Genomic DNA, 72,089 nt, shown 5'->3' with positions numbered 1-72,089 from the left:
CACTTAATTTTTCTGATAAATTCAGAGCTCTGTGACAAGTGGGCAGACTTTCCAGTCCCAGCGCGGCACCCCCAAGATTCCCCAGAGCTCATATAAGGTAAAGTTGCTGTTCTTACAGGTTCATGGTATCAGCCATCCCCCAAGTTTGATACCGGAAATCTAGGGGTGGGACAAAGGGTCATTTCCAAGCTGTGGATATAAGAAGCCTGAAACTGATAACCAACACATTTGGCAGCCAGGAATGGGGTGGGAACATTTCAGGCCCCATGCCAGGGGCTCATGTGGACTTAAGTGTCCCTGATGGGCCAACACAAAGAAAGGCTTTCTAACTTTAAACAAGTTAAGTTTAATAGTGTTGAGGTGGTTCCATCACTGCCAACCTTCATACAACAGAGCCTGTGTATGGGAGACTGGCTGCCATCCCAAACCAAGGGACGCCTGGTTCATTTACCCACTTGCTCCAGTGGAGAGAAACCCGACCTTGATCTGAAAGGCCAATCACTGAGGCATTAGAGGTCCTTCTGACCTCCATGGAATCAAGAGCTCTGGGCTACCTGACTTACATTAGGGAAGCTGCTGCACCAGGAGCTGTGGAATAAAGGAGGAAGAAAAACAAGGAACGAAAAGGACAGAAATAATCAATATGGGAGCATCTGTGGAAAAACAGGCTCACAAATATAATATTGGTGAAGATAGGAAATCATCCAGCCATTGGGGAAAACAATTTGGAACTAGGAGAGAAAAGTCATTATCTCTGATCCAGCAATAGCACTACTGTAAACAAAGTGGATGCCCACCAATTGGGGAATTTTAAAATCACAGACCCCCCACATGTAAGCGAGAGCAAGTGACTGAGCAGAGGGACAAAGAGTTTCCTGGCTCAGTAAAAATATCAGCAGCTAAATAAATGTGTTGAATGAACTAAGAATTGTAAAGAATGTTATCAACCAAAATGGTTTCGTTTTTCCTGTTGTTTTTGTTTGTTTGTTTTAGCTCTTTTGGAGGAAAGAAAGATCAGAGAAGGAATAAAGAATGCTATTTAGAAAGAATGTGATGTGGAGAACAGATAATAGGGGAGAAGTATTATTGGGAAGAATCCTGGTCTTTCAGTCAGGGTTCAGACCTCACCTCTGACACTTAATTAGTCATCAGTTAAATAAGAGGTTTGGACTTTCTCACCCCTTCTGGCTATAAAGCTATGATCTCATCAATTCCTATTTTGTTTCTTTTCTTACTACCAAAGAAAATTATCTTCCTATTAGAAAGCAGAGACTAAAAATGATGAACAGAAAATTGAAGTCTAAACCTTTAACTTGCTACCCTCTCTGAGTCCCCAAAATGAGATCCAGTTTAACTAACTCCAAAGGTACTGGAAAAAATCTTCAAGCTTTGTTTGCCAAACCACCTTAGTTAATCATTGATAAATCATAGAAGGTTGGAGCTATTTCAGAGTGCTAGAGACAGGTAAATTTTGTCCTGATTTCCATAAAAGATAAAAAAGACTCTCCAAACTATATGTCAATGAAGTTGACTTTAATTCTTGCAAAAATTCTGTAATGAATCTCAGGATTGTCTGTAAGCAATTTAGCAAGGAACTAGGGCAACAATGATCTTTAAATAATGCTTCATCAGAAACAAATCACACCAGACTAACCCTGTTGCTTTTATTGGACAGAACAGAGGAGACATAATATCATAGATTTAAGGTTTTCATCAAAGCATGAAATGATTTTGGAAATCTTCCTGAGATATGTGTGACTGGGTGATAATAAACTTATGGAGTTCAGAGCAGGATCAATGACCAGATCCCCAAAATGACGAATGATTGATCCATTGTCATTCTGGAAGGAGGATTCTAGTGATCTGTCGTAAGGCTTTCATTGGCTATGTTCATTTCAAAAACTTTTATCAATCACTGGCATAAAAACATAACTGGCACGCTTATCAGATTTGCAGATGGCAAGAAGAGGGGAACATGCTGGCATGTTGGATGACAAAACTAGCATCCAAAAGTATCCCAACAGGCTAAAATGATGCTTCCGACTAAATAAGATAAAATTTAATTAGAATCACTGAAAAGTGTACAGATGGGTTTCACAAATCAACCGTATTTAGTTCAAGGTGGGAGATACGTGATGGGGCAATTATTCCTTAAGACATATCTCATAGATTACCCTTACCTTCTTTCTCTTTATATCCACCAGCTTTCACCAAAAAGTAAAACAAACTAGATAAAGAAGTATTTTCTTCTTAGATATTATTATCACAAAGTTGCCCTTCGCTGTCATTTATTCTGATTTTTCTCGTAAGCCCTTTTAGCACAAAAACATCTTTCATTAAATTTTCATCAAATCCTCATTAAAATTTCATGGAAAATAAGAATGATCTCTAAATATACACTCAGCTCTCAGTGCAGTGAGGTATATGTGACAGGTTCTCTTACTTGGACTGATCCATGAGCTCACTTTATGGTTATTTTTCACACTAACCTCATTTCAACAAGGTTGCTAGGAGGAATTGAGGGAATAACAGAGACCTAAGGATAACTGGAAATCAACTAGATCTCTTGATGATATCAAATATTTCAAGAAGCTTGGATGGTTTTATGGACAAGATATAAAGGTGAGAGCTGAAAGATACTGAAGTTGGGTAGGTTCAGACATGGAAAAATGAGTGGAAACAGAGGGTTTTGATTAATAAATTGATATCAGAGCTTGTGCTTTATTACCTTCAAAATTTCAAGGATATCTCCATGCCATGATGAAGCATTAGGATAAAACTTCAAAAAATGAAACCCTTCAACCCAACAGCTTAAAAAAAAGTAATATCATGGCCAGGCACCAGAGGGTCACAACCCTGTGGGGATCTCCAAAAGAAACAGAAAGGAAATCCCATAAGGAAACCTCTTTAGCGAGAAATCCCACCCACTCTCATGGCTGATTGGCTTGAAAAGGGAGAGAAAATGTGAATCTTATATCATTTCACTAACCAGCTGTGTAATCTTGGACAGCCTTCTTTGGGTTTTAGCTTTCTCCTCTAGAAAAAGAAGACATCAGACCTCCAACCTCAAATGATCTCCAAGGGCCTCTCCAGCTCTACCATTTCATAATACCCCCTGACATCTCTAGAGCATATAAAGGTTTTCAAAGCCCTTTACACACATTATCTCATTTGACTCTTTAGAATGTTGAAAGGAGGGAGCTTTTGTTGATTCATTCTTTGTTTCTCCAGCAGGCTGGCAAACCATCTGACACATTGTAGGTATTTATTAATTTTTTGTTTGATTCAGTGACTGTCATAAACTAAAGTTCTGGCCAGTTCTAAATTCTGTGATCCTATGAATCACTCTGTAAGGTAAATAGGCAGGAATTATCAATGCCATTTAAGAGACAAGGAAATTAATTTAGAGTATCATACAACTATAAGGTCAGACAACTTTTAACTCCCCCCCCCCAGGCAATTGGGGTTAAGTGACTTGCCCAGGGTCACACAGCAAGAAAGTGTTAAGTGTCTGAGATCAAATTTGAATTCAGATCCTCCTGATTTCAAGGCAGGTGCTCTATCCACTGCGCCACCTAGTTGCCCCTAATTTTTAACATTTTAAAAATTCTGTTATTTATTTACTTTTTAAATCATTCTTTTTTTTTTTTACTTTGAACTTTTAACTTAATTAAATTTAATTTAATTCAAAGTTTGAATTTTAAAGTTTTAAAATTTTCTCTGTGCCTCCATTCCCTCACCCATCCATTGAGAAAGCAAAAAAGATAAGATATTCATTATATGTGTGAAATTATGCAAAACACATTTCCATTGTAGCCATATCACAAAAAAAATAAAGAAAAAATATACTTCAATTTGCACTCAGAATTCACCAGTTCTCTCAATAGAGCTGGATAGCATTTTTCGTCATGATTCCTTTGAAATTGTATTGCAACAGTATTGATTAGAGTTAACTGTTAACATTTGTATAGCAATCTAAAGTTTATAAAGTACTTTACATGGATTATCTTATTTGACACGACAATCTAACTGGAAGGTGGATATTATCGCTATCCCTATTTTACAGAGATGATAACTGAGGCTCAGAGAGGTCAGATACTTTTTCCATGTCACCCCTGAGTAGGATTGTAACTCAGATCTTGTACATCCAACACTCTTTCTATTAAACCATGCTGCAATTGATATTTAAAACCTCAGACTCTTACTAGAAGGCATATGGGAAATGCCTTAAGCATTAAATAGCATTAAACTGGGCTCAAGCCCCATCTTCTCTTTGTGATTAGACTCTGCTCAGAAAGCCCCCTAGCCTGACTACCCTGGGTTCCTTTGATCCACATGACCCAAATGCTCACAATACTCAAAGAATTTCATTCTTCTCTGTAACATATTTCAAGTCACCCCCTGGTGGCGTAACTAATCACTGAACTGGTAAACATGTTAAAGAAAATCACTTTCCCCACAAACCAATCTCTAGCATAGTAGTTCTTTCATTTTCTGTTTCAACTTTGACACACTGCATTAAATTCCAATTCCCAAGCAACTTCTATAATGTAGGGAAAGATCTTGTGAAAACCAGTTTCAACAATAAAAATATAGACACTGAGCCTGGAAATCTGAGAAATCAGCTGGTTCTGTTTGCCAAATCTTTAATCTCACTTCATTAATTCCACCTGATCAAGGCAATGTTTCTCCTAATCAAAGGGACAAGAATCTTGCCCACCAATGCGAGAGCATTGCTCATATCCCAGGTGGTTTATTTTTATTTCTGTCTGTTTTGACTCAAATAATCCATTTCTGGACCACAACCCCTTCTCAAGTCAAAATCTTTTGAGAACTTTGCATTTTCTTCTACATGTCAAGTTCTCATGACAGACTAGTTCTAGCTAGTTACAACATGGTCCCTCATGAAAGCTCGCAACAAAGGAGTTAAAATAAGAGAAGGATCCCAGCCAAGAAAATAAGAGGTCAATTCAAACCTTTTGAAGGCTCAGTTTCACAAGTACTGCCAACAAAGAGCTGCCATTTACCACGTGGTCAGGAGGCCAGAACCACTTGCACAGTGCCTACATATGCTACAAAATCCTCCTGTTGTAACTCACTCTCAGGACAGCTCCATCTCTTTTTTGGTCACTTCAGATTTCCCAAAATCTGCCCTCTTCTCTTCCCTCTGCAAGTTCCTCTTTCCTTTTCTCCTTTATGTTTTAATTCCTCTATTAGAATGTAAACTCCTTGAGAGTAGGAGCCATTTTGTTTTCCTGTTTTTATTTCCTGGCACAGAGTAAGTGCTTATAAGATAAACGCTCTGTCTCTGTCTGTCTCTTTCTCTCTCCACCCACCCACTCTCCCCTACCTCATTTTCTACTGCCTACAGATAGACCCATGTCTCCCCCTATATGCAAATATTGCATCTTCAGGGCTTCAATACAATCCCATAATTTCCAGCTTTCCTTTCAGAAAGTAATGAATCTCCTCACTTTCCCTCTCTCGCACTTTTGGTTTATCATCTACAAGAGAGCTGGATTTAGCTTCCTAAGGCACAGCTCTGATCACCTCAACCACTATTCCAAACCTTCCATCAATTTTCAATACCTATGAAATAAACCCCATACTGCTTCAGCTCAGCAATTCAGGATCTGGACTCAACTTACCTTTTACTACTATTCCTTTATAAGTAACATATGTATACCAGCTAAGTTTCATCAATTACCATTCTCCAAATGTACCTTTACATCTTTCAGCCTTCACACCTTTACCTGTGTCTTTCCATATCCTGGAACACCTTTCCTCCATCACTTTTTGTCATCATCCAAATTCAAGTCCCACTTCAAATTCCACGTTCTCCCCGAAGTCATCCTTGGTGATCCCAACTGCCATCGCATTCTTCCTCCATTGAGAGCACTTGCTACCTATAGTATTTTCTTTTCTGGCTTCTTTTGAATTTATAACACAGAGAACCTTTGGGGTTGTAGTTATTTGAAAATATATCTTATTTTTTGTCCCGGATTAAAGATCCTTTGAAACTTTGCCCGCGTTTCATTCATCTGGATGCTTTCTCTGTGGAGAAAGTAACTATCACACAGGAACTCAAATACTTGTTGAATGAGTGAGTGTAAAATGAAATGATATAAAGTAGTCCTAGTCGTTCTAGAAACTTCCACAAGATGGCAGCATGAGGTTAAATATTGCTTTCTATCATCCTGGTCCCAAGACTGAAAGAGGAAGATGGAAAACTATAGTTCATGGAAATCAAGCAGCAGAGGTTATGAATGGGTGGATGGTGGGATGAGAAGAAATCCAAGACCATAGATCCTTCAGAGTTTATCAGGACCAAATGAGAGAGGATGGGATGTGGAGGAGAAGAAGGAAGAGGACAAAGAAAGTAGCAGCAGCTGGCAGCACCAGCAGTAATAGCAGTCTTGGTAGTAGTAGTAGCTAGATAGTGCCTACCATCAGCTAATCACTGGGCTAAGTGCTTCAAAAATATTACTTGATCCTCACAACCACAATGAGAAGTAGGTTTTTTATTATTCTTTCCATTTTCCAGTTGAAAAAACTGAGGCAAATAAGTGATTTGCTCAAGGTTACATAGCTAGTAAACCTCTAAGACTAGATTTTCACTCAGGTCTTCCTGACTGCAGGCTCAGTGCTCTATCCTTTCTCCTGTGTAGCAACAATGGTAGAGTTGGGAAAGGTTGTTTCAGTTTGAAACCTTGAAATAGTGAATTCATTGAATCCATTCAGTGGAAAGGAGCTTAAATAGATAGACCCTCAGCCTCCAAAAATGTTATGCAAAGGTTCTTACTTGCAATTCCATTAAGTTTTTTAGGTTCCCACATTGGGAACCCTGCCTGTAGCCTACCAAAATGCTCAGATCACTTTTCAGAGCAATTGCTAGTCTTGCTAAGTCTCTGCCATCTTATAAAGTTGATTATTATTTTTTTTCTTAAGTTCAAGAGTTGGATATTTCCTTATTGTGTTTTATTGTATTAGATTAATTCCAATGCTTGAGTCTGTCAAGATCCTTTTAGATCCTGGCTCTTCAATCCACTTTTTAATATCTCTCCCAGCATTATGTCACCCACAAAATATGATTCACATGCTATCTATGCTATTATGCAAGTCATTCAGAAAATTGTTGAAGAGAACTGGGTCAGGCGCAGATCTCCAGAGTGTTCCACTGAAGAGCTCACATGTTAACATCGAATTACTAAGTACTACTGTTTGAGTGTAACTATCCAATCAGTCCTAAATCCAATTGATAGAATCATCGCCTCGTCTATATCTTCACCTCCTTCCTAAGAACAGTTTGGAATAAACTTTGCTAAGATCTATCGAATCAGTGGTCCCTGTATTCCCCTCATGTACAAATTAGTACATTAGAACCTTGTGTAAAATGATAATGGGGTTACTCTAGCACTACTTGTTCTTCTTGTATTCTCTTCATAATCAGTGCTTTCTTTTCTAGATATTTGCCAGCTATCTCCTTAATGGCCCAATCTTGAATTTTTCTATTAATGGAGGTCACGTTTCCTAGCTACTAAAAATCTTTGTATCCCAGTTTTCACAAATAAGGGTAAACTGAAGGATTTCTAAGGTTCCTTCCACTTTAAATCTTATTTGTACTTCTAGCATCAACCCTAAAATTCTAGGTCTTATGAGCCTATAGGACAGGGAATGGGAGTGGGGATAAAACTGATGCTTTTCTGTACATAACCACAAGGTGGAAGTACCGGGTCATTGGATATGACCAAGAGCTACCCTTGTGCTGCTCTGATAGAAGGCTAGGTGGGGTACAAAGTAGGAGCAGATTCTTGGAATGGATATTCAAGGAGACTGTTGGGGACTTTGGAAATCAAAACAGATCAAAAATAGACTGAACCCCAAACCCTAACAGCTAAGCAATAGCACTCTGTGAATAATTATAATGATCCCCGTGAAAGAGATACACTTGTTGAGAAATGTAGTTTAAGTCTCTGGGTAGTGGACAGTAGCAATAGATCTGCCATTCTCCTGGAACCAAATCGTGTTCTCTCTTTCCGTCTCTGTCTGTCTCTTTGTCTCTTTCTGTTTCTGTATCTGTTTCTATGTCTTTCTCTCTTTCTCTCTATCTCTGTCTGTCTGTCTCTCCTTCTCTCTGCTTCCCTCTCTGTCGCTGTCTGTTTCTCTGTGTGTGTCTCTCTTTCTCTTTTTGTCTGTCTGTCTCTGTCTTTCTCTTCTCTCTCTTTTTGTCTATCTCTCTCTGCGTCTCTCTCTCTCTTTTCGTCTGTCTCTCTGTCTCTCTTCCTTCCTTCTCTTTGTCTGTCTCTATCTCTCTGTCTCTCTTTCCCTCTCTATTTCTCTCTATCTTTATTTCTCTTTCTCTGCCTCCCTTCATCCCTCATAATTTCTTCATTACTCATTTTTGCTTTGTCTCTCCTGACCTGATCTGACCCTACCCATTGATAACCCTTAAATGACTGGTCCCATTCTCACGGATACTGCATGCTTCATTTCCCCTCTTTCCTCCTTGAGGAAGAAAAGGGCAGAGGAAAGGAGGGAGTGTTCAGTCTCTTGGGACTTACCAAGGGTGAGGTCATCATTTAAGAAGCTCATGTGGGAAGCAAATCTTTAGCTGGATTAGCAGAATCCAATAGAGATAGGCGAAGGCCCTCTGGACAAAAGAAATTGCACAAGATCCCAAGTGAAACAGCAGCAGAGAAAGTTCTTGTGATCTCCACTTTGCCCTCATAGACCACATTTGGTGCCCTGGGTTCATCTCTGAAGATCATCGATAAACTGGAGAGTCTCCAGAGAAGAGACTAGACACTATACCCCCAGGAGATCCTGCTGAAAGAACTAAGGATGGTAGTTGGAGAAGAGAAGACTTAGGAAAGACATGACAGTTATCTTCAAGGATTTGGGAAGAGGAATTCACTAGTATCAGCCAAGGCACAATGAATAGAGTGCTATACCTGGAATCAGGTTTCAAATCCTGTGTCAGACCCTTATTAGCTGTGTGACCCTGGGCAAATCACATAACCTCTGTCTGCCTTAGTTTCCTTAACTGTAAAATGGTGATAATAATAGTATCTACTTTCCAAGGTTGTTGTGAGCTTTTATATATATATATATATATATATATATATATATATATATATATATATATATATATGTATGTATATATATATATGTATGTATATATATATATGAAATGAGTTAATATGTATAAAGTACTATTATAAAGCACTATTATTATTATTAGTAGTAGTATTAACAGAAGGCTTCTGATGTGTTTCCAGCTCCAAAATCCTACAGTTCCAAGATTGCCTCATTCTCTGCTAAACCCATTGCTACTCCAATGACACGGGGTCATTCACATATAATGATACACATATAATCTTAGACTGCTTCTAAGAAATAAGGAGCAAGGAATTACTTACAAGGGCTCCTAGTTAAGCCTTTCAGAGAGAAACCAACACTCAGGTTTATAGGCTCTTTGGAATTGAACTAAAATACAACAATACTAGATAATTGGGGAAGAGATTCTGAAGGAAATATAATCTTTATATTTCTCACCACTGCCTTGAGGTTCTTTTTAATTATTTCTCCAGCTTGGTTAAAAGAATTGGACCAATAGCAATAACTCCTTCCCTCATCAAGTAGCTTATTATTCTCAGCATTGGGCATAATGTCATCACAGAGACAAACACTACTCCAGAGATGATACAGGTTCATGAAAAGGCCTTAGAAGCCCACCGGCAAGTGACCCATGCTTATCCTTCCTCCATTTAGTGACTTAGAGTCATTAGGGGAGTAATAGGGAAACAACCCTGCTCCAACCAGATAGAAGTCTGATCGGATCCCTGCAAAACTACTGCTGTCCTTAACAACTACAAAGTGTTAGAACTGGAAGGGACTGCTGCAAGATCATCTAGTCCGATACCTTTCAATTTACAAAGGAGGAAACTTCAATTTACAAAGTGAAGGAACTAAGATCTAGAGTTGCCCTAATCACACAGCCAATATTTTTCTGGTGGTCCATATGGTTATGATCCATAGAATATCTTATGTCTTATGTTGTTGTTGAATCATTTACTCATGTTTGACTCTCCATGACGTCATTTGGGATTTTCTTGGCCAAGATACTGAAGTGGTTTGCCATTTCTTCTCCAGCCCATTTTATAGACTAGGAAACCGAGGCAAATAAGGTTAAGTGACTTGCCCAGGGTCACCTGGCTAATAAAGGTCTAAGACCAGATTTGAAGTCAGGTCTTTGCTCCAGGGCTGACTCTGTCCATTTAACTACTCAAAATGTCTTATATTCTTAACTAATTTGTGTCTGCATGATGTCTTAATGTTGGAGTAATATGAACTTTATCTCATACTCTCTTTACTTACAATTATTCTCCACTACCCTGACTTTCACTTAAATTGGTTTCTATTCTAGCTCATACACATACTGAGTTCTTTCTGTGCCCTAGAGCATGGTGGTCCTTCTGGTTGGAATGCCTTCTCTACCTGTTTCCACCCCCCAGCCAGTAATGACTTTCCCCTCCATGCTTTACCTGGCACTATGTCTTCATCTCTCCATTGATGATAGGATCATAGTATCATAGGCTTAGAATCCTAAGAGACTTTAGAAATCATAGAGTCCAGACCCTTGATTTTACAGATGAAGAAAACGAGACACTAAATGAGGTGACTAAATGGCAAAAAAGCATCTGTTTTTGTCTTATTGTGCTACTAGACTATAAATTCCTTGAACACAAGGACCATAAATTATGGAACTTTCAGATTTCCTCCAGTGTCTAGCATAGTGCTTTCCATGAAAAAGATATCTAATAAATATTTGTTAGATGAATGAATTTTAAGATTCAAAATATGATAATCTCTCCCAGCAGTAGTTATGTTTTAGCAGGGGCCAAAGACTCACTCCAAAAGAATGATTCTCCAATGGTATAACTTCAGGCAACTCTTATCAATAGCAAAAGGAAAACAAAATTGATTTCCTGATACTACAAAAATGATATTTTTGGATGTACCTGCTCATTCTTCTCAGCTGATCAGGTATATTCTTGGTTACTCTATAATATTTAAGCCTGTCTCCAGTTAATTTCTATAATCTTGTCAACTCCCATACACTGCATTACCAAGAATAAGCCATTATTCAATGAAGGACTGAAGAACACTGAAGGAAGGCTAGAGAATGATTGGGACCCAATACAAGGGCCCCTCTGGCTTAAACTTTCAGGAAGTGTAGTGACAATGATTTCAGCCTGAGAGAGATGTTTAGAATGCTCTCCTTTGTCCTCTTCTATCCATCTTGATCCACTATAATGATGGAGGGAAACAGATTCTTCGCAGAGTTTTATTCCCAGCTTCAGCCCAGTGGGAATTTATTCTTCCCTTGCACAAAAGTGAAGGGATGTAATAGCAAGTTTTTATATTCCTATGAGGTCCCCGGCATGTCTTGTCCAATGATATGATCAGAAATGGGATCGGAAGGTTGGAGGCAAAGGACAAAGGGTATTCAGGATTATAAATAACCTTTAGTTGGGTATCATGTAGGACAAAGAACAGCCAACTGATAAGAGTAGAAACAAACTCAGCACAACTGAGCAGGTTGGAGAGAATAAATAAGTACAGTCTAGAACTTTGCACCAGAATATTTTCATGACATAATTAGTAATATTTTCATACAGGACAAAGACAGTCCAAGCTCAGGCTAGAGTGACAGTGGGACTGGGGGAGGGTAGATGGTGTCAGTGCATGGGACAATCTGACCATGGTACAATAATCCATAAAAGGGGGATCAGTCCAAACTTCATCCCTGCAGAAGCTGGAGGGGAGACAAAAAGGCAGGTCTTGTGGAGAGGAGACAATAAAGGCAATGAGAGATTTGTGGTCATTGAGGCTGTTATAGAGACAGTGGTCAAGAAGCAGAAAGTAGCTGAGTATCATCAATGGAAAAGCATTTCTCATGAATTAATACAAATGATCACTATGGTGATAACTTTTCTCATGAAAGGTATTGTCCACATATAGCATGGCTTCAACCTCATCAGAGTTCAAGAAGAGAAGCACTACTTCTCACCTACCTAAGGGAAAAGTAATTACAAATAAGTGTGGTTTACAAGGTGCTTACACAGGACATAGAGGTCAATGAAGTGTGCACGAAAAGAGGAGGTAATAGGAAGCCTCACTGTTGACCAATATTTGCAATGTTCTGTCACCCATCTTGGACCACTTCATTTTATTTTTATCTTTCTTCATTGATGAGGAAATTGAGGATTCAAGAGCTTCAATCACCTGATTTCTTATCATAGGATCCTAGATCTTGAGCCAAAACAGACTCCTAGGACCATTTAGTCCAAGCTCCTCATTTTATAAATGAGGAAATTGAGATCTAAGAGGTGAAATGATTTGCTCAACATTACCTAAGTTGTAAGCATCAGAGATAGTATTTGAGACTCCTGACTCCAGATCCTGTTTTTTGTTTTTTGGGTTTTTTTTTCCCCCTATAACATACTTGTGGTCACACAGAACTGGATTTGAATTGAGGTCCTTGAACAATAGATCCAGGATTCTTTCCCTATTGTTTGCTGCTTCCTAGGTTGTCATTGAGATCAGAAAGGGGAGAGGTGTTGTTTTTTTTTTAATGTAGTTTAGGTAATACAGGTATGCAATTAAATATTTGGTTACTGACTAATTCTGTCTCCTTTTCCCAGGCTTCCGTGCTGAGTGTCAGAAATGAGGAAATAACTTGGAACAGAAAAAAGCAGTCTTCCCGTCCAAGGCAGTCATTGGCAAATAAACACTAGCCAAAGAAGGAAGGAGAAGATTCATTTATAGTCCCTAAGCCAGTCAATGGTAAGGAGTTATCCAACCAAAAAGAAAAAAAGGCTGGAAGAAGGACCCGTTCCCACTCAGCCAATAAAAGGCAGAAAGCTGCAATGTTTCCCCCAGTGACTCTAGCCTCTCCATGTTGTCTTCGCAAAAAGCTAGTAATGCCTGGGGGGCACGGCAGGGCCAATGGGAAGCCCAGTGCCAGGTATCATTTGACCAACAGCTGGTAACAGGATTGCACAGGCTACCATCCTTGATGTCTGGATGGGCAGTCCTTCCACTGATGCTGCAGACCTTTTCCACTCCACACTTTCTTTTCCAATGTAATTATCTATGGTTTCTCATCAGGCCCCAGAAAAGTTTTTCTTTCCTCCCTAAGTTCCTAATCTCTCTCCAGATGCCAGTGTTCCCCTCAATCATTTATTATGTATTTTTTAAAGGAAACAACTGTTGATACACTCGGTGAAGATCAGTTGGTGTCAAACTCAAAGGGAAATGAGACCATTATATAATCCACAAGAATCCTTGCAGGTCACAGACTGACTTAGAAAACCACATGTTAACATTATTAATGTTCTATTGTATTTTTGTTTATTTTGTCAAACTTGTCCTAATTATTTTTTTAATCTATCTCCCTGTGGAGTGTTGCAGACAGCATGTGACCAGCTGTCCTCATGCTTGGTGAAGGGAACTCCCAATGAGGAGTTATCTATAGAGATAAATAGATATAGATGTATAGAAAAAATGGATAGAAATAGATAAAAAGATGAATATTTAAAGAGGTGGTAGAGATGGAAAGATAGATAAATGTGGATTTATAGAGAGATGGATAGAGAGAGATGGAGAAATAGAAAAATAAAGATGGATAAAGAAACATGGATGGAACTAGAGAGATGAAGCAGTAAAAAGAAATTAGACAGATAGTTAGAAAGACAGACACAGCAAGGAATTTGCAAGAGAAGTGACTTTGGAGTCAGGGTAATCTAGGTCAGGACCTGCCTCAGATACCTGCTGCCTCTGAGACATGAAGAAAGTCACTTAATGTCTCAGTGTTCTAGACTATGCTTTAAGACTCTCCATCAGAGATAAAGTCCCAACATGCACTGATAAGCTGAATTCCATATATCATTGACATCACAGGTCCAGTCTCTACTCCCTATTTAACTGTATACATTATATCAGCCCAGTACACTCTGATAAGCCCTTTGAAGGCAGACCCTGTCCCCCTTTTGCCTTTGTCTTCCCAGTATCTGGCAATAGTCACATGGTAGATGTTTAATGAATGTGTATTAAATTGATTTATTCCCTTAAACATGTCAATGCAGTGATTGGCCTGTGTTTAGTGGATGGGAAAAGCTTTGGACATCTGTATGACCTTCATTCCCACAGCTATCCCTGGAATAATACCCATAAAGACACAGAATTTCATTCCTTGCATTCACTGAGTGTGAACACACCTCTTGCCCAAGGAAGAGAAAGGAGATCCAGCTTATGATGCAAGTAATTTATTTTCTCAAAGATTCATTAGGCAGCAGGTCGTAGGAGATTGGGAGATGACTCAGATGATCTATCAGAGATGATTTTTAAAAGAGCTGTTACTTTTAGCATTTATCTAGTTGGGTTATATGTAAATGGCTCTGCTTGAGGTTCATGATGTATTTGGGCTGTACCAAAGAAGAACCAGCCTGAGCCCCAGCTCAAGGAAATTGGGGAAAATAGGAAAAAAAACCAGCCTTCTTGTGGCCCTGATGTTCAATCTGCTCTGAAAATCCCAGAGGAGGAACAAGGATCATCACTGCTCTCCTTCTCAAATTCCAAGCTTCATGAGCACCATGGTGATGACATCTCCCAAGAAGCGGGAAGCAATATATTGCTCACATGTAGCAGGGTTTCAAGCTTTTCAAATTTCATTTCAAGAAGAGGAGCATTGTTTCTCTTCTGCTTATGGAAAGCGAAGATCTTGGCAGAAGCACCAAGGGTCAGTGCTACCCAATCCAAGTCTTGACCTGACAGGATTTGGTGGGGTCTTCTTTATTCAAGACCTGGTATATGCAGGTTGCTTTGTTCAGAAAGCTCAAGCAATTCTTTTCATCAACATCTATTGGTTTAACAGCTCTGTGATGGAGAGAAAAGTCAACAAATATTTAACAAATACTTTCTTGTGCCAGGCACCAAGTTAAATAAATACTAGATACATAAAGATTTAAATAATTCTTGTCCTTAAGGAACTTAAATTCTATCAGAGCTCATATATACATAGACACATATATAAATATATACACATTTACGCACATAGACTATGTACAAAATATGCACAAAATAAATGCAAGATAATTTCAAAGGGAAGCACTAGAAACTGGAGGGATCAGGGAAAGCTTCATACAGGAAGTGCTGTTTAAATTGAGATTTTTAAGGAAAGTTTTTTTCTAAGGAGGAAAGCTAAAGAGCCAGTCCAAAGATATGGGGATGTGAGATGAAAATCTGTGTGTTAATTAACAGCAAAAAAGCCAGGTTAGCTGCAGTTCTAGAATGAGTGGAAGAGATGAATGTGTAATAGGACTGGAAAGGTAGGATTGACTAGGTAGTGAAGAGCTTTAAATGCCAACAGAGGATTTTTTTTTTTTTTTTTTTTTTTTTTTTGGATACTAAAGAGAGAGCCACAGGAGTTTACTGAGCAGGGGAGTGACCTCATCAGATTCAATAATGGCAGCTATGTGGAAGATGGATTGAAGAGGAATGGAACTTGGACTAAGGAGGTCATTTAGGAGACCAGTGTAATAGTCTGGGTGAGAAATGATGGGGGTCTGAGCTAGGGTGGTAGCAATGGGAGAAAAGAGTTGATATAACCCTAATTCCAACCAACTAACAAGCACTTATTAAGTACCTACTATTAAAAGCCTGTTAAGCACTGGTCATATATAAAAAAAAAATGACAAGCTCCTACCCTTAAGGAACTTACCTGTAAATATAGAAATATATACTTTTTGTAGAATAAATATAAGGAACTTTTTATGGGGTAGAAACAGAGGAGAAAAAAAGTCAGAATGGAAAGGAATTGGGCATAATTCAAGAAGTTACAATCAGATGGGAGAAAAGAGATTTAAAGATATTTAGTAAAGCAAATTCATGGAGTGGTAAGGAGAATGTCTTTCAAAATTATTCAGAAGTCCTCATCAGTGGAGATCTTTGAGTAGAGACTTGATGACTCTTTAAGTTTCAACAAATATTACTCATGAGATTAAAACTGATCCCCATCAGTGCCCTACCCTGCTTGCCTCAGGAAATGATCTTATCAGTACTTTAGTCCTTTTTTGCCAACTTTACCTAATTACTCAGAATCTCTCATTTCTGTCTCTCCTGTTTTTCTGTTTCTGCCTCTATTTTTCTGTCTCTGTTTCCCTGTCTGTCTATCTCTCCCTTTCTGGATGGCTAAAGTTGAAAAAGCAAGATAGAAAAGGAAAATATTAGAAATCAGTGGAATAAGGTGTAGTCTGGGATGTGGTTGGAAGATTAATTAAGGAACAATTTTGTCACTTGATTTAAAAGCCAATACAGGTAATTATATAATGTTAGGAGAAAATTGATAAGTAAGGTGTTACTGTGTAATAATTAAAATCTGTTATATACTACCACTCCTAAAATCTTTGGCAATAGATTAACTAGAAATAGTGAATCCCATAATAAGAAATGCTTGGAATAAATAGCTTTGTGTAAAATATAATATTAAGTAATTGAAATTATAAATTGAGGTTTTATATAATAATATTTGAAAATAGATCCAGGTATAATCAAATTTATTCTGATCTCATTTTAAATAAAATTTGTTGTTTATTGGTATTATACTGTATTAGGAATCTTGTTAGCTATGTGGTTTTAAGCCAAGTTACCTCAGTTGTGTATTTGTAATGTATATAGATATAAAGTCTAATGTTAATTTGATAATTTACTCTATTAGAAATGTTAAAATGTGAATTCTTTTGGGTTATGAAGTTAATTGTTAAAAGACTGATGTAAAAAGATAATAAGAAATCAGTAGCATATGAGTAATTGAGTTGGGTCAATATTTTAAGATTTCAGGATCAACTCAAGCTTATGCATTTAAAGTACTAAGAATTAGAACTAGAATTAGAACAAGAAACAGCAAAAAAAAAAATGATTAGAAATCAGTCTGTAACCAATTTTAGCCTAAAAATAAGGTTAAAAATAATCATCTGGTAAATTATTTTCATCCACCCACCTTTTCAAATAAATCTGTAAGAAGGCTTTATTAAATCTAACTATAAATCTAATTAAATATTGGATATGATAAAGATATTGGTTATTGTGATTTGTAATTATTATATAAGATCTCAAATGTTTCCTTTATACTGTTCAATTATTTCATTATCAAAGTACCTCTGAAAGCTCAGGTTTCTGCCTAAAAAAACTGGCCATGCCCTACCAGCATTAGGGCTCTCTATCTGGGCCCCAAAAGCAGGAATTCAGCTTTGAATCTTAGGATATTTTAGCCCAGCACATTTTAAGCTAACCTGATAACAAGTATGATTACAAACTTTTTGTAAAACTTTATATGTATTTCTTAGTATCAGATGCAGCTTGAAGTTCCCAGGCAGATAGAATTGGATAGCTGGAATGCTTTATAAATGAGAAGTCTCCTAGATAGAGATAGGGATCTCAGATCTTTCAGGAAGTAGAGGGAAATTTTATACAGAGCTGGGAATTGTCACAACATACCCTTTTTATAAAAAAGGAAATATATAAATTTATGGATAATAATCTTTTTTTTCCCTTAGGTGCTAAGAGTATTAATAAAGATTTAAATGTTCTCCATTAATGATCATAAATCCAGATTTGATTTGATTTGGTTTAAGCCAAAATGTGTCTTGTTGGGATCTGAAAGTTCTTTCCTTATCGGTATTATTAAGGAAAATTGCAATTTAACAGTAAAGGATATTTGTTATTTGGCATTAAGAAATTTATTAGCTGTATGGTCCCATGAAAGTTCTATTTATTTCAGTTTACTGTTCTGTAAGGGGAAAATAATAAAATCCACCTCCCAGGGTTGTTGTGAGGATCATGTGATTGTAAAACTATATGGCACAGTGCCTTGTATAGGACAAAAGCTATATGAATGTTAATTGGTTTTATCAAGAAGCATTTAAATAAATGTGTTTTGATTTGTTGTTGATTTCAATCAATCCCCTTATTCTAGGATATAACCCCACCCTGGATTCGGGCAGACGTCATGAGTTCAAATTCAACCTCACTTACAAGCTGGATGACTTTGGCCAAATTACTTCACCTCTGCCTACCTCAGTTTCCTCATCTGATAATAATAGCAGGATTATGAAGATAAAATGATCAAATGAAATAATAATTGTAAAGAACTCAGCATCATGCTTGGCACACTTGGTAAGTACTATATATAAATGTTAATTATTATTATCATTATTATTATCAAAATGGGAATAATAATAGTACTTAGTTCTCTACTATGTATTTATCTACTATATGTATGTACATATCTACTATATGTATGATTGATTTAATCTTACAACAAGGTGTTAACTCAATGGAATTAAGAGAATGATTCTCAAGTTTACAAGTACTTAGTACTTAGTATAGTTCTACAAATTGACACCTGTTCTACACGATTGACACCTATGATGATGTACTTATAATAGAGTATAGAAGAGACAAACAAGGACTGGGAAAGAGACATTCCGTCTCCCACCATCGTGGTGGCTGGCCTTTCTTCCTTCATTTCTCCATTGAAACTAAGACCCATTCTGGAGGGCCTCTAGAAACTAGCTGGGTCCTAGGTGAAGGAGACTTTTGGACTTTATCTCTGACATTTCTTGTGGTGATTATTCTGCTAAAAGGAAGACTGGTCCCAAGACCTCCAGAAAGCTAACCAGAACATTACAAGGAAGTATGAAGTATCTGATATCAGATTTGAACTCAGGTCCTCCTGACTTCAGGGCTGGTGCTCTATCCACTGCACCACCCAGCTGCCCCCTCATTATACTTCCTATTACACTACATAGCCTATGCTGGAGAAGGTGGCAGGAACAGTTGAGGGCCATCCAACATGAACTTACACATTGCAGCACTGAATTCCATCTTCATTACACTGACATTTGTAACAATTCTTAGTCATCCATTCAGATCTGAAGGGATGCATAATTCCATCCAGAGCCTTGCATCCTAAAGGAAAAAAAAAGACAATTAAAGGATCATCCTTCTGTAAGTTCCCTCTGATCTCATCCTATATGATTATTGACTTCCCTTCATGACATGGTCTACTGACCATTACTCTTCTAATCTCCATCTCCCCCAAGAGAAGATTTAAGAATTCTATGTATTCACTCCATCTCTCCAAACCCTAATAAGGCTCCACCTTCGCCATGTACAGGATTTGACCACTTTTCCATCCATTAGCTTTTTGTTTTCAAATACATATGGTGCTCTTTGTCTGTTATAACATGGGAGCAGCAAAGTGTAGTGGGAAGAAGATTAGACTAATAAAAAAAAAAAAAGGACTGGAATTGACCCATGTCACCCATGTGACCTTGGACTTGGACCGAAACATTCCTGAACCTCTTCCTACTGTAACACTATTAAGAGTCAGTGACCATTGCCCATTTCAAATTGTAAGATCCCCTGAAAGACAATGATGAGAGCTAAGAGTTCTTTTGGTATGAACCTTGGGAAAGGGCCTACAAGGCTTTTAGATGTGATAAACACTTTCTGGTAGTGATGATATAGGTTTTTGTTCTTCTGATCAATCAATCAATAAGCATATCAAGCATATCAACAATCTGTAATGTTCCTGGTATTGGCCAGGTATTGCAGATACAGACAGAAACAAAATAATCCTTGCCCTCAAGAAGCTTATATTCTACTAAATAGAAACAATATTCACACAAGCAAGTTTCATACACAAAGTATCATGCTTACTCTCTCTGTCTCTGTCTCTGTCTCTCTCTTTCTCCATACACACACATACACAAACACACACACTTATATGTATATATACACACATATATATATGCAATGTATAAGATGTATTAGAATGTTTAACAATCAGTTCTCCAGGAAAAAAAATGCACTGGAACATGTTTAAATTTAACCTGTATTATTAAGATTTACTTAGTCACTTTCTTAAGACTAGAAAATCAATAAATCAAACTCTGTTTCTAACATCTGCCCATTTCTGAGATATAAATGAAAATTTACTGATTAGCTCTTGTAAGCTGGTATGAATTGGTTCCAGCATCCCCTTTTATAGGTATGTGTAAATGTTTGCATGTTCTCATGTGTGTAGCATCAATTCAATTTTAGGGTCCGAATATGGTGGTACTGCTGTCCTTGATGGAGAAAAGTTGTTTTTCATAATTAACTTGGTAAATCTTTTTTTTTACTTTACATATAAATATTTTTCTATTTTTATTCTGTTTATAGTCCTTCCATTTTTATCCTTGAATGCCTTTAGGATATCTTGGTTGGATATTTTTTCTGAGCTTTATTTAAACTGGTTTTGCCTGCATTCTTTTCCTTTGTTTTATGATCCAATACTGCTCATAATTTTTTTCATCAGATTTTTACACACAAGTTTATATTCCAATTCAGTGTCATCTTTGGCAGAAACCTATATGACAAATAAGTCATATAATAAATGATAGTATGCTTACTAAATCACTTTCTAGATTCTTTTGGTTTTCTTGTAATAATTACTTTACATTGGCCAATATTTTGGATAAAATCATTACCATCAAAACTCATGTCATTTCAGTTATCCATTTCACATTTTTCTTCCCCCCCTTCCTTCCCTGCTTTTCCTTTTTTTTGTACTGAGTTTCTCTATCACACCCAGGCCAAAAGGGCAGTGACCATTCATAGGTCCAACTCCACCAATGATCAACTCAGGAGGACTTGACTCATTCCATTTCCAACCTGGGCCTATTCACCCTATCTTAAGCAATATAATCACTTCCAGTAGGAGAGACTCATTATTCTGGTTCTAGAAATAATGCAGGCTCTCAGTTGATTTTATCTCTTTTGCAACTTTGTTGATTATCTTATATATTTTGTTGGTATATGCTTGGTTGCTTGTTATCTCCCCATTATAATATGTAATCCTTGAAAATAGGGACTGATTCTGCCTTTCTTTGTGGCTCTAGAGCTTTACACAGTTCTTAGCACATAGTGGGCATTTAATAAATATTCCTTGATTTAATTTGATGCCCACCAGAGCAGGAGGCTTATCCTTTCTTTGATCCTCTTCCCCAATATAATTACAAAAGTACCCACCTTTTAGTTGCATTTTTTTTCTTCACCAGTATCATTCTGAGTTTAAGCATTCCTGACAATATTCTTATAGGACCATGACACTCTTTCTGTATGTTTCCCATGTCTTGAATGTTCTCCCTTCTCATCTCAGTCTCTTGGTTTCCTCAGCTCCTTTTGGACTCAATTTAAATCCTGATTTCTGGAAGATATTTTTCTAGCTTCTTCCCACAACCCCCAACTGCGAGCATCTTCCCTCTTAGACTTTTGTCAGACATGCCCAATCCTTTGTGACCCCAGTTGAAGGTTTCTTGGCAAATACTAAAGTGGCTTGCCATTTTATTCTCCAACTTATTTTACATATGAAGAAAATGAGGGAGACAAAGTTACCTGACTTGCGCAGGGTCACCCAGTGACTAACTGTGTGAGGCCAGATTAGAACTCAGAAAAGAAGTCTTCTTAACTCCGATCAGTGGTCCAATCACTGGCCACAGTCAGTGCTCCCCACTCTAAGATTCCCTTCCATTAAAGTGCATGTATTTTAAAAATAATTTGGGGCATATTGCCTCCCCTTAGAATATAAACTTCTTAAGGACAGGGATCATGTTTTGGTTTTTCTCACTATCCCCAAAATTGAAGTGCTTAACTGTTCACTCGGGAACCAACAAGTCAGGGCATCAAGTCAGGGCATTATGTGAGTAGATATAATAAAGGCTTTTAAGATTACACGTGGCTGTTCTTGAGCGCGCTACCTGTTATTAAACTATAGATTCAAGAGATCGTGGCCAGAGACCTTTGAAGGCCTCAGAGGAGGCGAGCCGGGTAGAGTTGACACTGCATAGGTCAGTGGTCAAAGGTATTCTGTTGGCCCTAGGACAGACTAGTAATTGTAACTGCCAGAAGTGCATGCTACAAATGGCTATCTATGACAGATTCCTGTGAAGGTCTGGTCTAGCTCCTTTTGTCAGGATAAGCAAAAGTCCTTGCCCCACGTGTGGACGCCAATTATAACGAGCTGTCGTCTCCAGAAGCTGCCGGATCGCTCTCTGGGAAGAGATCTGCTGTGTCTACTCAAATCTTTAAGACAGATTCTTCTTCCTGTAGTGAACCGTTGTCTCCAGGCAGTTGCTGTTAACTCTTGTCCTTAGAAGTGACTTCCCTTCTTGCAGAGAGCCCCGTCAGGCCTGATGTAATGCAGAGAGTCTTTCTTCTTGAATCCTGGCTCTGAATCTCCTCCAGCTCTTATCCTTCTCCAGGCCGATCTGCCCTCTGCGCCCATTGCTGTCTCTTTTTATCCTCCCAGAGAATGGGCGTGGGATAATGCAAGGGCTTCTGGGAAGAACCACCCCAGCCAATGAGCTTGCCCCCTCTATCAAGTCAATCTGAGTTCTCACCTTGTAATTGTCCAGAAAACCTGAATTCTCACCTTGTCACCATCCAGACAACCTCAGTTCTCACCTAGTAATCCTAACATCTCCCCCTTTCTTTTGATTTAGAACATAGGACAGTCATGACCTTGAAACATAAATCCATCAATATGGGAAGTATTACAGATAATTACATAAATTACATAAGCACATAGTAACATAGTAACGTAACACATGCTAGAAGTATATAACATAATCATAAATTGAAAATTTATAAATGTCCATAAGTCCATTGTCCATTAGTCTCATCTTGTGTGAGGAAGTCCAATGATTCCTGCTGGTTTTTAAAGTTCTTTAACAGTCTTCTTATTATCCATGATCTTTCAGTGTCAGATGTTTCTTAGATCTTCTCCTTTATTTTGAGGTCTTTCTCTTTTTCTGTCTCTCTCTGGTGGACAAGGCGAATATAACTCGTTGGCACCCATCTGATTCCTTCTCCTGCTGAAGAAATACAAGCAAACCCTCTCTCCCAGGCAGTTAACCTATCTAATTTCCTTCTATTTACCACTTTCTAAATCTCTTCTCATCATCTGACAATTACATTGGAGTTGTTTGCACTGGGCACAGCCCTGTTGGTTTAAAAGGCCTGTATTCTCCCCAAGTGTAATCCATTTTTGCAATCTGATTGCCTTTTGACTGATTGATCGTGTCTTAAAATTCTCTGGATGTAACCTCGGCTGCCATCATGCCCCACTTGGGGGGCTGAAGCTGGGTCCCACCTGTCATTTCCCTGGGTCAATCTACATTCGGAGGCCCAGTGGAGGCCCTTGTGACATTTTGGACATGGAGTTTTAGGTCTTCTCTCACCCTGTCTTCTCACTGTATCTCCATATCTACACGGAGCTCTTAGATGCCCAATTTTTCCACATTGAAAACATCGCCGAGTTTCTCTAGAAGGCCCTTGCCAGGAGGGACCCTGTCTTTCCACATTCATCATTGTCCGGGTGTAAAAAGCATTTGTTCCCACTGTAGCACAGCGTCTTATGATCTCCTCTAAAGGAGCATCTTTGTCTAATCCCCATATAATTCTTTTGCAAATCTCGTTGGCATTTTCCTTAGCCAGATGTCTGGTCATTATTTCTGTAGCTGAATTTTCTCCAATAGTTCTTTTGACAGCAGTTTGCAAACGTCCCACAAAATCTGCAAAAGGTTCATTGGGACCTTGCTCTATTTTAGTGAAAGCCTCTCCACGATCTTTCTGTCCAGGGAGGACACCCCAAGCTTTTATTGCAGCCTTGGCAATTTGTTCATATATTGTCATGGTATAATGAATCTGTTCCGAATTCTCTCCATACCGACCTTCACCAGCCAAGTGCTCAAAAGTGAATTGTGTGTTAACTCCTATTTCCAAATTGCATCTGACTTGAATTTTACATAATTCATGAAATTCCGAAAGCCATAATAAATTTTCTCCAGGTTCCAGGCATATCCTTGCTATGGATTTCCAATCATTCGGGGTTAGGACTTCATAAGACAAACCATCTAGTAACATTTTGACATAAGCTGATGTAGTCCCATAAAGGGTACAACCTTTTTTCAAATCCTTAATTTTATTCAAATCTAAAGGTGCATATCTTCTCATTTTATGACCTACAGAATCAATATTTTCAATCACAGGATATGCATGTATAAAATCACTTATATCCTGTCCTTCTCTCTTAGCTTTAACCAATGCTTTTTCTAATCTTGTCATAGGCTTAGGCTGCTTCACAGGCAATTCTGTTTGTGTTTCTGCCTCTTCCTCTCCTCCTTCTTGCTCCACCCATGAAGGGTTAATTGAGGGAGGAGATGGGAGGTGCTCCTGTTGCTCAGAATTGTACTTAACTTCATTGTTATCTGATTCATCCTTTTCACCTAGTTTAGTTGACACTTCCCCATTTTGCTCCTTCATCTCTTCCTTTAGAATAACATTGTTTAAAGCCAATTGGATTACATTGTATATATGAATTGTATCTTTGGAAATTGAGTTTGGCCTGGAATTGTAGTGTTCACCTAATTGCTTTCCTACTAATTCCCATTCATCTGGATCCAATTCTTCTTCCAGAGAAAAAGAAGGACATATAACCTTCACAGTTCTTAAAAGTTCAGTAATCTCCTCTAAAATTATAATCAATCCTTGGCTTTTCATAACCTTGATGATGCTCTCCAAACATTTTCCTTGAACAGAAGGTGTTTGCCCCATTTCACTATAAGAGATTCCTGGTTTAGCCCTTAATAAGTTAAGTTCCTTATTTATCTATTAGTATGCTCACTTAATCTTTAACAAAGTTTCCTCGTTACTCACGGTTCTGGGTCAGAGAGACTGAGATCTAGATCGGAAGCTTTTCCACTGGAATCAGGACTGTGTCTGTCCCTGTTCGGGCGCCAAATTGTGAAGGTCTGGTCTAGCTCCTTTTGTCAGGATAAGCAAAAGTCCTTGCCCCACGTGTGGACGCCAATTATAACGAGCTGTCGTCTCCAGAAGCTGCCGGATCGCTCTCTGGGAAGAGATCTGCTGTGTCTACTCAAATCTTTAAGACAGATTCTTCTTCCTGTAGTGAACCGTTGTCTCCAGGCAGTTGCTGTTAACTCTTGTCCTTAGAAGTGACTTCCCTTCTTGCAGAGAGCCCCGTCAGGCCTGATGTAATGCAGAGAGTCTTTCTTCTTGAATCCTGGCTCTGAATCTCCTCCAGCTCTTATCCTTCTCCAGGCCGATCTGCCCTCTGCGCCCATTGCTGTCTCTTTTTATCCTCCCAGAGAATGGGCGTGGGATAATGCAAGGGCTTCTGGGAAGAACCACCCCAGCCAATGAGCTTGCCCCCTCTATCAAGTCAATCTGAGTTCTCACCTTGTAATTGTCCAGAAAACCTGAATTCTCACCTTGTCACCATCCAGACAACCTCAGTTCTCACCTAGTAATCCTAACAGATTCCTATGACCTTCCTTTGCTCTGATCTTTTATATATATTTTCTAAGTTTATTAATTAACTCTCTATGTATGTATTTAGACAATTCCCACTTTTAATTATACTGTATTTGCTTTTTGTTATAGTTCCTCAAGCCTTCAGTAGTTCTCCTGGGTCAAATATTCTTGTGGACATATTCTTTTTCTAAAACCTCTGTCATCTGTCCTCCCTAAATCTAAGATATAGGTCAGATTACTCTAAGCTTTCCTCTTCTCTGTCAAAAATGTAAAGATGGAGGGGTTACTAACCAGCAAAATATTCATCCTTTCTTTCCCAGCAACCAAGTTTCTCCTTGTTCATAAAAATCTGATTTAGAATGTTACCTTCATTGAGCTTTCTACCTTTTGAAGAATGAGATTATCATCAAAATAAGGAAAAATTATTAACTGTCATGCTTTTGGCACAAAGAGAGCTCCAAAAGATTTCCAGATCAGTGTCATCTTTTGTCATTATTACATAGTGCAATTATGCCATTCTCATGGTGCACTTAATAAAAGATTGTTGGTTGATTATGATGAGTTTCTTGAACTCCTGAATTTCTTTCTGTCCTGATAATCTGTAGTTTACTCCAATCACTGATAATGTTTCTTTTTTTTACCTTTCTTGATCTTCATCCTAAAACTATCATTAAGTTTTCACCATCCCTGATTTCTCGTTATTTCCTTGAATATATCTTCTTAATAGTCAATGCTCTTTTCAACTTCCTCCAACTTTTATATATTTTGTTCCTTTTAAATAGAGTATATCCTTTCAGTTATTTTCCCATTGTGTTCTCATCCCATTAAGTTTCAATCAAATCAAAAAGTATTTATGAACTACTTACTATATGCCAAGTACCTGGAATATAAAGAATGGCAAAAAAATAAATAAAATACTCTTTTCTCAAGGAGTTCACAGTGTAATGAGGAAGATGGCATATTCACAAAGCTTTGTACAAACAAGATACATAGAAGATAAACTGGAGATAATTGCATTAGGACTCTTTTGTATCCAGATTATTACTCATACTTTGTTCATTTGTGTATCATGTGTTTTATTACTGGTTCTTTTCTTGTTTTTCGTCTTGGGTGATTTTCTGGGTGCCTCAAATTGTCTTCTTTTTATATTATAACTACTCTTTATGGAATAAAATTAGCTTGATGAGGAACTGTGGAAATTGTTTGAATCAAACTGACTCTAGCTCATAAAACTGACTTTATTTTTGAATATTTCAATTTCATTTTTATATAAATTCCACCAGCTTGCTAATCAGCAATTATGTGACACACTGTTTCATGTCCTAGACAGTGCACCTGCTTATTCTATCCTTTCTCAATCCCCCAAATTCCCCAAGCACCCCTCCCAATTCAGAAAAACCTAATCTTTTTTTTTCCACTCAAGGAGATTACCTAATATTGTGTCCTAGTTGATATTGTTTATGGTTCACTTCTAATGCATAAAATTATCTTCCCTTGTATTTGGGGTCTAGTGCCAAGCTGAGGAGGTCTGGTCCCAATTTGTTCTACAATTGGCATTTATTGATTAATAAATTGATATGCTTGGAAGCCTGAACCTTTGTTAACTTAGTTCAGATTTTGTTCGTCATAGTTTTTGGCAAAGTAAATTAAGGGGAGTAAAGATGATGAATGGAAGCCTTTTTTTAAAAAACGCTTGATCATTTTGGACATTTTTCTGAAGGGCTTCTTCAGAGAAGACTGTGCCCAGAGGTCAAACTGACCTTGAGATTAGACTTTTAGTAGGAGATAAAGAGCCCAGCAAGTATGTATTTATCTTCCTATCTTGTCCTTTTTTCCCTCTGTGTAAAACGTGCAGGAAAAAATCTTTGTCTTAGATTATGTTTGTAGAATATGCTACCTTTAAAAAATTCTATGGAGAAAATGCAACTAGTCATGAATAATTGTTATTTAAAAACTGTAGCCAAAGAGTTTAGAAAGATTTAGAAAGATTTTAAAAGTTTTCTTTTTAGAAAGATTTAAAGTTTAAAAAGATTTTAGAAAGATGAATGAAGTTTCAGTTTTATGATTGAAGAAGTTCTCCCAGCTAGTTGTAATTTGATGCTAAATTCACTGTCCCAGTAATCAGGACTTCTAGGATTTTAGCAAAAGATTAAGTTAAAAAGGAAAAATAAAACCTTGCAAGTTAGTTTCTCTCTTGTTTCAACCCCAGATAGATTGGGATTGAAATTAAATTTAGATAATCAAAAAAAAGAAAAATCTTTTTTCCTGGTTTATAGAAATTTCTTGTTCTATAAATAAATTAGAGATGGAATTTATAACTTTAATATTTTACTGTTAATTTCCAAATTATAGCAGCTGCTAAAATATCTTAATAAATTTTGAATGTTTGTAGATTATACTTTAGCATCTCTTCTTTATGAAGGGAAGGATTTGGAGTTGGGAAAGAGATCTGAGATGGGTTGATTCAGTTGGACTAGATTTGAGGCAAGTATTGAATAAGGAAGCCATCCTTTGCTCTTTGTCCTATCTGATAAGGCACTTAACAGAGCTATAGAAGTGCTGAAGTGCTTTAGTGAGTTTGGGGATCCTACTCTGTAGAATTTGTTCTGAGGAAAAATAAGAACAAAATTTTGAAAATTAAAGTTACAGGGACTTATCATCTTTCTCCTAAAGTTTGAGAATTATTGTTTTGTGAAATAAAGGAAAGACATTTCACTTGTTGGAGAAAAAAGGAGGGGGAATGAATCTGTGGTAAGCAGTGCAAATTTACTTATCCCTTTCTTGATCAAGAAAAGAGAAAAGCTTGTTTAGATCAGGAATCAACTTAAAAATAAATAAAATGTAATTAGGGCATGAAAAGGGAAATTGATAATGAAGGGAAGCCTATAAGTAGGGATAATAAAATTTAGCCATCTAGGATCACTTGCCCAACCCACAATGTTGCCTGATTTTACTGTTAAGAATACTAGGATAAGACATTCACAATGAGGGAAAATGGCAGGGTGAGGAGCTCAAAAACTAGGAATGTCTTTGGGGAAGGCTTAAATAGGACTTTTCGATGCCTTTTATGACAGAATGAGTTTAAGTAAATTAGAAGCAAGAGTACCAAAGAATATTGGGGAGAGGGAACTGCATCTGTAAGTTCTTAGAAATGTAAAAAGGTAATAATATTGAAATTAGGGTTGTTTAAAATTTTTGAGTTAAATTACAAAGGAAAAATACAATTGAAGAATAATTATTATTTAAATTATTTATTAAATTATTAATTTAATATAATTAAATATAAATTAAATAATTAAATTATTTAAATATCATAAATGGTATTAGAAAAATACATTCTCTTTTATATGGATGATGTTAGATTGTGAATGAAGCTGTTATTAGAATGTGATTTTAAAATAGAAAGTTAAATATCTAATTTAATATTTAATGGGGTATATTTTGTTTTAAAGTAGATAATAATAATGATGATTTACTGTTAAAGTTGAATAGACCCTTTAAGATATCCTTATCTGTGAGGTCCCTCTGGAATATGATTAGACTATACCATACTCTGCTCTGAATAATTGTTCTAAGAACAGATCCCCAACTTTTGAAACCTCCAAAGCAAGGGGCTGGGAATGCAAGGATGCTCCTTGGAGCCTTTCCCAACCTTTCCCTAGAATTGAACATGAAAAGCCTTAAGGGAAAGTAAATGGATGGGGCTATGTTATAAATGCAAAAGGAATTGATTTTACTTTGGGGGTGATTTAAAAGGCATTTTTTAAAGTTTAAAGTTAAAGTTTGTAAAATTAAAAGGTAAACATGCTACCATGAATCTTTGAAAATGAGTTTATGGTTACTTCTGGACTCTAAATTTTAAAATGCAGGTATCTAATAGCCCTAACAAACTGATACTTTGATTTTGTGTTTGGAAAATCAGATTTGACTTGGTTGAGATATGGCTGTAACTAAATTAAGATATGATGAAATATGTTCTATTAATTATGGCCTCAAAAGCAAAAAAAAAAAAAAATAGAGAAAATGAATGGATCAGGAAACCAGATTTACAATCTGGTCTCAAAAATTTATTAGCTCTGTGACAGTAAGTAATTTTACCTCTGTTTGCCTGTTTCCTCATTTGTAAAGGGGATAGGATTTGCATCCACCTTCCAATGTTATTGTGGGGATTAAATGACATAATGATTGTGAAATGCTTAGCACAATGTCTGGCATATGGTAAGCACTATATAAAATGTTGGCTATTCTTATTGTTTCTTTAATTGAATGTAATTGCTACATACCAGATAACTCTATAACAGATTTCAGAAATGGTTAGTATAAAATGCCAAAGGTGATAAAATTCATGATTTTTCTACATAAGATAATTTGAAAGTACATTTGACTGAACTGATGTTATCTAAAAATAAGTTTTGTTTTGTTTTGAAAGACATACTCATTGTGTGTCTAAATTTTCCCCTTATATTGTGAAATTTGAGAAATCATTGTCATAAATGGTATTAGAAAAATACATTCTCTTTTATATGGATGATGTTAGATTATGAATGAAGCTGTTATTAGAATGTGATTTTAAAATAAATAGTTAAATATCTAATTTAATATTTAATGGGGTATATTTTGTTTTAAAGTAAATAATAATGATGATTTACTGTTAAAGTTGAATAGACCCTTTAAGATATCCTTATCTGTGAGGTCCCCTGTGATTTTGTATTCAGGCTGATTTGATGTAAATTTTTAGTCCTGCTGAATGCATGTTTTAAAAATCTAAAGTACTAAAATCTGAGAACCTAAGAGATTAAGTCTTCTTACTGGCAGATTTTGGTAGAATTATCTAGGAATTTCTGTAAATAAGTAAGAATGAAAGAAACAGAGTCCCCTTCAGAGCTGTCCTAGGAATGAGACCTACTCTGAAATGTCCAATAAAGGACATTTCCAGGGATTAGACATGGGACATTTGGGATTCAAGATGAAATGATTAAGTGGACATTTGGACATAAGGAGACTTCATGTCATTTAATACTGGTGATTCTCATTGTATTGTTTTGCCCTTCTGTTTCATGGTATTTATGTTTGTTAAGTTTCCTTGATTGTCTTGTAAATCTCCCCTCTACAATTAAGTCCATTATGAGCCTTCTAAGGAATTTGGTTTCTAGCCTGACATACTTCACCTATATAATTTATTTAACAAGGCTTGTATCCTTAGGGGATATCAATTTTCTTATTTTTAAGCTTTGCATTAGGTATCACACTAAGCTATGCAAGAAGATGCTTCCCAATGTATTTATCTTAGTACATATTGTTGATAGTGAATAAGAGCACATTAAGAATCTTAGAAATTTTACTTATAAGTGATCCACTGGGGAAGGGGGAGTCTCTTCCTCCCCTATGAATCAAAGAGGGAGTTAAGAAAATTATGGGAATTATATGAGCCAAAGTGATACCCTCTTGTAAAATTGACTCATTTTGAGACTTGAGTTTTCATTTTCCTGTAAATCTCACCTGCTTGCTAATTGTGGGAGTTGAATGATATCCTGTATAAATCATGGAAAGTCCATTTGCTCATTCCTGATTCCCCCAAATCCTGAAATCCTACTTCCATCTTGAAAGTTCTTAATCTTTCCTCCAATTAGAAATCAGACTACCTAATTTTATATCTGGATTGACCACCTGCTAACTGTTTGCTTTTATTGCATAAAAATCTGTCTCCCCCATATTCAGGGTCTAGTACCAAATTAAGAAAGTTGGTTCTGATTGTTATACAGTTGGCATGCATTGCTCACTAAAATGATGTGCTTGGAAGCTCAAATCTTTGTTTCTTCATTTATATCAGATTTTACTTATCAGTGTAACCAGTTTTCTTCTGCCTCCTTCTTTTTCACTTTTAAAACTTTTCAAAATGAGATGTTCAAGATTCCAAGTCTTTTTATTCTTACCAGCCTTTATAAGGTATACTCCATGGATGCGATAGCTCTTCTGATACAATCATTCCTACCCTCCCTCCCTCCCTTCCTTCCTTCCTTCCTTCCTTCCTTCCTTCCTTCCTTCCTTCCTTCCTTCCTTCCTTCCTTCCTTCCTTCCTTCCTTTCTTCCTTCCTTCCTTCCTTCCTCCCTCCCTCCCTCCTTTCCTCCCTCCCTCTCTTCCTTCCTTCTTTTCTTTCTTTTCTTTCTTTCTTTCTTTCTTTCTTTCTTTCTTTCTTTCTTTCTTTCTTTCTTTCTTTCTTTCTTTCTTTCTTTCTTTCTTTCTTTCTTTCTTTCTTTCTTTCTTTCTTTCTTCTTTCCTTCCTTCCTTCCTTCCTTCCTTCCTTCCTTCCTTCCTTCCTTCCTCCCTTCCTTCCTTCCTTCCTTCCTTCCTTCCTTCCTTCCTTCCTTCCTTCCTTCCTTCCTTCCTTCCTTCCTTCCTTCCTTCCTTCCTTCCTTCCTTCCTTCCTTCCTTCCTTCCTTCCTTCCTTCCTTCCTTCCTTCCTTCCTTCCTTCCTTCCTTCCTTCCTTCCTTCCTTCCTTCCTTCCTTCCTTCCTTCCTTCCTTCCTTCCTTCCTTCCTTCCTTCCTTCCTTCTTTCTTTCTTTCTTTCTTTCTTTCTTTCTTTCTTTCTTTCTTTCTTTCTTTCTTTCTTTCTTTCTTTCTTTCTTTCTTTCTTTCTTTCTTTCTTTCTTTCTTTCTTTCTTTCTTTCTTTCTTTCTTTCTTTCGTGATAACTAATCTTTATCAGGCTTCCAAAAAGACCTTTAGGCCTTTTGCAAATAAATTGATGGCTAGTCATCTCTCCCCTAACTTGTATAGATGAAGTTAATTTTGCTAGTCTAGCTCCTATCAAAAAATAATTCCCATTATCAATATTTTTTTTAGCAAATGAGCATCCTATCTTGCAGAAGCTCATTCCACTTTTGCATAGTTCTTATTATTTGGATGTCAAGAAAAAATTAGTTGCCTTTCAACTTTCACCCCTTGTACTCTGTTCTGCCCCCAGAACAAAACAGAATGAGTCTATTCCCTTTTCCACATGACAGCTCTTCAGATATTTGAACAAAATATCATGTTGTCATACTCCCATCTCATCTCCAACCAACATGTCCAGTTTGTTCAACTGTTTATTTCAGTTTGTCTTCTGTTAAAATGGGGGTTGCAATAGTACCTACCTCCCAGTCTTGTTGTGAGGATCAAATTAATATTTGAAAAGTGTGTAGCACAGTAGGCACTCAATAAATGTTAGTTTCCTTCCATCCTTTACATTGCCAAAAATAGTCTGAAACAAGCTAAGACAGCTGACATACCTCGATGCCATTCACTCCAGGTTCCAAGGAGTGGATTCTTCCTCCTAGTTTTTCTCACTGCCTCTGATGTTCCCTCGGTGGCTATAATGTAACATTGTGCATGACACCATGATACAAACAGCATACAAAAAAGGAAGAAGCTCAGGAAACACTTCTGGAAAAAACCACAGAGGGATCACAAGTTTAGTGGTATAACCAGACAGATGTTGAAGGAGCAAGTGACATGAATTTGGGATTAGAAAATCTGGACATAATTTAAGGGTTTACCACTTATGAATTGTGTGACATTGATTGGGCAAGTCACCTCACTTCTCTGAGGCTCAGTTTTCTCATCTGAAAATGGGAATAAACATGTCTGTACCATTCTCTTCACCAAGTTACTGTGAGGAGAAAACTTTAAAAAGTACCATGATCAACTTGTAACAAATACATTTTCTAAGAGGGGAATACATGTGTGAGAGCTGTATATTAATGTGAACTTCTTTCTCTCTGATGATTGTCAGCTCCTGATGGTTTGTACATGCTACAGTGGACTGCTTGAGAAAACCATTCAATCATTTAATTAAGATGGAGCCTCTCACAATGCATTTCCTTTAAGTTTTTCTTAAAATATATATATATATATTATTTCTAAGCTTACATTACATTTATTTCTAAGTTTATTATGACATAAAAGGAGGAAGTCTTTGCAGAAAATTTCTATGATAAAGATCTGGTATACAAGATGTATAGAAAACGGATATTGATATGCAAAAACACAAACCATTCCTCGGTATCTCAATGATCAAAGAATATAAAAAAGGTGTTCTCAAAAAAAGAAAAGTAGGTTATCAATATATGTGTGATATATTACCTCATATCAAGGATATGAAATACACAGTTTTATACTATGCAAACAACATTCCCAAATGGGACAGAATCAGGTAAAATTTAACTAGGAAATATTTTGTTTTGTTTTTTAAAGTAAATAAGATGGGACAGTTAGATGACGCAGTGGATAGAGTACTAGCTCTGAAGTCAAGAGGACTTGAGTTCAAATCTAGACTGAGACACTTAACCACTTCTTAGCTGTCTAACCCTGGGCAAGTCACTTAACCCCAATTGCCTCAGAAAAAAAAAGAGTAAATAAGATATAATAAAACATAGATAATTTTAATGTGATTTTGTAAGTCAACATGGTCAGTGAAGATCCTTGTAAACACTTTAATAGCCTCTTTTTCTATTTGAGTTTGACACCATTGCTTCAATTAATAGTGAAATGGTCAGTAAATGTTTATCAAGTACCTAATATGAGAAAGGATTCTGGGAAGATGACAGAGTAAGTCAGAAAACATTGTTTCTCCAAATTTCTTCCCCAGAGAAAGATGAACATTGCCTTCAAGGGAATGGAAAGTAGCAGAAATAATCAAAAGTCAGGGTAAAGCAATTGTTCTCCTAAGATGTTCAGCATTAACGAAGTGCAAATACTTCTAGGCCAACTCTGTGAAACCAAAAAAAGCAACCAAAAACCAAAAATAGAAAGAAAATTGTGAAAAGTCAATTCACTTGAAATAGGGAACCAGAAACACAAAGAGATAATAAAACAAAAAATAATTAAAAAATATATATATATATATGTATATATATATATAAAGAAAATGTGAAACATCTCATCAGAAAAACAACTCATCAGGAAAGGATTGAAGAGAAATAATATAATAGAGTACCTGAAAATTATGATTAAAAAAAGAATTTTGATACAATGTTATAAAATTTATCAAGAAAATTTCCTCTAAAGTTTTAGAACAAGAATGCAGAGTAGAAATGGGGGGTGGGGAAAATCCACTAATCACTATCTCAAAAGAGATCCCAGGAGGAAAACTTATAGAATTATAGCCAAATTTCAAAGCTCCCAGGTTAAGGAGAAAAAATTGGAAGCAACAAGAAAAAAAATTAAATATCGTGGAGCTACAATAAGGATATTAACAAGTTTTAGCTGCTACTACACTGAAGGAATATAGATCTATATTTCCTAGAATAAAAAAGCTGAGGTTACTACCAAGAGTTACTTACCTAGCAAAGTTAAGTAAGTATAATCCTGAATGAATAAAAAAGAACATTTAATGAACTGAAATATTTTCAGGTATTTGTGACAAAACAGCAAATCTTAAGGGGAAAATTGGCACATAATATCCAGAAGAAATATAAATATTAAGTAGCAATTATAAGGGATCCAATAAGATCAAATTATTTACTTCTTATATATGGGAATTTAATTTCTTTTATACCTATATCTTTATTTGGCCACTTTGAAAGAAAAGTTTGGGCTGAGCTGAGTAGGATGGGAAGACCCCCTAAAAATAATAAAACAAAGTAGGGAGAGATAAAAAGGTGCTATCAACTCATAAAAATGAAGCAAAAAAAGGAAAATTTGATAGAGAAGACCTTAGGAGGAGGAATACTAGTACTGAAACCTTATTGTGTTGGGAACAGGTTAAAGAGGGAAAAACTATGTGTGTGTGTGTGTGTGTGTGTGTGTGTGTGTGTGTGTGTGTGTGTATGTGTAAAAGTCTAAATTCAGAAAGATATAAGAGGGCAAGAGGCTCAGTTTGGGAAAGAGAATAAGAGAGAGATTCCCAGAGAGGAGAATAGTTAAGGAATAGGAAAACAAGTTATTGGATAGAAGTAAAGTAGAGAAATGAGGAGGCATAGCTATAGGGTGAGAAGGATAGTGACAAAAAATAGGAAGGAAGAAAAAGGAAAATAAGTTGTTATAACTTAGAATGTGAATTGGATGAATTTACTCCAAAATGGAAATAGATAGTAGATTAAAATGTTTAATTCGAAAATGTGTTGCTTTCAAGAAATATTGTAAAACTCAGAGATAAAAACAAATATAAAATAAAAATCAGGAGTAAAATTTATTTTGTAAAAAATGTCAGGAAGGTAATCATGGTCTCAGACAAAGTTAAAGTTAAACTAGATTTAATCAGAAGAGAACAATAAGGAAGCTACATTATGTATCAGCCACATTAGTTAATATTATTTTAACTATTTAAAATCACTAGATGTTACAAAATTGGAATATTACTTTGGTGTAGAAAATGATGAGCTGCTAGATTGAAAATAATATAATATATAAGGTATATAATAATAAGTTAATATTATATACCTATATGATGTTAATTTATGATTTCCAAGCCAGGATGCTGTCTGCCGAGATCCACTCATATATGGATTTGACATCACCAATATGTGATAGGTTAATGAATTGATTCCCTAAATAATTTGGCAACTATACAGGATAGGACGGTGAGCCTTGTGGAGGGACTTTTGAAAGCATTTTCCTATAGATGGTATAGATAGTCTCTTTACTGAAACTAAAGACATTTTCTGAAAAAGTCTTGGTAACTAACATTATCCATATAATTATCACTGGCATAGTGATAATTCCTCGGAAGGAAGGATGTCAATTCTGCAAAATTAATTCTTTTGCTCAGACTTTTGGAAAGACATTGGGAGGAATTACCCTGCATAATAGGAGAACTAAGTAGCACAGGAGTCAGAAAGACTTCATGAATTCACATTTGGCCTCAGGCACTTACTAGCTTCACCCTGTTTGCTTTAGTTTCCTCATATATAAAATGTATAAAAATGAACTGGCAAAGGAAATGACAAAACCCTCCAGTGCAGAAAACCTCAAAAAGATCAAGAAAAGCCAGACATGTTTAAAATGTCTAAAATGAATAAAAACACCATCCTTCATAATGACCTACGTGTAAAATAGAGTCTTTATCAGTGCCCCCCGTGTTCCTTGCCTTTTTCCTTTTGCTTTCCTTCCACAGAGACCCTGAGAGTATTTCAGGCAGTGAGAGAAATGAAGGAGAAGTGGCCTGGTTTAGCTTTCCAAAAATATGTTTGACATGCTTCAGAACCCCAAGACAAGTCCATCAAATAAACATTGTCTCCTCTTTACAAATTGTGAAGCTGAGATCATAGCAGTTAAAAGACTTATTTTAAGCCACATATAGTAGAGGCAAGATGAGAACCTGCTGCTTGTGGTGACCAGTTCAACTTGTATATGAGTAGAAATCTGAAGCCCTCCACTGATGAGAAACTCCCTCCCTCCTAAGAAAGCCCATATCACTTCTGAAGAACCCTCTCTGTTTTTACATCTTTCTTGTTTTAAGCCTAATTTTTTCTTTCCACCGTTTGTTTCTATTGTTTCTAATTCTGCCTTTTGAGTCCAAATTGAATCCCTCTACCACATGACAGTTATTTATATACCTAAAGATAACTGCCATCTTCTACCAAGCCTTCTCTTTCCTTGGTTGAAAATCCTCAACAATTGTTACTTCCCTCCCCAGATTGCCCCCCCTCCCTTTAGTATCCTTAAGCATTTCAATTCCTTCCTAAACTGTGACATCCAGGACTAAACTCCAAGATGTGGCCTAATCAAAGCAGAGAATATTGGGATTATCACTTCCTCACACTTGGAAATTTTGCTTCAAGTAAAGTGAATAAGTAAAATTATCTTCCCAAAGTCACACAGTTTCTCCTTTGAATCTTGTGATTCTATAAAACATCCTCATATTAATTTCTACTCTTTATTAATAACAGCTTCAACAACTACCACAAGAAATCACATTTACATTTCTCATTGATGTCTATGAAGTCCATTCTTCACAACAACTTTGTAAAGTAGGTAATGCAAGTACTAAAATTCCTATTTTACAAATGAGGAAACTAAGGCTCATTCGAGAGACTGGGTGACTTGCCCTTAGTAAGATATCTAGAATTTGAACTCGGATCTCCTGAGTCCAAGTTCAGTTTTCATGCTGGCATGCTGACTCCCATTGAGTTTACTCTCTAACTTCTCCTGAAAGAGGTGAAAAATCTCACATAAAAGCCACAAAGGACAGAATGATTTTCTACAAATAAGTAAACACAAAAAGCATCTTCACGATAGCATAGCTAATGACTAAGCAGACTGCACAGAATGACTTACCATTGTGCTTAATGAAAGCTGACTTGCACAAATAGATGTTCCTCAGAGAATTCAGCCCAGCAGAATTGAGTCGAGAACTCTATCGAATAATGGAAGAGACACAATGGTAGTGAGAACAGAGGCAATCTAAAACTTTTAATGTGTGGGCAGCCCCAGGAGGCCCATGGGCAACCCAATAAACAGCTAGAAAAGGAAGAATGAAAGTCCTTGATTGTTGCAGAAATCTTACAAGCTGTTATCTTTATGAGAAAGATGCAGTGTTTCATTCTCCTTTATCTGCTGTTCTTCCCTGGATGCCCTGACTCAGAGACTATGTCTCAACTCTTCATTCTCAGAAGTGTTATATACTATCATTTCAGCCCACTGAAAGCGAGCAAGATCAACTCCTCTTAATATTAGTCCCTTCCTTCTGTTGTACATCTCTAAATTAATTTCACATGACTATCGATATCTTTTATTTCTTTGAAAACTGCCTGTTTATATCCTTTGATCATTTGTTAATTGGAGAATGACTTGTACTTTTATAATACATATATTTGTATATACATGTGTATATATATACTATGTACAGATAGCATATACATAAAAAGGACACACATATAAACACAGGACATATGTTTACCAAATGCATACATATGTACATACGTATACATATATTCCTATCTCAACCCCCTCCCGTCAAAGTCACTGCTTTCAAGAAGTTCACAGTCTAAAGGAAGAGACAACATGCAAGCAATTATGTATGAACAAGATATATAGACATATACAAAATGTGATAAATAAAATAGATAAAAACTATGTTATATTCTATATAATATTAAATTGTATGTGATGTAACATAAAAGCATATATAATTATATGTTAAATGTATGTATGTATACATGAATTAAAAACACAGATTTCTTCAAGGCTCATTTCACATTATATCTTCTTACATTACATTTCTGCGTGTCTCACTTTTTTTATCTGTAGCCCTAAACCTTTGCTTAGTGCCTGATATATAGAAGGTGCCTAATAAGGGTTTATGAGTTGATTGTGTTCATCCATGAGTCTTTACCCAATTTCAAATTAATCATCACCATCAGGTTAATCATGTGCTTTTTAAAAATATATTTTTATTTAAAGTTTTGAGTTTCAAATTCCATCCCTCACTCTCTCCCTCCTCCCTGAAACAGCATCAAATATAGATTTTGTGCATGCAGTAATATAAAACATTTCCATACTAGTCATTTTGTATAAGAAGACTTAAATAAAAAGAAAAAAAAATGAAAGTGAAAAACAGAATGCTTCAGTCTGTATTCAAACCACATCAGTTCCTTCTCTGGAGGTACATAATGCATTTCATCAATAGTCCTTTGGGATTGTCTTAGATCATGACATTGCTGAGAATAGTTAAGTCATTCAAAATTCTTCAAAGAATAATATTGCTGTTACTGTGTAAACATATTCCTAGTTCTGTTCACTTCTCTACACATCAGTTCATGTAAATCTTTCCAGTTTTTTTTTCTGTAATCATCCTTCTTGTCATTTCTTAAAACACAATAATATTACATCAGCTTGTTTGGCCATTCCTCAATTGATGGTCATCCCTTTAATTTTCAGTTCTTAGGCACCACAGAAAAGGGCTGCTATAACTATTTTTGTACAAATAGGTTTATAGTAGTGGTGTTGCTGGATCAAAGAGTATGACCAGTTTTATAGCTCTTTGGACATAGTTCCAAATTGTTCTCCAGAATGGTTAGATCAGTTCACAATTCCAGCAACTATGCATTAGTGGCCCAGTTTTCTCACACCCTTCCAACATCCAACATTTTTTTTTGTAATATTATCCAATCTGATAGTTTCAAGGTGATACCTCAGAGATGTTTTGATTTGCATTTATCTAATTAATAATGATTTAGATAATTTTTCACATGACTATAGTTATCTCTGATTTCTTTGAAAATATCCTATTTATTTTCCTAATAAATTGATAATTTATTAATTGGAGAATGACTTGTATTTTTAAGATTTAATTCAATTCTCTTTATATTTGAGAAAAAAGGCTTTTATCAGAGATATGGTTGCAAATCCCCCCCCCATTTTTTGCTTTCTTTATAGTTTTCATTGCATTGGTTTTGTGTGTGCAAAAGGTTTTTAATTTTATATTATCAGAATTATCTAATTTACATTTTGTAGAGCTCTCTATATCTTCTTTGGTCCTAAATTTTTTCCTTATTTGTTCAATTAGAAGGCAAATTATCTCATGTTCTCTTAATTTGTTTATGGTATTATAATTTAGTAGTAAATTATGGACCAATTTTGACCTTATCTTCGTATGTGGTATGAGATACTAGTCTATACCATACTGTTTTCCAGTGTCCCCAAAAGTTCCTATCAAATAATTAATTTTTGTTTTTTGGGTTTACCATTTATAATGGTCATTTACCATAATGTAATTTGTACCTAATCTATTCCACTGATCCTCTGCTCTATTTATTAGCCAGTAGTAGATTGTACTGACAATTATCATTTTATATTATGGTTTGAGTCTTAGTACAGCTAGACTACCTTTCTTCACATTCATTTTTTTTTAAACAATTTCCCTGATATCTTGAATTTGTGTTTCAACACATTCAAATGTGTTAAATGATTTTGTTATTATTTTATCTAGCTCTTTAAAATAATTTTTATACTTTCATTGGTATGGCATTGAATAAAAGATTAATTTAGGTAGATTTGTCATTTTTATCATATTGGCTCAGCCTACCTACCCATTAGTAATTAATATTTTCCAATTGTTTAGATCTGACATTATTTGGGTGAAAAGTGTTTTATAGTTGAGTTCATTTAGTTCCTGGATTTGTCTTGGCAGGTAGATATTCAAATATTTGAAATTGTATTACAGATATTTTAAATGAAATTTCTTTTTCTATTTCTTGCTGCTGAACTCTGTGATATAGGGAAATGTTGCTATTTTGTGTCCTGCAACTTAACTAAAATTTTTAACAATTTCAAGTAATTTTTTAGTTGATTCTCTTGGATTTTCTAAGCACAACATCATATCATCTAAAAGACTGATAGTTTTATTTCTTCATTGCTTTTTTAACTTCTTTCATTTTCTCTTCTCTTACTGCTATAATTTACACTTCCAGTGCATTATTAAATAATAGTCAATAATTATAATGGTCAATCTTGATTCAACCCTGTTTGTATTGGGAAAACTTCTAGCTTTGATGACACTTGCTGCTTGCTTGCTTGGTTGGCAGTTGTGTTTGCTGGTAGTTTGAGATAGACAGTACTTATCATTTTAAAGTAAGCTCCATTTATTCTGGTGCTTTCTATTTAAGAATAGAAAGGGTTGCTGTATATTTCTGTATCTATTGAGTCTTTATGATTCCTGTGGGCTTTGTTATTGATATAGTAAGTTATGCTGATAATTTTCTTAATGTTGAGCCAGTCCTTCATTTGCAACATAAATTTCACCTGGTCATAGTATATAATACTGGTGATAAATTCTTGTAATCCCTTTGTTAATATTTTATTTAAAATATTGTCATCAATATTCATTAGGAAAATTGGTCTATAATTTTCTTTTTTTTGATTCTTCTTGGTTTAGGTATCAGGACAATATTTGTGTCATAAAAGGAATTTTATAGGACTTTTTCTTTGCCTGTTTTTTTTCCAAAGTTTATATAGTATTGGAATTAATTGTTCCTTAAATGTTTGGTATTATACACTTGTGAATCCATCTGGTTCTGGAGATTTTTTTATTGGGAAGATCAGTGATGGTTTGTTCAAATTCTTTTTCTAAGTTTGGGATATTTAGGTATTTTATTTCTTCTTTTGTCAATCTAGGTAATTTATATTTTTGTAGATATTCATCAATTTCATTTAGATTGTCAACTTTTCTGGCATATAATTATGCAAAAGAGCTCTTAACAATTGTCTTAATTTTCTCTTCACTGGTGGTGAATCCACCCCTTTCATTTTTGATACTAGTAATTTGATTTTTTTCCTCTCCTTTTAAAAAGCAAATTAATCAATAGTTTATTTTATTGTTTTTTTCATTAAAAAACAGTTTTTAGTTTAATTTATTAGTTTTTTGGTTTCTTGCTTTTAGTTTTGTTAATCTGTCCTTTGATTTTCTGGATTTCCAATTTGGTGTGTAATTGAGGAATTTTAATTTGTACTTTTTTCTATTTCTTTAATTGCATGCCCAATTTGTTGATCTGCTCTTTCTCTATTTTATTGATGTAAGAAATTAGAAATATAAGTTTTCCACTAAATACCACTTTGGCTATATCCAACAAATTTTGGTATATTGTTTCATTGTCCTTTTCTTTAATGAAATTGTCAATTGTTTCTATGATTTGTACTTTTTGACTCACTTATTTTTTAGGATTATTTAATTTCCAATAAATTTTAAACTCTTTTCCCATTGTCCATTATTGAATGTAGAAGAATAGATGGGAAAATATATCTTTCCCTTCCATCATTCATCAACATGAGGAATATTGAGGTATTACAGATACTATCAGCTCAGTTGATAAATTGGCTAGTTTGAATAAACTGCTTTCTATTTTTCTTCTATTTTTGAATATTGTTGTTATTTGTTACAAAATATAGCATCAGGGGAGGTGGGCTTCATGAGGAAATGAAAATGATGAAAGAAGAAAACGTGAACAAAAATTTAAAATCTATTTAAAAACATCAAACAAAAGTCTTAACTTCCTTTAAGGTAGGGATTCTTAACATGAGGTCCATGAACTTGTTTGTAAAATACACACACACACACACACACACACACACACACACACACATATATTTATAAAATATTTCTACATAATTATATAGAATTGCATCATTATATATAATTTATAAAATTAAATACTTGTATAATTGATGAATTACAAATATATAATTTTTATTAACAATATTTGTTATTGTTTTGCAGTTAGTTCAGACTCTTTTTGATCTCTATTTGGAGTTTTCTTGGCAAAGACATTGGAATAGTCCACCATTTTCCTCTCCAGCTCATTTTACAAATGAGGAACCTGAAGTAAACAGGGCTAAGTGACTTGCCACAGATGATACAACTAGTCTGAGACTGGACTCAAAGTCAGGAATAATTGGTTTCAAGATAATTGGTATATAAATTTATAACATACAAAATATATATTTCATATAATATATTTTATTTATATGTAATATTTATATTGCCATTTTTAGACAGCATATATAAATATATATTATATATTTATGTAAACATATACCAATTAAATAATTATATACACATCCCAATTAAACATAAATATAATTGATTTATAATTGATTTTCTTTGTAATCAATCCTTTGTACTTCATTAATTCAAAAACATATTTCTAAGATGGAATTCATAGACTTCACAAGAGTCCATAAAACCATAAAAAACCCCTCCTTTAAACTACCTTTCAAGTACTTGTCCTGATCCTGATTCAACTACTTCATTTTCCCTCTTTGCTCTCTCTAGTCATCCCTTTCTGGTCCTGTGATTCAGCGAATGCAAAAGCCCATGATTTAGAACCACGATTCTAAGGTCCCATGAACTCAGAACCGTCTAAAAAGATATCAAGGGATATTTGGCTAGTTCTGCATTTTTCAGCCTTGCTAGTTTCCTCAGCAGGAACACACTTTTTATTACTTGTCAGAGGGGCAAATGCCAATCTGGATGTGAAGGAGAATTGCAAAGTATCACAATTTTAACTGGAACAAACTGAGAAGATAGCAAATCTCCTGTTGTAGACTTTCAGAAATCTCAACAAGCAGCCAGAACAAATTGTAGCAACAAGAATGTAAAAAGAGATAATAAATAGAAACTAAAATCATGGACACAGCCCTTCCAGGGAAGGGCAGTTCTGCTATTCATTGGAGGAACCCAATAAAAATTATAGCATCAGATGAAGTGAATTTAAGGTTTTCTTCTGGTGAATAATCTATTTCTCCATGAAATGATGAATAGAGATAAAATTTACTCAAGAAAAAGAAGTCATTGTGCTGATAGAATTTGTAGACTTAACAATTTTTGATAAGTGGAATGAATCAAAATACAGCCATGAATTTCTGGAAATGAGCAAACAACCAAAGGCACAGTGGATAAAGAGTAGAACCTAGAGTAAGGAAAACTTATGTTCAAATTATGCTTCAGGCACTTCCTAGTTGTGTGACTTTGGGCAGGTCATTGAGCTCAATTTTCCATAATAAGAGGATAATAATAGTCCCCATCTCCCAGAATTATTATGAGGATCACATGAAATAATTCATGTAACTCACTTTGGAAACAAACTTCTATGCAAATGCTAGCTATTACATAAACATATATAGTGCTTATGTATTAAAATAATAATACATATTATTATATTATTACATATAATGTTATTATATACAATGCTAGCTATATTATTGTTCTTTTCCAAAACTATCAAGATAAGGTGGGATTCTCAATTCAGTGTCTCTTCACATTTCCTACTGCCTACCCTCAACTTGCAAATGTGAGCCATCTTAGTCCCTGCTAAGGTTAAAAACCCCTGAAAAAATCTCCTTGTTTTAGTACACAAGATAATCTCACTAATTTGTTGTCTTGTATAGAACCAACACTTACTCAACTTGTCTCCCACTAAGTAAGCTATATATCAAAGTAATACTCAGGAGATTAAATATGTGCCCCAAAATTACTAAATTTAATTATTATGGTATGAAAACTAGGTGAGCCTGGACAAGTCACTCAAGTTCTGTTTGCTTTAGTTTCCTCATCTGTAAAATGAGAATAATAATAATACTTGCCTCCCAGAATGGTTGTAAGGAATAAGTGATATAATTTCAAAGTGCTTAGTTAGCACTGTGCCTGGCACATGATAAGTACTATATAAATATTGCACTTAGGAGGGGAAATGGATAGAGGACCAGCCTTGGAATCAGAAAGATTCATCTTCCTGAGTTCAAATCCAGCCTCAGAAATTTACTAGTGGTATGATCCTAGGCAAGTCACAACTGTATTTCCCTCAGTTTCCTCATTTATAAATGAACTGGAGAAGGAAATGGCAAACTATTCCAGAATTTCTGCCAAGAAAACCTCATTTGGGGCCACAGAATTAGATAACTGAAAAAAATGCATTAATAATATCCTAGAGGAGGAAGAAGAGGAGGGGTAGAAGGAGGGAACATTTTTAAGGTCAAATATTAAGCTGGAGGCTCCCTTCTCTATAAAGAGAAATGGGGACTTTAGGGAGTATTCTATCCCCTCTTCCCTACAAAGTTGCCTACTTTGGGCCCCCATGTTGGTCAGAATATACCTGTATGCTACTAAAATCAGAGGGGGCAGGAACATTAGCCTCAATAAAGGCAGATTTCTTGTGGTGCTGCTTAAAAAGCTGGATTCAAGATTCTTCCTCTATGTGGCCTTTTTACAGGGGCCCTCTTCAGCTCCCAGTTTTCTTAGTTATAAAATTAAAGAGTTGGACTAGATAGCCTTTGAGGTGCCTTTCAGCTCTAGCTCTGTGATCTTATGACCTTCTCAGGAAGAGAAGAAGAATCATGGCATACAAATGCATCACAAGGATTTAACAAAAGTAACTATTATTTAAGCAGATACAAGTCAGATTTATCCCTACCTTTGACTCTCCCCTGAATAGCAGACCTGGAACATCCACCATGTCTAAAACCCACGTCATTATTTTCTTTCTCACCTCAAACTAAGTAAGCCTTTCAGCTTCTCTATCATTGCTGCCATTATAACCCATAGCTAGATTCTGCCTTTTCTCCTTTTACTCTGGGCATAAAAAAAGGAAGTTCAATTTTAAAGCCTGACTAAAAGGCTCATTTTCTCTTTTGATCATTGTCTCCACTTGGGATTTCCTCGGATAAAATATCCAAATTAGGTTGTATAGAGTTAATGTCTGGGTCTCCCTAAATGAGTGTAATGACATTCTGATAAAAGCCGAATGGATATGGGAAGAGATCAGTCTTTATTTCATCCCACATAAAATGCAAAAGATCTAGTAAATAGATATTGAAAAATGCAAAATGCTCTAACAATGGTTTCCTTACAATCAAACGAAACTAAAAACTGCCATTAGTATAAGACTTTCACAGTGATTTATAGATCCCTTCCAGACCTATAATGCGTTTGGATTTCCATCAAAAGAAAAATATACTTTGGGGCTCCTAAATAAGCAATACCCACTTCATTTAACATCTCAGAGACCTATGCGAACCTTAAGTGTTCTAGTAATACTTTAAGGGTTTGAACTACTCTGGAAGGGAAACATTTTTAAGAGAAGCTAAATAAAAATACCTTTTTCCCCATATGGGGCTCTGCTGCCTGAATAATTCATTGTCATAGCATATTTGGATAGAAATGAGGGTGGAAATAGCTGTACTATCCAGGTGTAGGAGTAATATTCGTGCTCTTTTTCAAAGGAAGATGTCACTAAGCAAATTAAAATCAATATCCTTCCCACATCTTACACAGGAGAAAAGGGTACAGGAATATTGTCCTTGAATTCTTCTCTGAACTCTAGGGGGCAAGCAAATGTCCTATTTAGCCAGGTGTTCCTAAAAACTCTATTATTATCCTTGGGGGTCATAGGGCTGGGATGCTGACTTTCTAGAACTTTCCTCTCAGACCAAGTGGGCCAGAAAACTTTTGTCTAGCATATATCATTTCCATGTGTCAGCCATCACTATTTCTGGGGAGTGGGTCTATGTTCCCCATTACAATTGTGCATGTTTTGCCCTGCTGAATTTTTTTTGAACAGGGAAAAAAAGGAAATAGCTAAACAGGATGAATGGGGCTAAGAGCTCCCTTTCATGGAACTTCACAAAAAGATGGATTCCCCCAACAAGAAGCCATTCTTCTAAATCCTTGCTAGAAGATAGTGCTGGCAGCTGAAAGTCAATAAAGAAATGTCTGGAACTTCTCAATAAGGAGGCACTGGGCATAAATGGTCCTATTCTTGACTTAGAAATTCATTGAGTTGAAAGGGGAACTAGGTATGATGAGGCACACCTGCTACTGGAGTGATGGAGGCTGGTGAATTGCTTGAGCTTGAGAGTTCTCAGGTGCAATTGGGCTAAGGCTGATTGGGAGCCCAGCATCAGTTTAGAGGTCTTGGGAGTGAGGGGGCACCAGGATGGGAAATAAAATAGGTCAAAACTTCTATTCCCATCAAGTATAGGATCAAGCCCATGAGTGGCTGCTGCATACTACCCAGTCTGAGTATAATAGAGAGACCTAGTCTCAAAAATGAAAATAAATAAAAATTGGTTGAGGAATTGAACTACAGAGCACAGGGAGAGAGGCTATGGGATCCAGAAAGTTCAATGTGTCAAGAACCAATGACAAGCAGATAAATGACTGGAAGTACCAACAGGGTAGGAGTCTGGGTAGAATCTAGGTAACTGACAGAAGGCACCAACAGTAAGATGTAGTATCCTGAGGCAATCTACTGCCCACTATCCCCAATGTTTGTTGTTTAACTACATGTTCTGTTGTTGACTTTTGGATTTCTCTGAATGATGAGATTACTCATCTGCCCTTAGGGTATACAACTGAATCCTTTTGTCCTATTTCCACATCTCATGCCAACATCCAATCTATCACCCAAATCCTGGAAAGACTATATAATGGAAACATCAAACCCCAACTGAAAAAAATGATGCAGAAAAAAAATAAACCCAACATTATTCCCAGCCAGTTGAATCGAAAGCTGGTTCACTTTCAGATAGATATACAGTTTGGGGGTTGGAAAGAGGGTCCCAGTTATATTCAGCTTCCATCTTCCTGGCTCAATCTCTCTTCCAGTATGTAGTCTCCCTGACTCTGAGGAGCCAACCCCAACTAAAGCTCCAGGAGTTTGGGGGAATTTTCCTCTTCAGGCCACAAACTAAAATGCTATTAAATTTGCTTTTGGGTACTTCATGAACTTCATGAAATTCAAGATGAATTTTCTGAATTTTTTTTCTGGGCCTTGCTACCATTTATGACACCCATAAAGAAGTCATAGAAATGGAAAAATTTGATATTATTAGAAGCAAGAACGTGACCCAAGCCTTTCTTTTCTTTGAAACCAGATGGGGAGAGAAAAGAAAGAAGGACCCAAATACCTCAAATTATTTTTCAAATAAATCATTTTCCAAATGATTTAATATGCATCATCCCATAACCAAATTGTGGTTAGGCAAATATTTTCACCCTGTTTTACAGAGGAGGAAACTGAGTCTCAGATAATTAAAGTGAAGTTACAGAACAAATTTATACATGGTTAGTCAGTAATAGCTGACTGACTGCTAGCCCTGGTACTGAATCATAATATCCTTCAAAATCTTTATGGTACAAATAAACAAACTGCCCATCACTCAGCAGTTACCATTGTCATGTAGTTGTACAGTCAGACAAATATTGCCAATAAGACCCATAAATACAATGAAGATTGTCCTCAAGTGAAGGTGAACCACTGCTAAGATCCAGATGTTAAATATTCAATGTGAACATTTACCCTGGGAATTTGGTAAATACTACAGATCAGGCCTTGATTTATTGTTTTGTTCATTGCTAAGACTTAAGAAGAAGACAGAAAAATATTAATTAGGCAAATTAAACTTCAGAAGTGCTGGGGTAACTTTGTTCATCCTGGAAAGCCAACTGTTAAACATTTCCCAGCAGAGTTATGCACAAAGTAACCTTGAGCAGTGGAAGGACATAGCAGGGGAGGGCCAGCTCTGTGTGGCAGTGTCTAAGAAAGTGGCAGGATGTGGTGAGCTCAATACTCCAGGAAGCTTGTTTTAATCCTGGGAAAGGGAGACTTGCGGCAGATTTCTAAAAATCTCCTTAGGAAGGCTATTTCTTGGCAGCAATGTTAAGACCACAGTAGATGGAGAGATTAGAGATAAGAAGACTAATTAGGAGGCTCTGTTATAATAAACCAGGTGAAAGATAAGCAGGGCCCAGACTGGGATGGTGGCTGTGTAAGCGAAAAATCAGAATTCCATGGAAGTTGGAAGTGACTTCAGGGACCAGGAGGTCTCCCACGTAAAAAGAAGGGATTCTCACTATAACAAATCAGCAAGTGGTAGTTCAGGCTCTCCTTGATGACCTCCAAAAAGGGAGCCTACACCACCTGTCTAGGCAGCTCTTCCACTCCTAGACAGCTCAAACTATAGGGATTCTTTTGACATTCAGCATTAAGTATTTCTTTTCAACTTCACCCATGATGATTGGTCCTTTTCTACTTTCTCCTCCCCTTCATTATGTTCATCTGACCACTCAGCAAAATGGTATTTAGAGCTAGAGATGGAATGAATCCATGGAAAGTATTCCAAGGATAATATAAAATTCAACTACTAAACTCATTCAGGAATGGCCTCTGCAACATCCCACACTGTCCAGCCTCCTCATGAACACTTCTGCTGGTTTGAAACTCATGACTTCCCTCATTTCTATCCACAAAAGTCATGATTCTATTCAACACAATCCCACAGCAGCTGTGTGGAGGCTAGGGCAACAAGACTTTCCATCAACTCCCATAATGCTCCCTGATTGGCTAGCAAATAAACCTAGGAATAAGGTTAAAAAGTGATAGAGAGAAGGCATCAGGCCATCTTCTGAGTCCCTAACTTAGGCAGTTTTGCAGGAACAGATTTTTGACTTATGTTACATTAAATATGAAGCTACTTGAACCATCTCCATAGCCTCCTAGCTACCATCCACCACTCCTTAACTTCACTTTCTATGTCTACATTCAATCTTATCTATCAGATTAATACTATAGTATTTGTTATTTTTTGACATGTTCCATTTTCTCTTGGCAATTATTGCAAAATCATTGTAATTTCTACCTACTATTTATACATATACATATATATATGTATATATATATATATATTCTTTTTTTTTCTTCAGGAACAACAGTCTTTTGGAAGACAAAGGCTGCTAAGACACAATGGTAAGTGACAGGGTTCATCTTTGAAGAGGAGTTTTTGTGAGATAGGGATTTAGGTTTCTCCTGAAAGTTGTCAAGTCCTCAACAGGACTAGTTGGCAAATTTCCTCATGGTCTCCCTATACAGAGGCAGTAGGATGTAGTGGACATGGAATAGGTCTACAAATCACGAAGTTCTTATATTGACTATGTGCCAGGCACTGTGCTAGGTGCTTTACAATTTTTAATCTCATTGATCTTCACAACTGCCCTGGGAAGTAGGTGCTAAAATAGAGATTTTACAATATAGGAAACTGAGGCAAGCAGAGGCAAAAAATGACTTGCCCAGACCACATGCTATTTGTCTCCTTTTATCAGAAAAATGAGTGACTAGGGGGCAGAGCCAAGATGGCAGAGAAGACACACATGACTTTCTGAGCTACTCTCATGCCCTCACGACCAATCTTTGAATTCAACTTCAAAAATAGCACCTGACTGGTGAAAGTCACAAAGATTAAAGGTACAACAACTTACTAGCCGAAGATAATCTGTAGAACCACCAGAGCAGGTTTGTCCTGAGGGGCAGGAACAGACCAGTGCAGGCAGGGAGATAGGAAAGACTGGCGTCCTGAGCTGAGCAGGGATGGGGTAGCCTTTGTGGCTAGAAAAGTAGCAGAGATGACTCTGCCATAGGCTGATTGCTTTGCCTTGATTATAAAGCAGTGGACCAGCAGAGAGATTAGAGCCAGAGGTATAGAGTACTCTAAAAATGCCAGAACCTAACAGGATTTGGCTGTACCCATCCCAAACTGGAAGTGACTCAACGTAGACCAGCACAACTGTGCAGCTGCATTCTGCAGCATGGCCAGGACAGTTGCAAATATACATGGCAGTGGGGTGCAGCCCAGGACAGCCTCTAATCTGCACAGTGTGGGACTCAGCCTAGGGTAATAGAACTTCCCCAGCATGACTGTGCTTCCTTGGGCAGGGCCACATCCAGTGCCTTGCAGGACTATTCACTGGGCAACTGCTAATACCCATAGCCCCACAGTGGGCTTTGGCTTGGGATAATGACACTTCCACTGCTAAGCCTCTTGCCTCAGGGCAATCGTTAATCTTCACAGCAGGATTCTTTGCAGGGCACCCCTCTCAGCTCCGCCTTACAGGCCAGAGTCACTTCCATTGGGGAAGTATTTCCTAGAGCACTCCAGTACCTGGCCAGTCTTTATAATCGGTTGGCAGGCAGTCTATACACCTATCCCTGTTCTGCAGAGGAAGCAAGTAACCTCCTGAAGACAGACCCTACAGGCTTTTTAAAAAATGAGTAAAAAAATCAAAAGGACATGGATAGCTTCTATAAGAAAGAGAGCAGGTTTTCAATCCCGAGGAGACTAATAGCAGACAGTCTCCAGACAATTGTTGGTCCCCAACACAAAAAGCTCTCCTAGAAGAGACTATTAAAAACCTTAAAAGAGAGCTAGAAGAAAAATGGGGAAAGGAAAGAGAAGCTATGCAAGAGAGTAACAACTTCCTGAAATGTGAATTGGAAAAGGTAAAAAACTCTCAGGAAGTGCAGGGAAACAGAATTTGTGAATTGGAAAAGGTAAAAAAAAAAAGTCCCAGGAAAGCAGGATTTGTGAATTAGAAAAAGAAAATAACTCGCTTAAAAAAAAAAAAAAATATATTAGTGAAACGGAAAAAAATTCCACAGAGCAAAACAACTCATTTAAAAACTCAATAGGAGAAAGGAGTATACTTTCTTCTCAGCACTTCATGGAACCTATACAAAAATTGGCCATATATTAGGACATAAAGATCTCAAAATTAAATGCAGGAAGGCAGAAATAATAAATGTCTTCTTCTCAATATCACAATGCAATAAAAACTGCATTCAATAAGAAGTTAGGGGTAAATAGACCAAAAAGTAATTGGAAACTGAATAATATCATCTTAAAGAATGACTGGGTGAAACACCAAATTATAGAAACAATTAATAATTTCACCCAAGATAATGACAACAATGAGACATCATACCAAAATATATGGGATGCAGCTAAAGTGGTAATAAGGGAAAATTTTATATCTTTAGAGGCTTATTTGAACAAAATAGAGAAAGAGAAAATTAATGAATTGGGCCTGCAACTTAAAAAGCTAAAAAAAAACAAATTAAAAACCCCTAACCAAAAACTAAACTTGAAATACTAAAATTAAAAGGAGAAATCAATAATATTGAAAGTAAAAAAAACTACTGAATTAATAAATAAAACCAAGAGTTGGTTTTATGGAACAGCCCATAAAATAGATAAACCTTTGGTAAATCTGATCAGTAAAAGGAAAGAGGAAAATCAAATTGATAGTCTTACAAATAAAAAGGGGGATCTTTCCACCAATGAAGAGGAAATTAGAGAAATAATGAGATGCTTTGCCCAACTTTATGCCAATAAATTTGATTACTTAAGTGAAATGGATAACTACTTCCAAAAATATAGGCTTCCTAAGTTAACAGAGGAGGAGATAAATTGCTTAAATAGTCCCATTTCAGAAAAACAAATAGAACAAGCTTTAATCAACTCCCTAGGAAAAAATCCCCAGGACCAGATGGATTCACATGTGAATTCTACCAAACATTTAAAGAACAATTAGCCCCAATGTTATATAAACTATTTGAAAGAATAGGGGATGAAGGAGTCCTACCAAATTCCTTTTATGACACAGAAATGGTACTGATACCTAAACCAAGTAGATAGAAAACTGAGAAAGAAAACTATAGACCAATTTCCTTAATGAATATTGATGCTAAAATCTTAAATAAGATATTAGCAAAAAGACTTCAGAAAATCATCCCCAGGATAATACACTATGATCAAGTAGGATTTATACCAGGAATGCAGGGCTGGTTTAATATTAGGAAAACTATTAGTATAATTGACCATATTAATAATCAAATTAATAAAAACCATATGATCATCTCAATAGATGCAGAAAAAGCACTTGATAAAATACAACATCCATTCCTAGTAAAAACACTTGAGAGTATAGGAATAAATGGACTATTCCTTAGAATAGTCAGGAGCATATATTTAAGACAGTCAGTGAGCATAATATATAATGGAGATAAACTGAAACCTTTCCCAGTAAGATCCAGAGTGAAACAAGGTTGCCCACTATCACCATTACTATTCAATATTGTATTAGAAATGCTAGCTTCGGCAATAAGAGTCAAGAAAGAGATTAAAGGAATAAGAGTAGGTAATGAGGAAATCAAACTGTCACTCTTTGCAGATATGATGGTATACTTAGAAAACCCCAGGGATTCTAATAAAAAGTTATTAGAAATAATTCACAATTTTAGCAAAGTTGCTGGATACAAAATAAATCCACATAAATCCTCAGCATTTTATACATCACCAACAAAATGCAACAGCAAGAGATACAAAGAGAAATTCCATTCCAAACAAATGTCAAGAGTATAAAATATTTGGGAATCCATCTACCAAAGAAAACTCAGGAATTATATGAGCAAAATTACAAAACACTTGCCACAAAAATTCCAATTGGAAAGATATTCAGTGCTTGTGGATAGGCCAAGCGAATATAATAGAGATGACAATACTCCCCAAAATAATCTATTTATTTAGTGCTATACCAATCAGACTCCCAGAAACTATTTTAATGACCTGGAAAAAATAACAACAAAATTCATATGGAAGAATAAAAGGTCGAGAATTTCAAGGGAATAAATGAAAAAAAAGTCAGACGAAGGTGGTCTAGCTTTACCTGATCTAAAGCAACATTATATAGCAGCGGTCACCAAAACCATTTGGTATTGGCTAAGAAATAGACCAGTTGATCAGTGGAACAGATTAAGTACAAAGGACAAAAAAGGGTACAACTATAGCAATCTAGTGTTTGACAAACCCAAAGATACAAACATTTGGGATAAAAATTCATTATTTGAAAAAAAGTGTTGGGAAAACTGGAAATTAGTATGGCAGAAATTAGATATGGATCCACACTTAACACCATATACCAAGATAAGATCAAAATGGGTCCATGATTTAGGCATAAAGAATGAGATCATAAATAGATTAAAGGAACAGAGGATAGTCTACTTCTCAGACCTATGGAAGAGGAAGGAATTTATGACCAGAGGAGAACTAGAGATCATTATTGATCACAAAATAGAAGATTTTGATTACATCAAACTAAAAAGTTTCTGTACAAACAATACTAATACAAACAAGATTAGAAGGGAAGTAACAAATTGGGAGAATATTTTTACAGTTAAAGGTTCTGATAAAGGTCTCATTTCCAAAATATATAGAGAACTGACCCTAATATATAAGAAATCAAACCATTCTCCAATTGATAAATGGTCAAAGGATATGAACAGACAATTCTCAGATGATAAAATTGAAACTATATCCACTCATATGAAAGAGTGTTCTAAATCACTACTGATGAGAGAAATGCAAATTAAGACAACTTTGAGATACCACTACACACCTGTCAGATTGGCTAAGATGACAGGACAAATAATGATGAATGTTGGAAGGGATGTGGGAAAACTGGGACACTCATACATTGTTGGTGGAGTTGTGAAAGAATCCGGCCATTCTGGAGAGCAATTTGGAACTATGCCCAAAAAGTTATCAAACTGTGCATACCCTTTGATCCAGCAGTGCTACTACTGGGCTTATATCACAAAGAAATACTAAAGAGTGGAAAGGGACCTGTATGTGCCAAAATATTTGTGGTAGCTCTTTTCGTAGTGGCTAGAAACTGGAAGATGAATGGATGTCCATCAATTGGAGAATGGTTGGGTAAATTATGGTATATGAATGTTATGGAATATTATTGCTCTGTAAGAAATGACCAGCAGGATGAATACAGAGAAGCTTGGAGAGACTTACATGAACTGATGCTGAGTGAAATGAGCAGAACCAGAAGATCACTATACACTTCAACAACAATACGGTATGAAGATATATTCTGATGGAAGTGGATATCTTCAACATAAAGAAGATCCAACTCACTTCGAGTTGATCAATGATGGAAAGAAACAACTAGACCCAGAGAAGGAACACTGGGAATTGAATGTAAACTGTTAGCATGACTGTCTATCTAGCCAGGTTACTTATACCTTCAGAATCCAATACTTAACGTGCAACAAGAAAATTGGATTTACACACATATATTGTATCTAGGTAATACTGTAACACATGTAAAATGTATGGGATTGCCTGTCATCTAGGGGAGGGAGTAAAGGGAGGGAGGGGAAAATTTGGAAAAATGAATATAAGGGATAATGTTATAAAAAATTACTCATGCATATATACTGTCAAAAATTAGAATTATAATTATAAAATTTTTAAAAACTCAATTACAAAAGAGGTAAAAAGCTAATGAAGAAAATAACTCATTAAAAACCAGAACTGAATAGAAATGAATGATTCATTGAGACACCAAGAATAAGTCAAGCAAAACCAAAAAAGTGAAAAAAAAAATAGAAAGAAACATTAAATATCTACTTGGAAAAACAACAGACCTGGAAAATAGATCTAGGAGAGATAATCTGAGGATTATTGGACTTCCAAAAATTTTTGATGAAAAAAAGAGCCTAGATACTATTTTAGAGGAAATCATCAAAGAGAACTGTGCAGAGGTAATAGAACCAAAAGATAAAATAGACATTGAAAGAATTCATCGAACACCTTATGAAAAAGACCCTTAAAAAATTCCATGGAATATGGTGGTCAAATTTTAGAACTATCAGACTAAGGAAAAAATATTACAAGCAGCCAGGAAAAAACAATTCAAATACAGAAGTGCCATAATGAGAGTCACTCAAGATCTGGTTGCCTCTACATTAAAGGATGGAAGGGCCTGGAATCTGATATTCCGAAAGGCAAAAGAACTTGTAATGCAGCCAAGAATAAACTACCCAGCTAAGCTAAGCATTTTCTTCCATAGAAGAAGATAGACATTTAATGAAACAGATGAATTTCATTTGTTTCTAAGGAAAAAAAAAACAACAGATCTAAACAAAAATTTTTATCTCCAACCACAGGACTCAAGAGAAGCAGAAAAAGGTAAAAAGAACTCTTGAGAACTGTATTTCTGTTGTGGATATCCATAAAGACCACATGTATAATTTGATTTTATTGATATAACATAAAAAGGAAGTAGAAATGGAAAGAGGATAGTGTCAAAAAAGGGAAAAGGGGAGATAAAAGGAGGGAAACTATATCCCATGAAGAGGCAAAGAAAACCTATCATATATGAGGGAATTTAGAGAGGGGGAGGAACATTGTGTGAATCTTCCTCTCATCAGAGTTGGCTCAAAGAAAAAATAATTGACATTTGTTTTACAGAAAATTCTCTATCACCTCATTAAAAAGTGGGAGAGGAAAAGGGAAAAGAAAAACAGTAATAAGGGAAGGGTACAAGAAAGGGAAAGGGATTTAAGGGGAGGAGGGAGGGATACTGAAGAGGGAGGGCTTCATGATGCAGGTGGGGATCATAAGTTTAATAGTAGGGAAAGGGAAAAGTCGGGGGGGGAAAGAAAAAAAGCACAGTCTGGGGATAATATGGTGGCAGGAAATACAGAATTAGTAATTTTAACTGTAAATGTGAACGGGATGAACTCTCCCATTAAGCTGAGGCAGATAGCAGACTGGATCAAAAGTCAGAACACTACCATATGTTGTTTACAGGAAACACACTTAAAGTGGGGAGATACATACAGATTAAAGGTAAAAGGCTGGAGCAGAATCTATTATGCTTCAGGTGAAGTCAAAAAAAGCAGGGGAAGCCATCCTTATCTCAGATCAAGCAAAAGCAAAAATTGATCTAATTAAAAGAAATAAAGAAGGAAACTATATCCTGCTAAAGGGTAGCATAGACAATGAGCAATATCAATATGAAACATATATGCACCAAGTGGTATAGCATCTAACTTCCTAAAGGAGAATTTAAGAGAGTTACAAGAACAAATAGACAGCAAAACTATAATAGTGGGAGATCTCAACCTTGCACTCTCAGAATTAGATAAATCAAACCACAAAGCAAATAAGAAATTACAGAGGTAAATAGACTATTAGAAAAATTAGGTATGTTAGATCTTTGGAGAAAACTGAATGGTGATAGAAAGGAGTATACTTTCTTCTCAGCACCTCATGGAACCTATACAAAAATTGGCCATATATGATGACATAAAGACCTCAAAATTAAATACAGGAAGGCAGAAATAGTAAATGCTTTTGTTTCAGATCACGATGCAATAAAAACTACATTCAACAAAAAAAAAGTTAAAAAAAAAAAAGAAAAATGAGTGACTATGAACACAGAAGGCAAAATATACAGAAATGAAATTGGTATTTGGACTCAGTATGACAAAGGCTTGAAATATGTATCAGCTATTAATTTGGGGACTCTGAACAAGACAGAGTCTTATAAAGTCCTCAGTTTTCTTGTCTGTAAAATGAGAGTAGTAGACTTAATGAACTCTAAGTAGGCTATCATTGTTCCCATTTTATAGATGAGGCAACTAAGGCAGACAGACTAAATGATTTACCATAGGTCACACAATTGTATCTGAAGCCAAATTGAACTCAAGTCTTCTTGACTACATGTCCAGTGCTTTATCTACTGTGGCCCTTTTTAGATTTTGTTATTACAAATGAAGGATTAATTGCTATGATAAGGAATGTATGTTGGGCAGTGAGTGTGAAAGAAAATGGGAAAGCAGTAATAGCACTTAAAAAAAAAAAACTATAGCTATTTACCTTCCCTACCCATTTCTAATTTTTTAATCTCTTCTCTTTTTTTGATAGAATACTATAGTAGGTGTTCTCTTTGCCTTGGCTAACTTTTTCATATACTGTGATGCTCAATGCATAAATACTCCCCTGGAGCTTGTGTCAGGTGCTGAATTACAAGGTAAATCTTTGTTTATAATTGTTTCCTCTCTCTAGAGACAGAAGGATTTGTTTAGCAAGAAAAGTGTCTGGGGCAATCTTGTGTGGTCTATCTGTGTCCATTAGAGCCAAGACCCATGAAATGAGAGTAGTGAACAAAAGGTAGGGAAATGGATTTAATCTACAGATGTGCTTAAGATAGAGAAAATAGGCAAGTATAGGAAAGTATATGTAAAGTCCTTCCCAAACCATCTCTTTTCTACCAGATTATTAGGAGGCGGTACTTATTTTCTACATATGATATATTTCTATTGGATTAGAAGCCTAGACTTGAAATTAAAACCATCTGGATCTTGATTAGCTTTGTGATGCTGGGCAAAGCAATAACTTTGTCTGTGCCTCAAGCAGTTACCTACTTAGCTATTCAATTCAACAAACGTATATTAAACATCTTTTGTGTAAAAAATTTTTTCAGCTACAAAGTCAAAATTCATCATGGAAAGAAAATTAAGATGAAAAGAAACCCCAAAAAAGAAAAGCTCCTGACTTCTTGGAGTTTATATTCTACAGGTGATCTGTTAACACATATTGGATGTTTCCAATTTTACAATGAAACCTTAGAGAAAAATTAAGGACTATTAGTGACTGAATTTATTGTGAAACATGAAAGGAGGTTGCCAAGAGAAATTGTAGAACCTTCTTCAGATGTCCAGAGAGACAGAGCCAAGATGGTTGAGAGGTTAGGAAGCTGCCTGAGTTCTGCCCAGATTCCTTCAAAAACAATGTTAATCAACCTTCTAAATGTATTCTGGAGTAACAGAACCCACAAAAAATCCAATGAAACAATTTTCCATCTTAAGATAACTTAGAAGGACTTCAGAAAAGTTCTATCTCACTTGGAGAAAAGAGAATACAGCATTGAACAGGAATAGTACTGAGTAGCCAGCAGGAGGTTCTTAGCCACAGAAAAGATCAATAACCAATATTCCCCTTCCCTGGCTCAACAGGCTGCAGCATAGTAGGCCAGCTGTGAGGCCCCCAGTGCAGCAGACAGATTGTGAACCCCAGAACTCTGGCATAACAGGCAGGGTTAGACTACCCTAGCCACACACTAATATGCCTGACAAGCCACCAGCACCTCAGTCTTCAGCAGGAAAAGTCAATGCTCAAACTCCTTATCCAGCAAAAGTAGCTTGTGAGAGTGCCTCCTGTGCCTTAGGATCAGAAATCAACTTTTTAAAATGAGTTCTGCTCATAAAAAGCTACTTTAGCAATAGGGAAGATCAAAACACAAATCCAGAAGAAAATAGCAATGGCAAAATGCCTACATGTGAAGCCTTAAAGGGGATTATGAATTGATCTCAAGTCCCAAATGTTCTTTTGGTAGAGCTCAAAAAGGATTTTAAAAATCAATAAGAGAGACAGAAGAAAAATGGGAATGGGGAAAATGTTATACAGGACAATTATGAAAAAAGAGTCTGCAACTTAGAAAAGAAAAAAATTGATTGAAGAAAACAGTTCTTTAAAAAAACAGGACTGATCAAAGGGAAAAAACTCCACTGAAGTAAACAGCTCCATTAAAATAATAATGGCCATGTGGAAATGGAGGTTCAAAATCCAAGTAGAAGCTAATAAGTGTGAGACATCAAGAATCTGTCCAACAAAATTTAAAGAAAGAAAAAAAAATGGAAGAAAATGTAAAATATCTCTCTGGAAAAAAAAACTGGCCTGGAAAATGTGTCTTTGAGATAGAAGTTAAGAATGATTTCACTACCTGAAAGCCATGATGGAAAAAAAAAAATAAACCAGGACAGTATCTTTAAAGAAATAATTAAGGAAAATGACCCTGATATTGTACAACCAAAAGGTAAAATAGTCATTGAAAGAATATACTAATAACATCCTAAAGGAGATCCCAAAAGGAAAACTCCAAGAAATATTGTAGTCAAATTCCAGAATTATCAGGTTAAAGAGAAAATACTTGCAGGCAGTCAAAAAGAAACAATTCAAATACAAAAGAGTCAAAGTCAGGATTACATAGGATTTAACAGCTTCTATATTAAAGGATTAGAGGGCATGAACTATAATATTCTGGAAGACAAGGAGCTTGAATTACTACCAAGAATCAACTACTCAGCAAAACTGAGTATAATTTTTCAGGGGAAAAGATAGAAATTTAGTGAAATAGGGGACTTTCAGATCTTCCTGATGAAAAGAACAAAGCTGAACAGAAAAATAAAGTTTAAATACAAGATTCAAGGGAAGGATAAAAAAGGTAAACAAAAAAGAAAAAAAAAATCTGTGTTATTCAATTACATTTAACTGTTTGCACCCATGAATGGAAAGATAATACTTGTAACTCTTGAGAACTATATGGGTGTGAGTATAAATTGACATTGATCTGATGATATAAAAAATTAAAGGGTTAAAAAGGATTATACTTGGAGAAGAAGAAAGGGTGAGGGAGATCATGAAGAGGTAAAAATTAAATTAAATCATGAAGAGGTGAAAAAGACCTATTACAGTAGGGAGAAAGAAATGAGTGGGTAAACATTGTTTGATTCATTAGATTTGGCTAAAATACATACTCAGTTGGGAATAGAAATTTATCTTATCTAATAGGGAGAAGAAGGGACAAGTGAAGGAAAAGGGAAAGAGGAACTGATAGAAGGGAAGGCAGATTGAGGAGGTGAGAGATGAAAGGAAAACACTAGTGAAAGGAACAGGGTGAAAGGAGAGAGAGGAAATGCTGAGGGGAGTAGGATGGAGGGAAATACACAGTAATCATAAGTGTAAATGTGAATGGAATGAACTTTCTCATAAAATGAAAGTGGATAGCAGAATGAATTAAAAACCAAAATCCTTCAATATGTTGTTTACACAAAACACATCTGAAGCAGAGATATACACAGAATCAAGCAAAAAGGTTGGAACAGAATATATATGGTTCAGTTGAAGTAAAATAAGACAGAGGTAGAAATCCTAATCTCAGACAAAGCAAAAGTACAATTTTAAAAAGATTTAATTAGACAATGAAGTAATATCAATGCTAAACATATAGGCACCAAGTGGTATAACATCCAAATTCTTAGAAAAGTTAAGTGATACACAGAAAGAAATAGACCGCAACACTATATGAGCAGGGAACTTTAACCTCCCTCTCTCAGATCTAGATGAATCTTACCACAAAATAATCAAGAAAGAAGTTAAAGTACTAAACAGAATTTTAGAAAAGTTATATGTAATAGACCTTTGGAGAAAGTTGAATGAGAATAGGTGGAAATATACCTTTTTCTCTGCAATTCAAAGCCCCTGGACAAAAATTGAGTATATATTAGGGGACAAGAATTTCATAATCAAATGCAAAAAGGCAGAAATGTTAAATAGATTCTTTTCAGGTCGTGATGAAATGAAAATTACATATAATAAAGTGCCATGGAAATAAATTAAAAATTAATTCAAAACTAAATAATCTAATCCAAAATGAGTGGGTCCAACAATAAATCAGAAAAAAATCAATTTCATCAAAGAGAATGACAATCACAAGAAAACATACAAAAACTTGTGGAATATAGCTAAGCAATTTTGAATAGAAATTTTGTATCTCCAATTGCTTAACTAAATGAAATAGAGAAAGAGCAAATCTATAATTTGGCATGCAACTAAAAACTTTAGAGGAAAAAAATCAAAGTAAAAATCTCCAATTACATGTTAAATTAGAAATTCTAAAAATTAAAAGAGATATTAATAAAAAATAAACATAAGAAAACTATTGAGCTAATAAATAAAATTAAGAGAAGGAGATTATAAAAAATCCAACAAAATAGATAAACCTTTGGTTAATTTGATTAGAAAAAAAGAAAGAAAAAAAACAAATTACCAGTATCAAAAATAAAAACAGTGAATTCAACACCAAGAGATAGGAAATTAAAATGATAATTCAGAATCATTTTGCCCAACTATATGCCAAAATATCTGAAAGTCTAAGTAAAATGGATAAATATTGAAGAAAATAATAGAAAAGGAAAGAAAAACCTTTTTAATAAAAAAGAAATTGAATAAGCTATTAATGAACTCCCCAAGAAAAAATCTGCCAAGCCAGATGGATTTACAAGCAAATTCTACCAAACATTTAAAGAACAAATACTTCCAATACTATATAAACTAGTTTATAAAACAGGCAAAGGGGTCCTGCCAAATTCCTTTTATGACACAAAAGAATGTCATGGAATACAATTGTTCTCTAAGCAATGATGATCTTACAGATTTCAGAAAAACCTGTAAAGGCTTACAGGAACTGATGCTGAGTGAAGTGAGCAGAACATAGAGTATATTGTACAAAGTCCCAGAAATACTGTGGAACAGTCAACTATTATAGATAGGACTTAGCTCTTTTCAGCAATGCAGTGATACTAAATAACTGGAGAAGGCTTGTGTTGGAAGATGCCATCCACAATCACGAAAATAAAAGAGCCTGAATGCAGATTGAAGGGTGCTGTTTTCACTTTTTCAATTTCTTTTTTCTTTTTTGTGTTTTTTTTCCTTTCGTTATGATTCTTCTTTCACAAGATGACTAATATACATTATATTTAACAAGATTGTATCTATATAAACTATAACAGTCTGCTTGATATCTTTGGAAAGGGAGAGTAGGGAAGAGAGAAAAATTTTAAATTCAAAATTTTACAAAGATGAATGTTGAAATCTCTCTTTACATATAATTAGAAAAAATATTAACTGTAAAAATGGGGGAAATTAAAAGAAATAGGGGGGGAAAGGCCCAAATTTTCCATTGTTAGAATGATTTAGTGGCATTAAGGATTTGGTAAAAAAAAATTCTAAAAGCATCAATTGCAATTGAACAGAATTGCCTTATGTTCTGTTTTAGGTTGCAGGGATGCAAATGGCATAATCCATAAATTTGGCTCTCAATGGTTTTCTGATTGTGATAATTGTATATGTGATAAAAAATTTGGACAATCATGCTGCAACACGTAAGTTCAAGGCTGGCCTTCATGTCAATAGATGTAAAATGACAGAATCTTTTATCTGGAAGGGACCTCAGGGATTATGGGGTAGAACCAGGGTGAGAATCAAAAACCCCTACTCAATAAGTGGCCATTGGACATGTGTTTGAAGGTCTTCAGTGAGGACAGCTTTTTTTTTCCCCTTCTGGAGAGTTCTCTTGGTTAGGAAGCTTTCCTCCCACTGCATTTAAAAACAGTCCCTTTTGAGCCTCCAGTTCCACTTCTGAGCTCTGTTGCCAAAGAACAAGCAAGCTGAGCAAGTCCATCTCTTCTTCAGGTTATGATTCTCCTATCTTGTTTCATTCTCTCCATTTTTGTTAACTAATGAATGTCCCCCAGATGATCAATTTCCTTCCTAAAAGAAACTGAACATGATATCCTGGAAGTGAGCCAATCCCAAAAGAATAGAGCAAGACTTTAATCTCTCTACTGGAAACATTGCATGAGCTTGGTATTGAAAAGACCTGAGTTTAAAACTTTCCTCAGACACATACATGTTGTTTGTGTGACCTTGGGTAAGCCATTTGAATTTTGTGAGCCATCCATAAAAAGAAAAGAAGGCTTTGACCTTGATGACTTTCTAAAGTTCTTTCTAGTTTGAAATCTAGGATCTTTGATACTTTCGTATTGAAATCTCAACTAATAATTTGATTACCTCTGTGACCCTGGATAAGTCACTTGACTAGTCTCAGCAACATTTCTTCATTTCTTAAAAAAAATAGAGGAGTTTGGACTTGGTGACTTCGAAGATTCCCTTCAATTTGAAATGTAGGATAGATAATTCTTTTCTGTGTGACCTTGGCCTTTAGTACAAGCTAAGAAGAAATACAAATAAGAACCTAGAGCCCTATATGCTCTTCATCAGTGCCAGGGGGCAGATTGAAATGTTCATTAGGTGATTAGGAAGGACAGATGATTCATGATGAGAGGCTGTTTGGAATAAAGGTAAGAGTCTTAATAAGTTATTCATCAATTGCCAAATCTTTGCCTATTTTTGTCTAATTTTTGCCAATTTTCTTCCACAAACAGGTTGACAATACATTTGGTCTATGACAAAGTCAAGTGCAAGAAAGTATTCCAGAAGGAATCCTGTAGTTACAATATCATAGAGAGAGCTAATCCCTCTAAAGCCTGTAAAGTCTCAATATTTATGGGTTAAAAATACTTTCTCCTCACAAAGTTGTTATCCAAGTCCTTGTACCCCAATGGAACTTGTCTATGGTTGAGGCAATGATCCTTTCTTGGAATTCAGAGAAGCAGGGAACTGGGAAGCATTTGGGTATTACATTCTATTCAAAGCATTGTGAAGTCATAAGTACACTGATTCAAAGCACAAAGTGGCACTTCTCTGGCATCTGAGATCTTCTAGGCATCTACATTGTCACCATACCTCCTGTAACCTATTGTCTGATGATTACCCAAAGAAAATATATTATACTATAGCATAAAATGGAGGTGTTCTTTTCCTTTTATAGAATTAATATCCAAAGTCAATATAGCAGGGGTTTTTCTTTGGCAAAATTCTTAAAGCATACATTATGGGACTCAAATCCTATTTGATTTTTTAGCTTCTACTCCCCTCCCAAATCTATGGTTGAGAATCCTAGGACTTCAATTCTAGAAGAATCAAGATTACAAATAACCCAAGAAATAATAGATAGATACCTAAGAGGTAAAAGGTAACATTTTTACCCAGGATAATAACATTCAGTTGAGTAGTATCATAAAATGCATCAAGCAAATGTAATAGAGAAAAGGGACATTGTGCAGTCACAGAGGGAGAACAGATAACAGAGTGACAATTTAAACATTTCAGTGGTATTCTTGCAATAATGACTGAATGAGAGGATATTGTCCCTCTCACTTTAAGCCTGGGAACAGTCTTGCAGTAGGGAAAATTTCTATAAGACTCCTACCAAGAGAACACAATTTTATATAAAATGTAATGTATTTAGATTCAGAGAACATGAGCTCAAATCCTCTTTCAGTAATCAATCAAGAAACATCATTTCTTAAGGAGTTACTATCAATCTTAGGTACTTACTATCAATACTGTTACCATGGGCCAGGTACTATCCTAAGTTCTGATGATAAAAAGAGAGGCAAAAATACCTGTAGCATTTCCTCTGCAATTCATTCTCCAAACTCATTTGCTGCTGACAGGTTTGCTTCCTAAAGGAAAGAAACTACTTCTTCCCCCAGCTTTCTAAAGTTGTCTAAGTGCGTGTAATTTCCATTGTTGTTCATGAGCCCCTATCTAATGTGTCCTTCCGTATAATAGTAGTATCATGTTTTAGAAGGGGCATTCACTGAGAAGATGTAGTAACAACAATAGTTAACAAAACATTCTACCAATGATAAACAATATATGTACCTATCATTTCAATAAGATCCAGGATAAAGCAAAGATGTCCTTTATCACCACTATTATTCAGTATTACACTTGAAATGATAATTATAGCAATAAAAAATAACAAGAAATTGAATGAATGAAAATAGACAAGGAAAGAAAACTATCACTCTTTGCAAATAGGATGATAGGATGGTATACTTGGAGAATCCAGAGAATCACCTAAAAAAAAAAGCTAGTTGACATAATTAACAACATAAGCAAAGTTATAAGATAAAAATAAACACAACACACACACACACACACACACACACACACACACACACACCACATTCCCAAATTGTCTAGCAGTAGGAAATAGAAATTTTGTTTAAAAAATTTTAGATAATATCAAATACTTATAATTATACCATCCAAGACACACCCAGGAAGCATATGAATACAATTACAAAATGCTTTTCATGCAAAACAAATCACATCTAAACAATTGGGGAAATATCAAATTGTTTGTGATTAGGCAAAGCCAGTCCTAATGAAAATAACAAATTTATCTAAATTAATCTAATTAGTATCATATCATTCAAACTACCAAAAATATTGTATAGTGTTTGAAAAAGTAATAACAAAATTATCTGGAAGAACAAAAATTACCAATATCAAGGGAATTTTAATGGGAAAAAATGATCCTAGTGACATACCAATTAAACTCCCAAGAAATTATTTTAAAGATCTATAAAAAATAATAATAAAGTTCAACTGGAAGAACAAAAATTTCAAGGGAATTAATGAAAAAAATGCCAATAATGGTGGCTTAGCTGTGTCTGACCTAAAACTTTATTATAAAGCAGTCGTCCTTAAAACCATTTGGTACTGGCAAAGAAATAATTCTTGCTTCACCAGACACATTAGTCAATGACTATAGTAATCTAGTGTTTGACAAACCCAAAGGCCTGGGCTTTGGGGATAAGAACTCAGTATTTGACAAAAACTACTGGAAAATTAAAAACTACTATGGAAGAAAGTAGGCACTGACCCACACCTAACAACATATACCAAGATAAGGTCAAAATGGGTTCCTGATTTAGATGTAAAGAATGATATTATAAGCAAATTAGAAGAACAGGAAAAAAAGGGGACTTAGCTATCCTGGATCTCAACTTGTATTACAAAGCAGCAATCATTAAAAATAATATGGCACTGGCTAAGAAATAGAGTGGTAGATCAGTAGAATAGATTAGATAAACAATGCACAGTATTTGATAAATGCAACGATCCAGATTTGAGGACAAGCCCTCACTATTTGACAAAAACTGTTTGGAAAACTGAAAAACAGTAGGGCAGAATCTAGGTATAGATCTATATCTCACAACATTTATGAAGACAATGACAAAATGAATTTGAACAGAAACAGTAATACCATGAGCAAATTAAGGGAGTGTGGAATGGTTCACCTTTCTGATCTATGGATGAAAAAAAGAATAATTTCATGAAAAAAATGCTTTAAATCACTGTTGATTTGAGAAATGCAAATTTAAAAACTCTGAGGTACCATCTCATATCTATCAGTTTAGCTAATATGACAGAAAAGGAAAATGTCAATCGTTTGAGGGGGAGTGGAAAAAGTGGGACTCTAAGGCACTATTGGTAGAGTTCTAAACTGATCCAACCATTCTGAAGGGACAATTTTATATTCTTTTGATCCAGCAATACCAATTCTAAGTCTTTATCCCAAAGAGGTTAAAATAAATAAAAGGACCTATATGTACAAAAATATTTATAGCAGCTTTATTTGTGGTGACAAAGAATTGGAAGTTGAGGTGATGCTCATCGATTGGAGAATGGTCAAACAAATCATAGTATATGATTGAAATGAGGTATTATATTAACATCATAAATGATGAACAGGATGCTTTCAGAAAAATCTGGAAAGATTTAATGAACTGATGCAAAGTAAATGAGCAGAACCAGAGCATTGTACACAGTTACAGGAATATTGTATAACAATCCACTGTGAATGACTTAGCTATTTCCAGCAATACAAAAATGCAAGACAATTTTTGTTAATATTTTATTTTTCTCAATTATATTTAAAACTATTTTAACATTAAATTTTTAAGTTTTATGTTCCAAATTCTAACTTTCCCCTTGCTCCATTCAATATCCAATAGATAATAAATAACTTGATAGAGACTAAAGATATGCAATCATGTAAATATATATTTCCATATTAATCATTTTGTGGAAGAAAGTAAAGATTTTCAAACAAAGGCCCAATGTCCACTTGTTAAGTGATCATTTCTGGTTCCCAGATTGAATCTACATCCCTTCCAACTCAGAGATTCTGTGCATTTACATGAGCTTTGAACTCACTTGGTACAGCTATATAGTCTAAGTCATTAATGAAATCAACAATTCTCCCACTTTTGTATTGAATTTGTGTATTACTTTGTCATTATCTTACAACCTAAGACAGAACATGGCAGATTTGTTAAATTGCAACTGATGACTCCAAAAAAGATTTTTACCAAGTCCTTAAGTCCACCTTGAAAGATACCACACTAAGCCATTCAAACAATGAAAAATCTGGAGCACTTTTAAAGATCTCCAAAAATGTTCTACAATTTCTCTTGACAAATTCCTCCAATGTTTTGCAATCCCATTAAATCATGAACAGCCTTTTAATCATTCCCTGAGCCTTCATAGTGCCAACTGGAAACATCCAATATACTATTTTGGAAGATATGTGTTAGCATATCAACAGTAGCACATGAGTTTCATGAAGGCAGGGATATTATTAGGATTTCTTTTCTTTCCATCTTAATTCTCTTTCCATGATTAATCTTGCCTACTATTGTAGCTGCAATCTTTTGCATAAAGTAGTTATTTAATAGATGCTTGTGCAATTGAGTGACTAAGTAGGTAAGTGCTTGAGACACTGAGAAGGCTATTGATTGCCTACCATCACAAAGCTAATCAAATGTCAGAAGTAAGTTTTTAAACCCAGGTTTTCTTAATTTCAATCCAAGCTCTCTAACCACTAGTACATGGTGCCTCTTCTACCATACATTGAAAATAAGTATCGCCTTTTAATTATTTGATAGAAGAACAATGGTTAGAGAAGCATGCTACATGTATTTTTAGATAGATGGCTATTTTCTCCATATCAGGTAAATTTTTAGATCCACTTTTCCTATTTTTTGGCCCCACTCTCATTCCATGGTTCTTGGCTCTAACTGACACAGATAGACCAATCAACCTTGCCCCATTCATTTTTTCTTATAAACAAATCCTCCCATTCCTTGACACAGGAATCAGTTGCAAACAAAGATTTACATTTCACATTTTTCACTCTACTGACCTTCAAGTGTATCACATAGCACACAATATATCATATCAAATAATGTCACAAAAATAATCAAGGCAAGGAAAATACATAGTATAGTATTGTATTCAAAAAATGAAAAGATAAAAGTTGAAGGTAGGTGGGAAGAGAATAGCAAAAGGTTTTGGGTTTTTTTTTAATTTTGAAGCTTTTTATTCCACAGTCACTGCTCAATATATAATTGGCAATGGAACTTTCTGTGAGAAATAATTTATTTGGACCCCAACTATATTCAAATCATTATCAATCAATTGATGTGATTCCACAGGAGCAGTGATTATAAGTTCTATATAATAGGGTGCAAAAATGTGAACTGCAGAATCTAAGTTCATTTGTTGAATCATAGAAAGGCTCTGCTACCTTGTTTTTCCTTGTCATGGTGATCAAGCCCAGCATGGCAGGAATGACTTAATTATTTTTGTTTCTCCAGACATCTCTTATTCAAGAGCAAGTGCCATCTGGTGATAAGTCAAAATATTTCTTGTTTCACCTAACTCCTGACCCTGCTGACATGTCATTTTTGCCTCTTTTAGCTTGTGCATCATATGCCAACCAATGAGATTCAGTACTTTTCCATACTTCTTTTGCATGGTTGGTCATTAAAGTCTATAAATATACAGTCATAGAAGAAAAGAATATTTTATATCTTGAAGAAATAACAAAGTGGGTGGAGCAGGCAGTGGATCAAATCAAAATATAATGAAAAGTGCTGTACAGCAAGATGATCAAATCTGACAACGTGGGTCTTTTCAACAATGAGATGATTCAAGCCAGTTCTACTAGATTATGATGGAGAGAGCCATCTATACCCAGAGAGAGGACTATGTAAACTGAATGTGGATCACAACATAGTTTTTTTTCTTTTTTTGGTTGTTGTTTGCTTGTTTTTTTCTCATTTTCCCCTTTTTGACCTGATTTTTCTTGTGCAGCATGATAAATATGGAAGTATTTATAGAAGAATTGTACATGTTTAATACATATTGAATTAGTTGCTATCTAGGAGAGGGAAGGAAGGAAGAGAGAAAAATTTGAAACACAAGGTTTTGCAAGGGTGAATGTTGAAAACTATCTTTGCATGCATTTTGAAAATAAAAAGCATTTTTAAGTGCTATTGAGATATTAGGTATGCCTCATGGCATCACCTGTGAAAGAATTCAGGATCATATAGTCTCCAATCTAAGCAAAAGCATGTTAATGAGATTTACACACTCACTAGATGGGCCAAGGAATCAGAAGCCTAGCAAAGCAAGACAGAGATTGTTGTAAAGTAAATGGTGCTGATTACATGAGAAGTAAATTTTAAGATTATATCAGGAGTTTGCTAACATGGAGAGGTCCTAAAGTCTTGGTGGAACCGTGCATGCAACTATCCAGAATGCATATAGAAAAAAGCCCACTTAAGTGGGCATTATGTATAGGAATCCTATAATTAGCATAGCTTCAGATAGCAAAGAAGGGGAACTTCCAGGTGCAATATGGGGGAAAGATTTATTGAAGCTTGTCTTGTAATGTTTTGCCTTGTTGAGGCTTTTTTCTTATTGGCTGATTTCTGTATTATATTTTGTGATAACTGTCATGTGGTAACCTGGTGATGTGGTTATAGAATATACCAGTTTGCTCATTGTTCATGAGACCCATGATTAATGATTTCTGTGGGGCTCCAGGCACAGAAGCCTGGTAAACTGGGGCAATAATCAGAATCCCATCAGTGTTATTATTCATAAGATAATCAAGCTAAACTAGACAAGGCAGTTAAACAATTAAGGATCTTAGATTCCTAGATCTACAGCTGAAAAGTTAGACTGACATTTCAATAAGTGTAGCATGATGATTTTACAGATGAGGAAATAGGCCTAGAGACCACACCTGACCTTACTCTGGCTTGCTCAAGATCACAGAGTTAATGGCTGATGCTTTGTTTCAAACCCTTATCAACATGATTCTAAGCATTCATTGTAGCACATTATATACAATATTCTACATCCATAAGCATTCATTTTTCTGACAAGAGAAAAAACTATATTTTGCTCTCTCATCTCAGGAATCAAAATTAGTCATTATAGCTCCTCTGAATTCAGAAGCTTTTTAGTGTTTTTATTCTTTCCATATGTATCACTATATTCATTCTGTACATTGTTCTCCTCACCCTGTTTATTTCACTCTATATCAGTTCACACAGATCTAGCCAGATTTCTCTAATCTCTTATTAATCATATCTTAAAGATTAATAATGTTCTCTTCTTTAACACAATTTGTTGTCTGGCCCAAAGCTATGAATTTCTGCTAAAAAATTTTTAAAATAAAGATTAAAGGAAGATAAAAAAGGAGAATTCCTCGTTTGATTTTTAAAAAAAGTTTTATAATTCAACTTTATATGACTTAACAATTCTGATCAATATCCAGGACATTTTCCAAGACCTTACAATGAAAAATTATATTCACCTACAGAGAAAGAACTGATGTATTGTATGAGAGTAGATTTATAGAGGGAACACTTTCTTTGTTTTCTTGCAACAATCTTTTGACTAACCTAACTTCTATATCTTATGTTCCTTCTGAATAAAGTATACACTTTCGAAGTTGTTTTCCAGTTGTATTCTCATCCCACTAAGTTTAATCAAAACAATAAACATTTATGAAGTACCTATTATATGGCAAGTACTGGGAATATTAAAAAAGGCCAAAAAAAATAAATAAAAGGTTACCTTTCCATGTTCAAAAAGTTATCAAACTGTGCATACCCTTTAATCCAGCAGTGTTACTACTGGGCTTATATCCCAAAGAGATCGTAAAGAAGAGAAAGGGATCCACATGTGCAAAAATGTCTGTGGCAGTCCTCTTTGTAGTGGCCAGAATCTGCAAACTTAGTGGATGCCTATCAATTGGAGAATGGCTGAATAACTTGTGGTATATGAGTGTTGTAGAATATTATTGTTCTGTAAGAAATGACTAACAGGATGATTTCAGAAATGCCTGGGGAGATTGACATGAACTGATGCTGAGTGAAATGAGCAGGATCAGGAGATCATTATATACTTCAACAACAATACTGTAGGATGGTCAATTCTGATGGATGTTGCTCTCTTCAACAATGAGATGAACCAAATCAGTTCCAATAGAGCAGTAAATTAAATGAACCAGCTACACCCAGCAAAAGAACTCTGGGAGATGACTATGAACCACTACACAGAATTCCCAATCCCTCTATGTTTATCCACCTGCATTTTGGATTTCCTTCACAGGCTAATTGTACACTATTTCAAAATCCGTTTCCTTTTGTACAGCAAAATAACTGTATGGACATATATGCGTATATTGTTTTAACATATACTTTATCATATTTAACACATATTGGTCTACCTGCCATCTGGGGAAGAGGATGGGAGGAAGGAAGGGAAAAGTTGGAACAAAAGGTTTTGCAATTATCAATGCTGAAAAATTACCCATGCATATATTTTGTAAAAAAAAAAAAAAAAAAAAAAAACACAATAAAATGTTACCTGTTCTCAAGGAGCTCACAGTCTAATGAGTGGGATTGTTGGCTTACTGTTCAAATAGCTATGTACAAATAAGATATATAGGAGATAAATTGGGGATAATCAAGAAAAGAAGCTTTGCGTTGTAGAGGAACTATTAAGTCAAATGTGAATTATGGCATTAGAATCTCATATTAGCCCTGGTGATTACTCATGCTTTGTTCATGTATTTCCAGCTGAGGCCATGTGTTTTTTTACAAGTTCTTTTTGTTTGTTTGTTTTTGTTTTATGTGAATTTCTG

The 72,089-nt window shown here is 35.5% G+C and overlaps 2 long non-coding RNA genes across 3 annotated transcripts; one reads left to right on the top strand and one right to left on the bottom strand.

The window, feature by feature from the left end:
- Window positions 1–14,314: 14,314 nt before the first annotated feature.
- LOC141558733 (uncharacterized) lies at window positions 14,315–37,858 on the bottom strand. The gene is made up of 4 exons (XR_012487131.1): window positions 37,700–37,858; window positions 32,713–32,866; window positions 18,927–19,032; window positions 14,315–14,940 (listed from the first exon to the last, which is right to left on the bottom strand). It is a non-coding gene; the product is annotated as an uncharacterized LOC141558733 (long non-coding RNA).
- On the top strand, window positions 18,148–65,566 carry LOC141558734 (uncharacterized). 2 transcript variants are annotated; one of them, XR_012487133.1, is made up of 5 exons: window positions 18,148–18,237; window positions 49,617–49,659; window positions 57,470–57,575; window positions 62,442–62,547; window positions 63,610–65,566. It is a non-coding gene; the product is annotated as an uncharacterized LOC141558734 (long non-coding RNA). The 2 variants fall into 2 exon arrangements; XR_012487132.1 differs by lacking the exon at window positions 18,148–18,237 and adding an exon at window positions 27,090–27,244.
- The last annotated feature ends 6,523 nt before the right edge of the window (window positions 65,567–72,089 follow it).

Source organism: Sminthopsis crassicaudata, chromosome 2 (genome assembly GCF_048593235.1).
Source record: "Sminthopsis crassicaudata isolate SCR6 chromosome 2, ASM4859323v1, whole genome shotgun sequence".
Lineage (NCBI taxonomy): Eukaryota > Metazoa > Chordata > Mammalia > Dasyuromorphia > Dasyuridae > Sminthopsis > Sminthopsis crassicaudata.
Note: the sequence above shows the minus strand (reverse complement) of the source record. Positions and strands in the feature narration are given on the sequence as shown.